General features: G+C 37.9%; 3 protein-coding genes across 3 annotated transcripts; 2 read left to right on the forward strand and 1 right to left on the reverse strand.

Moving 5' to 3' along the window:
* Window positions 1–7,733: 7,733 nt before the first annotated feature.
* Window positions 7,734–8,498, forward strand: LOC142172569 (uncharacterized). Its single transcript, XM_075236218.1, has 2 exons — window positions 7,734–7,952; window positions 8,055–8,498. Exons 1-2 carry the CDS (start codon window positions 7,734–7,736, stop codon window positions 8,496–8,498), a joined length of 663 nt encoding a protein of 220 aa, XP_075092319.1.
* Window positions 8,499–16,936: 8,438 nt separating this feature from the next.
* LOC142172570 (uncharacterized) lies at window positions 16,937–18,368 on the forward strand. Its single transcript, XM_075236219.1, has 3 exons — window positions 16,937–17,360; window positions 17,515–17,629; window positions 17,879–18,368. The coding sequence occupies exons 1-3, from the start codon at window positions 16,937–16,939 to the stop codon at window positions 18,366–18,368; spliced, it is 1,029 nt and encodes a 342-aa protein (XP_075092320.1).
* A 15,582-nt stretch (window positions 18,369–33,950) lies between these two features.
* On the reverse strand, window positions 33,951–45,998 carry LOC107774540 (adagio protein 3). Its single transcript, XM_075237027.1, has 2 exons — window positions 45,633–45,998; window positions 33,951–35,926 (listed from the first exon to the last, which is right to left on the reverse strand). Exons 1-2 carry the CDS (start codon window positions 45,941–45,943, stop codon window positions 34,321–34,323), a joined length of 1,917 nt encoding a protein of 638 aa, XP_075093128.1. The 5' UTR covers window positions 45,944–45,998; the 3' UTR covers window positions 33,951–34,320.
* Window positions 45,999–72,089: the final 26,091 nt, after the last annotated feature.

Raw genomic sequence — 72,089 nt, forward strand, 5'->3', positions numbered from 1 at the left:
ATCTAGAGATAGTAAAATTCGACTTGAGCATCTATCAATTGTTTTGTGAATTACCCATTTGTACTTGAGAAAGCAAAATTGGGCAAAACCACTCTATTACCGAGAGGTATTGAGTGGGTAATTCTTTGTTGATTGCTATATTACACCCCGACCAACGAAACCCTCTCTAAAGCCCACAACTCGTTAAGCAACCACCTAGGTGGAAGTCACAACCCTAGACATTTTACATATTTTTAAAACAACCACAAAAACATTATTCTCTTATTTCATATTTTATATTTGCAAACCGTAGCATAATTTAGAAGTAGAACCAAAATAAAGTTTGTGGAAGTGTAACTTAGGCATTTTACGCGCTTAGTCCAAATATATACCACTAATCCCATCTACGCTCCATGTGGAATCGATCCTGACTCCTAGTTGGGTAATTATAATTGCATTGACCGCTTCACAACCCCAATTTGAGGTATGAATTTGGGCGACATCACTATTCCATTCACCCAAGAGTCACGAAGATGTGTGACTTAAAACAACACTATTGGTGGCAAAGTATGAAGAAAGATATTGTTGCATATGTATCTCGATGTTTGAATTGTCAACAAGTAAAGTACGAGCAACAGAAATCGGGTGGATTAACACAAAGATTGGAGATACCGGAGTGGAAGTGGGAGCTCAATACTATGGATTTTGTAGTGGTCTTACCATAGACCTTGAAGAAATATGAAGCAATATGGGTTATTTTGGACCGGTTGACTAAGTCTGTACACTTCATTCCGGTGGTGGCTTCTTATTCTTTAGAGCGGTTGGCTCAAATTTATATGCAAGAGATTATCCACCTATACAACGTGCCCATTTCTGTCATTTTTTATCGAGGGCACGCAATTCACATCGTATTTTTGAAGAGCCGTACAGCATGAGTTGGGTACGCAGGTTGAATTCAGTACCGTGTTTCATCCTCAGATGGACGGAAAATTTGAGTGCACTATTCAGATCTTGGAGGACATGCTACGTGTATGTTTTATTGATTTTGAAGGTTCATGGGACCAATTCTTACCTCTAGCAGAGTTTGTCTATAACAATAGCTATCAGTCGTGCATCTAGATAGCTCCATACGAGGCCTTATATGTGAGGCAATGTTGTTCTATGATTGTTTGGTTTAAGCCTAAAGAGGCTATATTGTTGGGAACTAATTTGGTTCGTGATGCTACGGAAAAGTTTAAGGTGATTTAGGAGTGACTTCGTACAGCTCAGTCCAGGCAGAAGAGTTATGCGGATCGGAAGGTTCGAGATGTAGCTTATATGGTAGGAAAGAAGGTTCTTCTCCGAGTGTCTCCTATGAAGAGCGTGATGCGGTTCAGAAGAATGGCAAGTTGAGCCCAAGGTTTATTGGCCCGTTTGAGATCTTGGAGAGAGTTGGGGAGGTTGTTTATAGGCTTGCATTGCTTCCTAGCCTAGCAGGGGTACATCTGATATTTTATATTTTCATGGTTTGGAAGTATCATGTTTTGGACTTCAGCACGGTGCAGTTTAATGAAAATCTAACCTATGAGGAAGAGCAGTTATCTATTCTTGACTAGTAGATTCGTAAGTTGAGATCCAAGATTTTTTCTTCAATGAAAGTGCAGTAGAGGGGTTATCCGATTGAGAAGGCTATGTGTGAATCCGAGTACGATATGCAGAGTAGTTTTCCCCTTCTTTTTATTAGTCCAGGTACTTATCTGTGTCTACTCGAGGATGAAAGTTTCTTTTAAAAGTGGAGAATGTGACGACCCAATAGGCCATTTTGAGTACTAGCCTTTATTACCGTATTTTGAGACCTCTATTGACTTTATTTGATATTTCTTGATTTGCGTGCACAGTCCATGTCACTTTTCAAAAAGTTTTAACGTAAATTTGTGAAGAAAAAATGATTTTAGGTTTTAAATGGGACTTGAGTTGACCACGGTCAACATTCTTGGTAAACGACCTTAGATCGGTGTTTGGACGATTCCAAAAATTAGTATGATATTTTTGGATTTGTACGAACGTTTATTTAGGGACGGAGTGACCCGAGCGCATTTCGGCGCGCAATGTGAAAAATTGTGAAAATGAGTTTGAAGTTGAAAATTCTTGTGTTCTGATGATCAATTCGTTTTATTTGATGTTATTTTGATGAATTGAGGTAGCTAGCAAGTTTGTAAGATGTTATTACACTTGAGTGCATATTTGGTTTCGAGCCCGAGGGGCTCGAGTGAGTTTTAGGTGTGAATCAGATGATTTCATATGGATTTAGAGGAGGTGGTGTGCTTCAGTTTTTGGTGCTGAACTGCAGGCCTCTCATTTGCGATGACATGTTTGCAATTTCGAACTCTGCTTTTGTGAATCGAGTTCCCATGTGTGATGATGGGTTAGGCAAGGTAGTCTTCCCATTTGCGAAGAAATGTTCACATTTGTGGACATCCATGATTCGCTTTTGCAATGGCTTGGTCGCATTTGCAACCAGGCAGTGGACTTAGGCAGGTTCGCAAATGCGAACTTTTGATCGTATTTGCGGTGGAATGGGGCATTGCATTTGTGATTGATGCAGGCTGGGCCATAGTTCGCCTTTGTGACCCGTGCTTCGTATTTGCGATCGCAAATGTGATGTTTTTATCGCATTTGTGACTTATGCAGGCTAGGGCTACAGTTCACATTTGTGATCTGTGTTTCGCATTTGCTATAGTTGCAATTGCGAACCAGAGTTCCTGCAGCTGGGTAAAAAGGGGAAAAATCGAAACTTAACTATTCTCAACCCCAAACACTCTAGAGGCGATTTTTGAAGAATTATTTCTTTCCAAATTCATGTAAGCAACTCTAATTCAATTTTTATCAATTCTCCATTACTTTTCATGAGTTTTCAGCATCAAATCCAAGGATTTTATGGTAGAAATTAGGAATTTGGGATAGAATTTAGGGGTTTTGTTAAATTGAGATCTACACCTCAAATTGAAGTTGGGTTTTGAATGGTTTGGAGGCTTGTTCAAAAGGAAAAGTCATGGTTGATTGTTGAATTGATTGCCCAAGGGGGTAAGTATTGTGTCTAACTTTGACTTGAGGTAATTAGGACTTGTTGGTCTATTTGTTATGTGAATTATATGAGAAAATAGTATATATGCGATCTGACGAGTGTATATGCGCCGTCATGGGTTAAAACATGCGAGATTGGGCTATTTACCTTATGTCGTCACTTATTCCATGTTATATGCTTTGACTGCTACGTGATCTTACTTGTTGTCCATGTTTTACTTGTTACTTGTTATTTTCTTCTTACATTGTGATTTATTCATTTATCGCTCAATATATGCTTACCTGATATATGTTCCTACCTGTATTAATTGTCAACTCCACTACTTCATGTTTAACTTTCTTTCATTAACTTTATATTACTTGTTGCACTTTACTATGTTATTTTGATATTAGGATCGGCGTGCACGACGCAACAGATAATGATATGATATGATATTGGGATCAGTTTGCACACGGTAATAATTATTGTGCTAAATATTGGGATCGGAGTGCACACCGCAACAGTTATTGTGTTAAGTACTAGGATCGGATTGTGCGCCGCAACAAAGTATGATGTGTTTTCGTTGTTTGTAGTTATAGAGTTTTATCTCGGTACTATGATACGAGATTTGAGATCATGTTATTCTTGGCCCCTCTGGTAGTTGACCACCGGGTCTGCTTTCTAAGGTTACTGCTTTATCTATATTCATATATTCTATTATCATTATTCGCACATGTTTATAGTGAGTGTCCTGTCATAGCCTCGTCACCTCTTCGTCGAGGGTAGGCTCGATACTTATAGAGTACCTAGAATCAGTTGTACTCATGCAATACTTCTACACTTCTTGTGCATATCCCAGTGTTGGTCCTAGCGGTGCGTAGCGGAGATTGCTCGGATCCGACTGCTACAGGAGACTTGAGGTAGAGCTGTTCGACATTCGGAGTCCCTGAAGTCCCCTTCTATCATGTTTTACTGTTTATCTAGTTTCAGACAGTTGTACTTTATTTCAGACCATATTTGTAATATTCTAGTAGTTGATGTACTTGTGACTCCGGATTTCTGGGAGTAGATTCGCACCACATTATTTATATAATATTTCATTCATTTATGAGTTTATCAAATTTTAATTATCATTATTATATTATAAATTGATAAAACTAGTTAAGTAATTATCATCTACTTGCCTAGCAAGTAGATGTTAGGCGACATGATGATCCCATGGTTGGGATTTCGAGTCGTGACAACAACCAAAGTTTTAAGGGGGAGAAACTAATAAAAAAATTCAACAAATTTACAATAACAAAAAAAATCCTCCCAATACAGATGTAGGCATGTAGCGACCAAATCTTGAGGAAGAAGAAGAAAAAGAGATTTTAACCTAAAAAGGGTTGATAGTGTATCGAAGTTCTATTCAAAAATCTCGTACTAGAACTTGTATTAGAGAAAAAATTTCTGCGGCGCAGCAGTTCTTCCATACCAACTTAGCTACCTGGGTCGCCTACTTGAAGTACGGTATCTGGTAGTTACAATCTTTACTTCTTTGTTATATTGTTCAATACGTTCACGGTTAAAATTACCAATTTTGTCAGCTCGAATGATTACCAGAAAGAAATTGAATGAAATTCGAATAAAAATAATTAATAGAGAGAGCAGGAAATAGATGAAGCTACTTTAACGGTGGCTACATATTACCAAATTATTAAGTTAAAAGTTAATATGTGCTACTATATACCATTAAATTGAAAATAAAAAGGTTACACATTTGATTTGTCAGCTAAAAGAAAATATATTCGCTAGCCAAATATTAAAAAACATACATGATTATGTATAAAGGATGTATATTATGCCTTAATATAAAAAAAAAGTAAATGTTTTGATAGCTATTATTTTTGGGAGAGCCTATACAGGATAGTTTTCCTATTGCAAATTGGTCTATTTTATACTACTTAGTGGCTAGCTTGTCATGTATTTTTTTTCTAGGCTGAGTTGCTTGGCCAATTTTTTAGGAGGATAAAAAGTACTCATGATTAGAAGTTTTTTTTTTTTGGTGCAAACAATGTTATATTATATAATATTAAAGTGGATCGTTACAAGGAGTATGAGGCATCAAAAAAACATTCTAGGGAAGCGACCTCTAAATGGGTCGTAACAAAAAGAGGGTGCTGGGGGTAAACTAGTAGTAGCATCCGTTTCGGGAGGGTAACAAAAAAGCCCATCGATGGTTCTAGTCTGATATTGCGAGGGTAGGTATCTAACAAAAAGAGTTCTCGAACGGTCGTCTTCAAGCATCTGCTGTACAAAAAGCGGTGGTTGATCAAAAGCGATGATGTTTGGTGAAGCCTCCATCTGCAAACCATGTTTAGCTAAGGAGTAGCTACCTGATTTTGCTCCCTATACATGTGGAGGATATCCGAATTATGCAGTCGAGCGATCAGACACCTGCAATCAAAGATAATATTAACATAAAGTGGATGAGACGAATGAAGTATAGGAAGAAGGGCCTTAGCATCTAACTTGACTTCCAAGGATGTGTAGCCGTTAGTGAATGCGAGGTGTAGGCCGTGATATAGTGCTAAGAGTTCAGTTTCCATGCTGTCATTTACTAGTCCATGTCCTGCGAAGCCCAGAAGCCATTTACCCTTATGGTCCCAGATGACTCCACCAATTCCCCCATGCATAGTGTGTTGTGAGGCGGAACCATCAGTATTAAGTTTAAACGAAGCGAGACGAGGGGGTGCCACTTGATATGCATAGGGATATGTAGGAGAGGTAGTGCGGGAGGGGGGTAACGAGACAGTAGAATTCTGCAGCCATATGAAGGATACGACTCATGGAGATGGGTTGATGGTGATTTCGGAAAAGCTTACCATTACAGACCAGCCAGATGTGCCAAAGAGCAAAGGCAATGAGGATGTCGTTAGGGATATTTAGGGACCAGTAGTATTTCCTATAATTTATGTTGTGTTCTTGTACCGGTAATGGATAGTTGCAGTTCTTTTTTGGAGTCTCATTTTGCCCCTCCTTTTGCACTTTATTACAATAAAAGTACTTGCACACTTTCGTAAATCCAACAAATATATGAGCCTTCTTTCAATACCTAAAAAGGCAATCATAGTTGCTGATGTCACATGACAGTGACACATACTTTCACAAATTTTCAATCGTCAGCTCCAACTTATTTTTGGCACATTTATTGCAAACATTTTGCTTCTTGAAAATAAATTTCATATCGTGGCATACAAAAAACCCTTATTTTCCTGAATTAAAATTGATCTTACTTTTTCTTGGCTGTAGATTAAAATTAATTTAAATTTAATTATTTGGATTTAAAAATTCTGGCAATGAAGTGTTTAAGAATATAACTGGTATTTTCGTATAAGTGGGGTTTAAGTTGGCATAACTAATGGATTACATGATTAACTAAATAATCATAAAAAAAAAAGTTTGAGTAAGGAAAATAAAAGAAATTTAAAGTTAAATTGCTCTTTTTTATTTAAAAATATGACCTTTGGGGATTATATTGGACTACATAAGAAAATTTAACCAATTCTAAAAGAATTGCTTTTTGGAAGAAAATAATTTTTTTTCCAAGATTTAGCTTAACAACCTAAACTTTCCGATGCTTTAAATTTGAATTTTGGATATGTCGTACAATCGACTATAAGTGGAACAGTAACATGCACAAAATTATTTAGAACTATTAATGAATGACTTAGAGAGACGGACACTAGTAGAAGAGAGTTGAACTAACTACTAACTTGATTTAATATAAAAAAAGTTCAATAAATTTTTAAAAGAAGTTGCATGCTCTAGAATTTAAAAAGAAAAACAAGTGAATTCTTTAAACCCATCAAAGATTTTACATTTTGTTTAATTAACGATAATTGCAAGGCTGATAACATTCTTTTGCATTGGATGCAATAAATTAATTACGACAATTTATCTATAACAAGAAAAGTAAAATAATATAGAAGCAGATAATGTTTAGTACAATGCTTGGTACAAGTATATTTAAACACGATTGTTCATACAGATATTGGGCACGAGCTTAGCTCGGGCATAAACCCACTAGTTGAATAACAAAAGAAAGAAACAACAGTTCACTTAAGTTCCTCTTTTGTAAGTTCTACAATTATTATTTCTTAATAGATTTATCTATCTTGAATGATAGCTTGAGAATAGGCATTCGTAATGAGACATATAGTGGTGACCCAGGTTAACTTAACTGATTAGTAGTTAACTATAGTTAGTGATTAGTTGACCACAGTTAGTAGTTAGGCGGTTACATCTGTAATTAGGTAGTTATTACTATAGCTAAGTACTGTAGATGTACAGATTTTACGGAACAATTACAGAGTAATGAGAATTGCTCCCTTTTTTTTCCTCTTCTTCATTTCTTCTCTTCAAGTATGGATCTTAGATCCATAAATTTGACATGGTATCAGAGCATATAGACGATTGAATCTAAAGTTTTTCACTGACAATTGTTGAAAACAAGAGATTCATCGGTTAGTTTTCCAAAATTTTCTAGCCGGAAAAGGTGATGGCCGGAGATGAAACCATCAGTCGTATAGAGAAGGTAACAAATCGATCAGCAGTGATGATAGATCATAATCATCCACTGTATTTGCACCCATCGGACACACCGGGAGCATTATCACTTGGTTTTCAGCTGTAAGGAATGGAAAATTACACGATTTGGAGTCAAGCGATGGAGGTTTCGTTGCTAACACGGAACAAATTAGGGTTCATCGATGGATCGGTGACGCGTGATACTTATGGAGACACTCATGCAAATCTATGGGACCGCTGCAATGCTATTGTGAAGTCATGGATAATGCACAATATGAGCCGTGATTTGCTGAGTGGAGTATTATTCCGGTCAAGTGCATATGCAATCTGGTCGTATCTCAAGGAACGATTTGATAAGGTTAATGCATTGAGAATGTACTACTTACACAGGGAGATTTTTTCATTAACACAAGGTACATCTTTTGTTTCAGTTTACTACTCAAAATTGAAGGATCTATAGGATGAGTATGATTCGATTATGCCTCCACCTGTTTGTTGTGATAAGTCGAAGAAATTTACTGAACGACAGGAGTATCAATATTTATGGCAGTTTTTAATAGGGTTAAATGATAGCTACAGTCAAGCTCGTAGTCAAATCATAATGAAATCTAAAATTCCTACTGTTAATCAAGCCTATGCTATGATTCTTCAAGATGAAAGCCAGAAACTAGTAGCAGGTGGGAGTTATAGTACTGAGTCTATTGATCCTACTGCCCTGTTCAGCTCTAAGATTGGTCAAAAACAAAGAAGGAATTTCAATGTTGAATGTGATTTCTGTCATTTAAAGGGACATACCAAGGAGGAATGTTACAAATTGATGAAGTGTGATTACTGCAATAGGAAGGGACATTTAAAGGCAAACTGCTACAAGCTGATAGGGTATCCTACAGATTTTAAACCTTAGAAACAAGCTAATATGGTTGGAGGTTCAAGTAACCAGCCAAATCCACCTTCCTCAGTCATGATGACACAGAAGCAACATCTAGGACCTATGCAAGGATTCACTACTGAATCACATAGTCATCAGGGGCAACAGAATTTGGGGCCTATGCAAATGTTCACTCCTGAACAATATAGTCAGATTCTAAACCTACTAAACAAGGCATCACTCTCTGAATCCTCTGCCAGTGCACACATGGCAGGTAATGTTTCTTATGAACCAAATATTGATGAGAAATGGATAGTAGATACTAGAGCTACTAATCATATGGTTGGTAATGAGCAACTTCTGCTTGAAAAATTATTAGTAGGTAATGCAGGAAATGTACAGCTCCCTACTGAAGAGTCTACTAAGGTGTCACATATTGGTAGTTGTCAATTATATGGAGGTGATACTATTAACAATGTCTTGTGTGTACCAGCTTTCAAGTTTAATCTCTTGTCTGTGTCTCAACTGACAAAAGCTTTAAACTGTTGTGCTGCATTTTTTCCAAATTTCTGCATATTTCAGGATCTCTTCACTGGGAAGGTGAAGGAGATTGGTAAAGAAGAAAAAGGATTGTATGTGCTGCATTCACAAAGGAGAAACAAGAATAACACCAAGTCATTGGTGATGATTGCTCACAGGAATGAAGTTGAGTTGTGGCACAAGAGAATGGGACATGTTCCAATCCAAGTTCTTAAGAAAATTCCTAGTATACATAGTAGCAGTAGAGCAGAAATAAGTCCTTGTGACATATGTCCGTTAGCCAGACAAGCTAGGACTTCTTTTCCAGTCAGTAACAGTAGAGCAGAAAATGTATTTGATTTGCTACACATGGATGTTTGGGGACCATATAAAGTACCTACATATAATGGAAAAAGATATTTTCTCACAATGGTTGATGATCACTCTAGATGGATTTGGATTTTCTTCTTGCATCTTAAGTCTGATGTTATTACAGTACTGAAAAACTTCATTGTTATGGTAAAGACTCAGTTTGGTAAAATGATCAAATGTTTTAGGTCAGACAATGGTTCTGAATTTTTCAACCACAATTGTGCAACATTGTTCCAAATGCATGGAATTATACATCAGAGTTCTTGGCACACACTCCTCAACAGAATGGAGTGATGGAGAGGAGACACAGGCATGTTCTGGAGACTGCACGAGCCATCAGGTTTCAGGGGCACTTGCTAGTGAAGTTTTGGGGTGCTTGTGTAGATGCTTCTGTATACATAATAAACAGAGTTTCTTTGACAGTACTGGGGAACAAGTCACCTTTTGAGCTATTCTATGGGAAACAGCCTGCATTGTCACACATAAGAATTATAGGGTGATTGTGTTTTGCAGCAAGGTTGCCAAGAGGAGACAAATTTGCACCTAGGTCTATAAGATCAGTGTTTATGGGATATGCAAGCACACAAAAGGGATATAGGTTGTATGAAATTGAGCATAATACACTCTTTGTCAGTAGGGATGTGATATTTCATGAAGATGTGTATCCATTTCAGGGTCTTCACCAAGACTCTTCTCTTTTTGCGGATGAATTTTAGAGTGTTGATCCTTGTCCTGATCAACCTTCCATTGTTTTGCCCTCTATTATCAATGACATAAATGAATCACATTCCATTACATCTCCTGCTCCTGAAGAATCTGTTCCAGCAGACATTAATTCATCTTTAGACTCTCATTCTCTACCATATGTAGAGGTATCAGCTACATGGCAACATGAGAACAATGCTGGAGAACTGAGGAGATCATGAAGAACTTCAAGGCCTCCTATTTGGCTGAAGGATTATATTGGGCCAATGCAAAAGCCTAACTCTTCCCATGCAGCACATTTCCAGTATCTTATTAGCAATTCTATTCAGTACACAGGATTATCTGCCTCATATCAAGCTTACATCTCTCAAATGTCCTCTGAAGTTGAACTAGTTTCTTACTATGAGGCAGCCAAAGATGTGAATTGGATTGAAGCTATGAAAGCAGAAATTCAAGTATTGGATGATAACAAGACTTGGGAGGTAGTGTCATTGCCTCCAAATAAAAGAGCAATTGGATGCAAATGGGTGTACAAAATCAAGTATACTTCCACTGGAGAAGTTGAGAGGTATAAGGCTAGGTTAGTAGCAAAGGGGTACAATCAAAAGGAGGGACTAGACTATCAGGAAACTTTTTCACCTGTTGTGAAAATGGTAACTGTCAGGTCAGTTGTATCCATTGCAGCTACCAAATGGTGGACACTGTATCAGATGAATATTTGTAATGCTTTTTTGCAAGGGGATTTGGAAGAAGAGGTATACATGAATTTACCTCAAGGGTTTTCTCCTAAATAAGGGAAGACACAGGTCTGTTAGTCACTATATGGACTTAAGCAAGCTTCAAGACAGTGGAATATTAAACTCACCACAGCACTGCTTAACTCAGGTTTCAAACAAAGCCATTTTGATTATTCTTTATTTACCAAGAAGCAAGATTCTCATATTGTGATTGTTTTGGTCTATGTTGATGATCTTTTAATTACTGGGGATAATGATGAACTCATTTCAAGCACTAAACAAAGTCTGCATCAGAATTTTAAGATCAAAGATCTTGGAGAGTTGAGGTATTTTTTGGGAATTGAATTTTCCAGAAACAAAGAGGGGATCTTGTTACACCAGAGGAAGTATGCTCTTGAGCTTATTTCAGATGTTGGTCTAGAAGGGTCCAAACCAGTTCATGCTCCTATTGAGGTTAATCAGAAGCTCATTACAGTGTCTTATGATAATCATTTAGGCCTCAAGGATGACAGCCTACTTGAGGATCCTGGTGCTTATCAAAGACTAATAGGCAGGCTACTTTATTTGACAATTACAAGGACTGACATCTCTTTTGCTGTTCAATCTTTAAGCCAGTTCATGCAAGCTCCCAAACATTCTCACATGGAAGCTGCCTTGAGAGTGGTGAGATATAATAAGCAGAATCCAGGGCTTGGTATTCTTATGTCAGCTGCAGCTTCTACACAGTTGACAGCCTACTGTGATGCTGATTGGACTGCATGTCCAACTACGAGAAGATCAGTAACTAGCTATTTAGTGAAGTTTGGTAATTCTCTCATCTCATGGAAGTCAAAAAAGCAAAGTACTATTTCAAGAAGTTCAGCTGAAGCAGAATATCGAAGTTTGGCTTCCACAGCTGCAGAAATTGTTTGGCTCGTTGGCTTATTTGCTGAATTGGGAGTCACTCTCACACTCCCACTTCCCCTTCACTGTGATAGTAAATCAGTCATGCAAATTGCTGCCAAGTGTTTCATGAGCGAACCAAGCACATTGACATTGATTGTCATTTCATTCGTGAGAAGGTTCATTTGGGCTTGGTTCACACTGTCTATTTGAAGTTTGTTGATCAACCTGCTGACATCCTAACTAAAGGCTTGAGTAGTGTGCAACATTCTTATTTGTTATCCAAGCTAGGCCTTCAGAACATATTCATTAGTCCTAGCTTGAGGGGGGTAATGAGACATATAGTGGTGACCCAGGTTAACTTAACTGATTAGTAGTTAACTATAGTTAGTGATTAGTTGACCACAGTTAGTAGTTAGGCGGTTACATCTGTAATTAGGTAGTTATTACTATAGCTAAGTACTGTAGATGTACAGATTTTACGGAACAATTACAGAGTAATGAGAATTGCTCCCTTTTTTTCTCTCTTCTTCATTTCTTCTCTTCAAGTATTGTTCTCAGATCCATAAATTTGATAATTCGTCTTGCCAATCTATTTTTAAGAAGTTAAAAAAAAGTAATTTCTCCCCAACAGTAGAAGCATAAGCTTCTTTTTAAAAAAAAAAATCTTAGCAAAAGCACCCTTATAAATATTTCTTTTTATTTTTAGGATAAAATTTTAATATATGATAAATTTGGAGTAAATAAGTGAATGATGTTTTAATATATTTAAATTATGGAACGAATAAGGTAGTTTTTCATTTTATTTTATAGTTTACTTCAAAAAATGAAAAAAACTACTATAGTCTTTTGTAATAAATATTTAAAATTATTAACTACTTAAGTAGTATTAACTATTAAGTAAAAAATGTTATGTTCTTATTCGTAATTACATACTTAAAATACTTTTTGAAAAATTTGACGAAACACAAATTATTGCTTAAAAGTGCTTTTCAATTTAATTAAACACAATTCCAAAAGTGCCTTTTAAAAAAAAGAGTTTCATAATAAGCTGATTTTAGAAGCTTTGCCAAACAACAAATAGAAAAAGAGCCATTAAGATGTTAACAATTTTGACAAATAATGACCTATCAAACTGCACATTATTTTCGCGTTTTCATTACCAACTGCACTATTAAGCTTAAGGTTGTTCTAGTAATTTTATTCAAATTACTCGCCAATCACACTTAATTCAAATAACAAGAAGATATCTAAATTCAAAAATCCTCTGATATTCTTATTCTCCTTAGAAATTCCAATAGTTAGATATATTTTGGACGGCAAAAACTTATTCGTAATGGATATTTACATTAATTTAATAAATTCAAGACATACATACACATACTTTATCATTAAGTAATATGTATTCGAACTTTAATTTTAACTACCAAGATTAAGTTTGATTTGGTGTAAACACGTACTTGATATCCATTTTAAACTTTTTAAATTGCTTGATAGTTAAAAATTGTATTACCATTGCTTCCCTCGCTACAAATTAACAAAAATACTCAATAGAAATCATCAATAATTATTAGAAGTGCCCATGCAAATCCAACATCAATTATTATATAATCAAAAGCTGTCTTGTACAAATCAAACGAATAATTATGATTACTTTTTAACGGTGATACCAATGATTATTGTAGCCCACACTGGCGTGCTTAATCATTTGCAAGATTCATATTTTACCTGGCAAATATAGCCCACAGTGGATATAGGTCCCATTTAAACGGCTGCCCGTGATCCTCTTTAAGAGAAATCTTACCCGCAATTACAAACCAAATCAATAAATAGATGATATATTTAGTTTTTATTATCGGTTCATTGTTATTGTGTTTTGAACTTCAAAATTTAAGAAAATTGATAACAATATTCTACTCTCTTCGTCTTAATTTATGTGGTATCGTCCGGATTTCAAGATTTAAACTTTTTAATTTTTGCGAATTTGGCTATATAATCTTTAAATATTTTAAAAAATAAAATTTATATATATTTAAAACTATGTACAAAATAATATAAGTCACAATAATTAACAATTAAAAATATTTAAAAGACATAAAAACATCACAATTAAAGAAAAACTCGTTTAATTCGCGAACTCGGAAGGTGCCACCTAAATTGCGAAGGGTGGAGTAATAATTATTCATTTCAACATTGTCACCTATCGTCCTTGTAATTTTCAAAATTTAATAAAAGACTTCAAAATTCAAAGTAATTATTTGTAACAACCCAACCGATTATTTTGAGCTCTAGCGTGTCGTTAAATGGTTTGTGACCTTGAGTAGCTTCATTTCAGGTATTATGACTTGCACGTGTAGTCGGATTTGAATTTTGGGAAGTTCGGGATTGATTTGGAAGGATAACTCTCAATTCGGAAGCTTTACGTTGGAAGAGTCGACCAAATTTGACTTTTGAGTAAACGACCTCGAAATCGGAATTTGAAGATTCCCACAAGTTCCTATGATGATTTTAGACTTGGGCGTATGTTCGGGTTGAGTATCGGGAGGTCCGAGAGCGTTTCAGCGCTTCTTGTGGAAAGTTAACATTTTAAAGGTTTTAGAATTTCTTAAGTTTGATTTGAAGTGAACTTTGGTGTTATTGATGTCCGTTTGAGATTTCGAGGCTTGAAATAGGTTCGTATTGTGATTTGTGACTTGTACGTAAAGTTTGGCGTCATTTTGCAATGTCTAAGTGGGATTCGGACGCGTTCGGCGAAGTATGAAGGTTTGAAAGTTAAGAGAGTTTACGAAATTGAGTTTGATCTTTAATTCTTGGTTATGATATTGTAATTTGTGTTCGAGCCTTCAGACAAGTTTATATAGGGTATATAAATTTGTTAGAATGATTGGAGGGGGTTTCTCGGACCTCGGGTGAGTTTTAGGGTAGTTTTGGACCACTTTTAGGTCTTTTTGAACTACTGATAACTGGTGAGGGATGTAAAATGTGATCGCGGAGTTTTGGGCCACGATCGCGAAGAGCAAAGTGACTTCCAGGCCTTGTGAATCGCGATCGCAGAAGGAATGGTTGCGATCGCGTAGAAGGAAATTCTGTTGTCAGTGGTCTGACTTTGGGAGCTTATATCTTGCAATCTATAAGAAATTTGGGAATGATTTAAAAATGAAAGTTGTAGCACTTAGAATCTACTTTTCAGAAAATTAAGCTGTTTATCATTTGAAATTTTGTATAAAATATTATTACCATTATACCGAAGGGTATCTGTGAAGAAGAAAACACAAATTTGTTCATCGCGATCGCGGGATTTTGGTCGTGATCGCGAAGAAGGGGGCTTGACAGGTGTATTAAACATCCAATTTTATGGTTTTGAGTTTATTTCTTCACTTTTAAGTTCTTGGAGCACATGTAGAGCGATTTGTGATGATTCTTGAAGACTATTTTTGCTATATATCATAAGGTAAGTTACTCCTACTTGTTGTAAGTTATATACAAAGATTATATATGGATTTAAACATGGAATTTTGTAGAAATCGTGGGATTTTGGGAGAAAATCAAGAAATGGAAATCTTGGATTTTTTTTACGAAATTGGACGTGAAATTAGAAATAAATTATATATTTGAGTTCGTGGTGCTATGGGTAATGTTTGTCTTCAAATTTTTTTGAAATATGGGCACATGAGCGCGGGAGTTGACTCTGTTGACTTTTCAAACATAGTTGGTAATTGTTATTAATTGATCAATTAAGAGTCTTTGGGTATATTTTGATTTGTTTGTACGTTGTTTGACTAGTTTCGAATATTTTGGCATTGGTTGAGGAGTTAGAAAGGCATTGGAGTCAATTTTCAGAATTCGGTGTGAGGTAAGTCTCTTGTCTAACCTTGTGAGAAGGAAACTACCCCGTAGGTATTAAATTGTTATGTTCTACTAGTTGCATGTTTGACAAGCTTGTGGGAAATACTATAGAGAGGTGTATTACTCAGTCTAACACAGTGGAGGATGAAGATCCTGAAATAAAGAAAGAGGCTGAAGCTCTTGAAACTGAGGATCAAGTGGTAGATGAGGAGGAACTAAAAGAAGAGGCTTCTAAGCCTAATGTGGAATTGAAAGTCCTCCCCACTCATTTGAAATATGTTTTTCTTGAAACTAAAAATTTCTCAGTGATTATTTCTACTGACTTGACAGGTACACAGGTGCAAAAGCTGGTGGAGCTGTTGAAATAGCACAAGAAGGCCATTGGCTGGAGTATAGTTGATATTCAAGGAATTAGTCCAGCCATTTTCATGAACAAAATTTTGTTGAAAGAAAATAGCAAGCCAGTGGTGCAGCCCCAACCCAAGTTGAACAAAAATTTGGAGGAGGTAGTGCACAAGGAGATCATCAAATTACTAGATGCGAGAGTGATTTCCCCATCTCTGATAGCTAGTGGATTAGTCCAGTGAAAGTTGTACCTAAGAAGAGGGGCATGACAGTGGTGAAAAATAAAGACAAGGAATTGATCCTACAAGAACAGTCACTGGGTGGAGAATGTGCATTGATTATAGAAAGCTGGATGATGCAATAAGGAAGGACCACTTTCCACTTTCCTTCATTGATCAAATACTCGAGAAAGTGGTTGGACATGGATGCTACTACTTCTTGGATGGGTACTCAGGCAACAATCGGATACCCATTTCCCCAAAAGATGTTGAGAAAACCACATTCACTTGTCCATCAGGTATTTTTGCTTATAGGAGGATGTTGTTTGGGTTGTGTAATGTATATGCTATTTTTTAGAGGTGCATGATGTCTATATTCTCTAATTTGAATGGGAAGTGTCATGAAGTATTCATGGATGATTTCACCCTCTTTGGTGATGACTTTGAGGATTTCTTGAAGAATTTGGAGCTTGTGCTTGAATGCTGTGAAGACACTCACTTGGTTCTCAACTTTGAGAAGTGCCACTTAATGGTGAAAAAGGGAATCGTCCTGGGCCACAAAGTAACTACACATGGAATTGAAGTTAATAGAGCTAAGGTTGATGTAATTACTAAGCTCCATACACCGACTTCTATGAAGAGCATAAGGATTTTCTTGGGACATGCTGGGTTCTATAACAGGTTCATCAAAAACTTTTCCAACATTACCAATCCGTTGAATACATTGCTAGCAAAGGATGTCAAGTTTGTTTTCATTGTGGAGTTCTTAAGAACATTCGAATCGATAAAGGAGAAACTTGTGAGGGCTCATATTATGGTGACGCCTGATTAGAGCCAGCCATTTGAGATAATGTATGATTCCAGCGATGTAGCTGTGGGGGCAGTTCTGAGGCAAAGAAAAGATAAGATGTTTAGGCCCATTTACTATGCAAGCAAGACGTTCAATGATGCTCAAGTCAACTATGTCACCACTGAGAAAGAGTTCTTTGTTGTGGTTTTCGCATTTGACAAGTTTAGATCATACCTAGTGGGGAGTAAAGTGATTGTACACACTGATCACTCAGCCTTAAAATACATGTTGAGTAAAAAGGAGTCCAAGCCACGTATGATACGGTGGGTGTTGTTGCTCCAAGAGTTTGACTTGGAGATCAAAGATAGAAAGGGCACAGAAAATCAAGTCGCAGATCATCTATCTCGACTTGAGAGACCTCTGATTGAAACAGTTGATGTAAGAGAAGAGTTCTCTGATGAGCAAATTTTTCTCCATTGTTGCGGTCTCCGAAAGCTGCCTTGGGTATGCTGATATAGCCAACTTTTTGGCTAGTTGATGGTTGCCTCGTGATCTCTCTCGTGATCAAAGAAAGAAGCTTCATGGTGAGGTAAAAAGTTATTTTTGGAATGACTCTTTCTTGTTTAAACTGTATGCAGATGGTGTGATTCGAAGGTGTGTGCTTGAAGGAGAGATGGCAAGCATTCTTTCTCATTGCCATGATGGAGAAGTTGGAGGACACTATGGTGGAAATTTCACTGCAAGAAAGGTCATGTAAGTCGGTTTCTATTGGCCTACTTTTTAGAAGGACGCACGGGCGTACATAGCTGCATATGACAAGTGTCAAAGGGCAGGTAAAATTAGCAAGACAGATGAGATGCCACTAAAATCCATTCTGGTATGTGAAATTTTTTACGTTTAGGGCATTGACTTCATGGTCCCGTCCCCATCGTCTCATTCATATGAGTATATCCTAGTAGTTGTTGACTAAGTCTCTAAATGGATCGAAGCAATTCCTATTAGGACCAATGATGCTCGGGTGGTTTGTAAGTTCTTGCGAAAGAACATCTTTACCCGCTTTGGGACACCTCAAGTGATTATCAGTGACAATAGGTTGCACTTTATGAAAAAGCAGTTCACTGCATTGTTGTCTAAGTATGGGGTCGCACACAAAACAAGAACCATGTACCATGCCCAAACTAGTGGGCACGTTGTGGCTAACCGTGTACTTAAACGAATTCTTGAAAAGACGGTTAGTGCTTCCCGTAAGGATTGGTCTGTAAAGTTGGATAAAGCTCTATGGGCGTACAGAACTGCATTAAAAACAACCATAGGGACTTCACCATTCAAACTAGTGTATGGAAAATTGTGTCACCTACCTGTTGAGAAAGAACATAAAGCTTATTTGGCAATTAAGATGATTAAGCTTGATCTTAGTCTTGCCGGTGAACACGGGTTGGCACAAATGAACGAATTGGAAGAGTTTAGTCTAGACGCATATGAAAATGTGTGAATCTTTAAGAAGAAGACAAATAGGTGGCATGATCGCCTGATTAAGCCAAAGGAGTTTCATAAAGGGGACAAGGTCTTACTATACAATAGTAGAATTAGGTTGTTCCCCGAAAAATTCAAATCAATATGGATAGGTCCATCTGTAGTGAAACATATCTCACTGTATGGTGCCATTGAGATCCACGATGAGGAAGGGAATAAAAGCTCTAAAGTTAATGGGCACAGGTTGAAACCGTACCTTGTTGGAGGATTTGACAAGAAATCCTCTGGTGATCAAATGAGCCTAAATGACAGAATCAAGCCGACGACTATAACTCAGAACTATTTCTAACCCTTTTTCCTACTTTTGTAGAATAGCTTAGATAATTGTAGATTAATATGTTTAGAGTTAGGAGTTTTGGTACTTAGTTGGACAGGTATAAGCATGAATCAAACACAATATGTACATAATAGAGTCGAGGTGCAACCCGTGGGCTAAAAAGCATAAAATCACCAGAACTCTGAGAAAATTATGCTGCTCCGCTACATGGGGCATCGCGTTAGGCCATGAGAATGTTTCTGACAGAACACAAGCTCTCTGAATATCTTCATTCCCGTGTTGCATGGGGCGCCGCGCACAGCAACGTGGCTGTGTAAAAAAACTCGGCCGTCCATTTATAAAATAATTAATTAAAATCAAATTTTGAAAAAACTGGACAGAATACTCTAAGCCCCCACCCCCACCCCCACCCCCACCCATTTTTTCACATTTTCTACCATACCTCTCATTCTCTCACTCAAACCTCTCCTCTCTAACTCAGCCCCAAATTTCTCATTCTTCTTCTTCTTCAAAGTTCTTCACCTCCTGTTCTCCCACCTCCAACACTCATCAAGGAAAGTTTTATTTTCTCATCTCTTCTCTTTTTTGTAGTAATTTAAGGTAGTTTAGTTTATATCTCTAACCCTAGGTAGTTTTTCAATTTTTTTGGTTAATATCATCTTTTGGCCAACATTCTTGCATAAACTTGTGGGATTTTCATTGTTCTTATGATTGTGGGTGATTGTTGGTGTGTTTTGATGGTGTTGGAATTAATTTGTGTTGAAGCTTGGTAAGGGTGCCAATATGGCCAAAAATTGATGGATTTTATATTGAAATTGGAGAATTTTGTGCTTTTGCTACTATATGGTGGTGTTTTGGTTGTAGTTGGGTTTTTGATTGGTGTTATTGTGTAGTTGTCCTAGACCAATTGAAGTTGAAATTATGAGTCGAACTTGATGAATACAATGTGTTTGATAAAATGCCTCAATAACATAGAAGGTGAATGGTGCTTAATTAGAGGGTATTTGTTATGAGATAATGTGATACTTGATGATAAGTGTGGAGTGGGAGGTCATGTTCGTGTGTTGTGAAACTTTAACATGTTAGCCCGAGTGCTAATCAATTGACCATCCCATGCTAATGTATTGCTAGGCGCTATTTGGGATGTCTGATTCAAAGCTATGTGTTTGTGTAGTGTTGTATTGTATCTTCAAAATTTTGTAGTAGTTAATTAGTATAACTTCTTATTTTTCTTAGTTACTAGTTTATCTTCTTGATTTTGTATTTTACATTAGTATAGTCCGTGGTGATGTTGTTGTACTATTATATTGGTAGTTGGGTGGGTAGTTGATTACTTGTGGCATGCTTTTAATGGGGTAGTCTGAGTCCTCGGTATACATTTTACTTGTGAACATGCAAATAAAATAAGTATGGGGTGGTTACCCCGTTTGTTCTTGTTTTCGTTTTACGTGTTGTGGCTAATGTTGTTTGTCTTGTGCAGGTACAATGTCTCTCCGCCCTAGCTAATGTTCTAACACAGGTTCCTCAGAGGTTGCCTCTAGTAGCCGTAGAGGAGGTAGGCAGACACCTCCCCCCGCCCTAGTAGAGGAGGAAGAGGAGCGCATTGATCTCGATGCGGATGTAGTACCATGCTGCAAGTATGGCATTCAGGCTGTGCCAACTCATGCTATGATATGGTACCATATCTTTGTTCTGGCAGTGAGTCCCGACCCGGAAGTCGATATTGATGATGGTAAGCCTACCAGGAAATACTCAGGTATTTATAACAACATCATATACCTGGGTTTTGAAAGCTTGTTCCTTCCCAGTGAGTCGGTGAACGTGAACATGGTTAAGGAATTCTATGATAACTAGTAACCTGAGGCCAGGTTAGATGCGGTGTATGAAGTCGAGGTGAGAGGCAAGATGATTTCGTTTTCTTCCTCCTAGGTAATAAATCAAATCATGTGGTTCATAGAGCATTCTCATAAGTTGTTCCAAATGCTACTGCGTCGGCCCCTTTATCCTAATATTAAACGCCAGCTGTGTGGTGCGGGGTCTCTTGCCATATGGACCCGATGCTAATGAGTTCCATAAAGACATGAAGAAGTGCCATTTCTAGCATCCCGCTAGAGTCATTCTCCGGTTGATTAATGCAAAGATCATGCCTACCCAGAATGACCCTTATGTCTCCCGGTTGAAGGTGTATCTCATTTATGCTTTCTTAACTCCGATGAATTTTATCTGGGTAAGATTATGCTTGAGCACATGTCTCGAGTACGACCACTTGGGGCCCGCCCCATGTATTTTCCAAGCATGATCATACAGCTTCTACAGACACACCATGTGGAGGAAGGAGTACCATTATGACCGGACGATTTTGCTTTTGAGGCGTCATAAGCCTTTTGATGTCACATCTGTGACAGACCCTCTACTATTGTTGTTATGATATATCAGAGATTTATTCATGTTGAGGAGACACTGCAACTGCTATTTGCTTATATGCACCTTCACGCCGCTCGGGGGAGGTTGACTTGGCAGAGCTATAGGAGGACCATCCCTTATCCGTGGTCACGCAGTAGTGGTTGGGCTTAGCCGATGGAGTACAGATGCCACCGGATGAGGACGCTAACTCTATTCCTTCTGATGATGAAGAGTACTTGCGCAACTTTGAGGGTGTTGATGAGGAGTAGGCCACGGGCCTCAGAGAGTTACCTTTCCACTCTTGTTGTACTGTTTTGCATTGGGGAAAATGCAAGGTGAGGTGCTCCTATTTGATAGTATTTGTACTTGTTTTCTATTTGCCAGTTGGTGTTGTTTGATCTGTTTCTTGCTTTTGTAGAAAATATGGTCTGTAAATTATAACTCTGAATTCTATCAGCCTATAATAGTTAGTAATTAATTGTTTAGTTTCGACTCTTCCCGACGATGGATTTCGTCGACTAGCTTCTTGAGGGATTTGAAGTAGAACAAGAAAAATACAAAAAAATAAAACAATTTGAAAAACCAAAAATATGTCTTTTATTATTTTACTTTCTTAGGAGTGTAGTAATCCCCCCTCCTTGGTTTTTCTTTGTGTCGCGGTTCTTTTTCAAGGGTTTTACTTGAACCGGGTGTAGTTAGTTTTTTTGTTTATAGGAATAAATAATCTTGAGTCATAGTACTAATTTGAAGCAATTTTCCTTGACTGCATATGCCTTGAGAGGGGTGAGTGCCTTAGTTGTGACGCCTAGGCTCAGTTCTTTGACTCTGTGCCTTAATTTGTTGATCTCAATTTTGCTTAACTGCTTTGATTAGAGAGTCGGGATAGATTCGATCCTGCGAGAGTTATGTGCCAATGTGTGTGTGAGGTTTTTGTGATATTATGTGCATGTCAGTTGATGTCTAGAACTTGCCCTGTGTGTTAGCAAAGTGAAATAGTAGTCTTGCTCAGTCTAGGAAGTGATATAGGCATTTCTTTGTTGAGTCAATTATATGTCTGTGATCCGCCTAATTGTTGTGCATCCTAATTAGCCCTTTTGAGCCTGTAATTTTATTTTCTTTGGTAACCACACTACAATCCTGACCCCTTTGTTTGAATTGACTATCTGTTTGAACCGTTTACTTTTCTTGAGCACTTGAATTTGGTATGAGTTTGTTAAACTCTATGTGGAGGTATGATTGGGTTTTGAGTGGAACTATAGAAAAGAATAAAGGTGCACTGTTTGAAAAACATTATGGTGAGATCCACTTGTAGGGAATTGAGAAAAAAGAAGAGAAAATCAAAATCTAGAAAAATGAAAAAAAATGCCAGTGTGTATATATTATAAAGAAAATTATTCTTTGCTAGTGGTAAATCTTGATTTGTTTGTGCTTAAAGAAATTGGGAGCTTGGTTAATATGATGTGAAGGTTGGGGTTTGGTTCAAAATAAGTGTGGGGATTGAATTGGTGAATTTGTATGTATTAAAGTGCTTAGGAAGGTGTAGCCACTATTATCCATGTGTATCCTACCCGTCACACGGCCTGCATTACAACCAAAATAAAGTCTTACTTGATCTTTGACTGAATTAGCTCAATTAGTAGAGTATTACTCTACAGACAAGCTTATGGTACATTTTCGGTGGCGCATGAATGTTATTTCTGATAGTGAATGAATTCTTTCTATCTTGAGATCCTATTTGTTCTTGAATTTTATTGTGCGTGGAACTACTCTCTATTGTTTGTGTAAGGGCACGTAACTTATGAAGAGGATAAAGGAAACAATGACCTAGTCGGCCACTGTCACAATGGTCCTCGATGATGAAGGGGAAGCTAGTGATGGAGAGGCTTTCCTTCAAAAGATGAAAAGATCTTCATCGGCTCAATCAGACGCTCAACCGGGTGAGCTTCAAAACCCAACCATAGGAGAAATCCAAGGATTTTGGGGTGAGATGGACCTTGTAGATAATTCCAATTATCTCTTTTCAGTCCCCATTGTTGTCTCCGGTCCAAGGAATTTGGACCCTGGGCCTCTTCTGCCTTCGACCACCAAGAAAATAACAATCAGCAATGCATTTGTTGTTGCGCCTTCTCATCCTTCCACACCAACAACTTCACGCCCCTCGATACCCGCTGCTCCTTGCCACCAGCACCAGCGGCATCTCCTCCACCGGTAACAGATGATCGAGAAAGGGGTGCTTCTCCTCCTCGGTCTCCCAATATTATTCACCCATTTTCCCAGATCCTTGAGGGAGGACAAGTGCTACTCTTTCGGTTTTGAAGGAGTGACATCTTTTGTCCAATACGATGGAGTTTGCAAACTCTCTAAAGCCGTTGGCTTAGGAAAAAGATTGGAAGAAAATGTGCTCCCTTTCAGGAGAATGCTTGTTAAACAATGCCATGCACAACGCGACAGCGGTACCGTACTTGTTTTCTTATAAAAAAAATTCCATTTACCTAATGCAATGAATATCCTAACTTTGATACTCTTTCTTATAGGCCAACTTTTTCACTTCTGAAGGCTTGCAGAGATTGATCCTCGACAAGCAAGGACTTGCTTCCGAGCGGGATCAACTGTTGGCCGAAAGGAACCAACTCGATGCACGTCTTCCGGTGTTAGAGGAAAAAGCTGTTGAGATGGGCGAACTTGAGGCCTAGTTGAAGCAGAGTGAGCAAGATAAAATATCCCATAGCCAAGAAGCCACTCAATATATGAACAAATTCAAGAGGCTAAGGCAAAGTGGGTCGAGCTCCATGACGATGTGCTTGTTGTTGCCGAGTGCGAGTTTGCCTTTGAGGAGAAAATAAATAATTTGAAGGCAGGCTTAAGCTCTAAAATCAAGGAGGCCAATTCTGCCAAGGATAAGAGAGACAAGTTGGAGGAGGGGCGCAAGAGGGCCATGGATCGGAACCAGATTCACTCAACTACAAATGTTGAGTTCGATTCTCGCCTTAGTGCCTTGAGATCCAAAAGAGAAGGCCTTCAGGCTGAAATTGATAGGCTCCAAGCAAAGCTCCAGGACCAAGGGGATTTCCTAGTTTTTTTAGAAGACTTATGTTATATATCATATAAGGATGAAAACCTTGAAATAGGCCAAAGTGGGCATCGCCAATATAGATAATTGTATTGCCCAGGCCCAAGAACTGGAGTTGTCTGCTCGTGAACGCCTTCTCGCTCGACCCGCTGCAACTAACTCCTCGAACTAGTTCTGAGTATACAGGGACCAATGGGGAGATCGAGGAAGATGAATACCCCGAGCCGGCAGCTGATCTACCTTCCTCCACTGGGGGAAACGCAGATCCCTCTCTCCTTTTGGGCTCCGACAACAATAATGCCTAGTTTTTTTTTCTCTTCTTTTTTTGTACTTTATAATTATGCCAAACGTTTCACTAAATTTGGCGCTTTGATAAATAAAGAATTTTTTTCTTAAGTGTTGTACAAACTATATTTATTTTGCATTGAATTGGTTAAAGTTACGGGTATATTTTTATCTGATAACTTTTAATTCCGGGCATAAATTCTTTTAGAATAAACTCTTTACTATGAGGGTTTCATAAGAGAGGGCCCTCTTATGTTTACGGTGCTCATGAAGAGGACGCCTCCTGTTTATTTTGGCACAAGTATTTGAAGTTTTTGTTAACTATGAAATGTTAAAATTAACTCAACATTTAGACAAGAAATAAGATAAAAATAAAAGGACTTTGTTTTATTCCTTATATCTTTAAAAGTACCCAAGCATTCATTTTCTAAAGGAAAAACTACCAATATATGTGGTTAACTTGTACAGCTTATTTCTATGGGGCTGATCATCGAGTCCTTGGTCCCGATGAAACATTGATCTCGGATCTCACAGTCCAAGTTTCTACAGACTCCTAGTGTCGTATCAGATATTATCCCCTCACTCCCTAGTGTTGGAATGCAAAGCATATGAATTCAAACACTGGAAGTCTTGCTTTACCGATGGAAATGACTTATGAATGGTTAAATAATCCTTTTTTAGTGATAAGGCAAAGCTTGTCATCAAACCAAAGTTTATTTAACAATCCATATAGTCGTTTGTCATCGATGTGAAAATTTTGATGCCTTAGCGTTTAAAGGTCTTTCCTTTTGCCGATGATGCTACTTTTGTAGTATGCTTTACATTGTTGCCTCGTTAAAAAAAGCCTTTCCAGAAAAACCCGATTGGGACAAAAATTGGTCGAAGGAAAAAAGAGTGCAGCACATACTTTCAGTATCGGCAACATCCATCGGCAATAATACCTTTTAAAGTGAGTCACGTTCTAATTGTTGGGAAACTTGACTCCATCTTGATTTTCCAACTTGTACAATCTTTTACCTGTAATAGTTGAAACCTAGAAGGACCTTCCCATATTGGACCCAGCTTCCCGGTGTTGACTTCCCGATTACTCTGAGTCACCTTTGTCAAAACCAAGTCTCCTACTTTGAAGTAGCGGAGATTGGCCCTCCGATTATAATATCTTTCCATCCTTGGATTTTGAGCCGACATCCTCACGTATGCCAAGTCCCTCTGTTCGTCTAGCAAATCCAGCCTCACCAGCAGCACTTCATTATTTGCTTCTTCGTTTGATCGGGAAAAAGTTAAAGTTGGTTCCCCTAATTCCACAGGTATCAGAGCTTCTGCCCCATATACGAGAGAGAAATGTGTTTTCCCTATGCTCGACTTTGCCGTTGTCCGGTATGCCTAGAGTAAACTCGGTAGCTCTTCGGGCCATTTGCCTTTAGCAGCTTCTAGCTTCTTTTAAGGTTTTGGATAATCTCTTTATTTATTGATTCCTCTTGTCCGTTATTACTCGGATGGTACGGTGAATATGTAATCCTCTTGATTTTCAAGTCTTCTAAAAATTTTGTGACTTTTGAGCCTATGAACTATGGCCCGTTATCACAAGCAATTTCCTTCGGTATTCCAAATCGGTAAATTATATGGTCCCATATGAAGTCCATCACTTCGCGTTCACCAATCTTTTGGTAAAGACCTGCTTCAACCTATTTGATGAAGTCAGTTAAAACTAAAAGAAATCTACCTTGCCAGGACTCGGTGGCAGGGGACTAACTATGTCGATTCCCCATTTTATGAACGGCCATGGGGATAATACTGAATACAAAAGTTCTATTGGTTAATGTACCAATTGTTCATGGCGCTGACATTTGTCGCACTTCTGAATGAATTCCTTTACGTCTTGCTCCATCCGGGGCCAATAATAACCTGCCCTAACAAACGGTAAAATTAACAAATCTGCACCGGCATGGTTCTCACAAATTCCTTCATGGACTTCTCTCATCACGTAGTCTACCTCTGAGGCTCCCAGACATCAGGACAATGGTCCTTAGTATCTTCTATATAATTGCCCATCCACGAGGCAGTAGTGAGCTACATTGGTTCGTAGTGCCTAGGACACCTTCAGGTCTTCTGGTAACTTGTCATGCCGAAGGTATTCGATGAACTCTTTCCTCTAGTCCCAAACTAAGCTGGTTGAATTGACCTCGCAGTAACCATCCACATCCAACACCGAGTGTAGAAGTTGAACAACTGTACCGGAGTCAAATCCTTTCATCTCCATAGATGACCCTAAATTGGCCAATGCATCTGCTTGGAATGTGTATATTTTCTTCCATTGGAATGTGTATAATCGACCATTCCTTGAACTGTGTGAGCAATTCCTGAAACTTGTTCACATACCATTGCATACGCTCCTCCTTCATGTGAAAAATCACGTATACTTGGTTTACTACCAGCTGGGAATCATACTTTATCTCGATGACCTCGAGTCAAGTCCCCGGTCTAGTTCAAGTCCTGCAACCAAAGCCTCATACTCGACTTCATTGTTAGTTAATGGAATAGTCTTAATGGTGTGCCTCAGGGTTTCTCCCGAGGGCGTGACTGGAACTATCCCGAGACTAGATACTTTTACGCTGGAAGCTCCATCCGTAAAAAAGGTCCAGACTCCTTATGTCATTTCCGACGCCAGTATTGCTTCCTTAGCAGCCAAGGGCATTAACCCAGGACTAAAATCGGCCATAAAATTGGCCAAAACTTGTGACCAGATTGTAATCCTGGGTTTGTACTCAATGTCGAATTCACTAATTTTGACTGCTTATTTAGCCAAACAGCCTAATAACTCAGGCTTGTGAAAGACATTCCTTAAGGGAAAGGTTTTCACAACAGCTATCGGGTTTCGAGAGGAGTCTACGAGAGCTAAGGCCAGAATTTTGAGGTGTGGATAGCGAGTCTCCGCTCCCAATAATATTTTACTAACATAATAACAAGAAATTGTGTACCTTCTTCCTCTAAGACTAAAATGCCACATACCACTACTCTCGAGACCGCTGGATATATTAGTAACTGCTCGCCTTTCGCTGGTTTTAACAGTAACAGAGGGATTGATAGGTACCTTTTTAGTTCTTTCAAGGCCTATTGGCATTCCGGAGTCCATTCGAAATTGTTCTTCTTTTTTAGAAGTGAAAAGAAGTGGTGACACTTTTCAAAGGATCTCGAGATAATCTACTTAGAGATGCCAATCATTCGGTCAGCCTCTGTACCTCCTTTACATTTTTCAATTGGTCTGGAATGTCCTAGATAGCTTTAATTTTATAGGGATTTACCTCGATCCTTCTTTGCGAGACCAGGAACCCCAAGAATTTCTTGGAACCAACCCCGAACGCACATATTTTCGGGTTGAGTTTCATATTATGCTTTCTCAAGATATCGAAAGTTTCTTGGAGGTTTTTCAAATGATCTCCTGCATTTAAAGACTTAACTGACATGTCATCAATGTATACCTCCATTGTTTTGCCTATCTGATTTTCAAAAATTTTGTTAACAAGCCTTTAATAAGTGGCTCTGACATTCTTAATCCCAAATGGCATCACATTATAGCAATATGTGCTAAAGTTTGTTATGAAAGAAGTTTCTTCTTGATCCTATTGGTTTATCTTGATTTGATTGTACTCAGAGTAAGCATTAAGGAAATTCACTTACTCGTGTCCAGCTGTAGCATCAATCATTTGATCAATATTTGGCAAAGAAATGAGTTTTTAGGGCATGCCTAATTTAAATCCTTATAATCTACGCACATTCTAAATTTGTTGTTCGTTTTTGGAACTACCACTATATTGGCTGACCATTTTGAATATTTTACCTCCCGTATGGAAGCGATATCGAGTAATCGGGTTACCTCTTCTTTAACAAACCTATTTTGGACCTATACTATCGGGCGTTTCTTTTGCCTTACCAGTGGGAAATTTGGATCCAGGATTAGTTTGTGCATGGCCACCTCTAATGGGATACTTGTCATATCCGAGTGCGACCACGCAAAACTGTCAACATTAGATTTAAGAAAATTGACAAACCCTAGCCTAAGCTCAGGTTTTAATCATGTCCCCAGGTGAAACTTTATTTCCAAGAACTTTTCGAACAAGGCCACTTGCTCGAGTTCCTCTACGGTTGATTTGGTCGCATCTGTCTCCTCTGGTACCTACAAATATCTCGCCACCTGGTGGGATTATGATGACTCCTCTCCTTTATCATCTTTGTTCGAAAAGGGATAAGGCATCGATTCTTGTAATTGTTATTTTCTAGGCTCCTTCCCCTTGCTGCTAGAAATTGATACCGTGTTCATTTCCCTTGCTGCCGGTTGGTTTCCTCTTATTTGCTTGATTCCTTCAGGTGTTGGAAATTTCAATAACTGGTGATATGTCGAGGGTACTGACTTCATCTCGTGTATCCACGGCCTCCCGAGGATTAAATTATAGCCCATATCGCCATCTACCACTTCGAATAAGGTGGTCTTGGTTGCCCCTTCGGTGTTCATGGGCAGTAGGATCTCTCATTGGGTTGTCACACTTGTCAAGTTGAATCCAGCTAAGAGTTTTGTCGTCGGTATGATGCTTCCGGTCAACTTTTCTTGTTCCAGCACTCTCCATTGGATGATGTTGGCTGAGCTTCCTGGGGCAATCATAACACGCTTAATTTTGAAATATAAAACATTAAGAGAGATTACAAAAGCGTCATTATGTAGCAGAAGAAGTATGTCAGTGTCTTCCTCTGTGAAGGTGATATCATCTTTTGCGACTTCTCGAAGTTTCTTGTTGTGAGTTACCGATATCTTTATTTTCTTGGCCGCCAAGAAGGTTACACCGTTGATTTTGTTCCCTCCAAAAATAATGTTGACAGTCAACCGAGGAGACTCTTTTGCCTCTTTTGAAGGCTCTGTATTATCCCAGCTTTGGTCGTAATTGTTCTTGGATCGATCACTTAAAAATTCCCTGAGATGGACATTCTTCAATAATGTTTCCACCTCTTCATGTAGATGCCAAAAGCCCCCAGTTTTATGACCGTGAGTCTCATGATATTCACACTACAAGTTGGATCGAATCTGATTGGCTTCGAAAATCGTGCTTCTTTGATATTCCTCATAGCCGATACCAACTCCACTAAGATGATGTTAAGTTGTAATATGATAACCAAGGATATGTGAAGTCCCTTATAATGACCTGATGTTACTGCCACGGTCTGTTCTTTTTGGGAACGAACCTATCTGAGGACCAAAACCCTTTGTTGTTGTTACTCTAGGTTCTTTCATACGGCAGAAGATCGTTGATCCACATCGAAGTTGCTTTTAAACTTGTCCTGATTCTTGCCTCGATCCCCTCCCTTGGTTGATGTCAGGAACCCGAGCCGATCGTCCTCTATATTTATTTTTGACTCATAACGGTTATGAACATTTTCCCATGTGATTGCTTGGAATTCGAGCAGGCTTTCCTTCAATTTCTGGGAGGCGTCAGAGCTCAGTGGATTCAAACCCTTTTGTGAACGCCTCTGTTGTCTACTCATCTAGTACAACCGGTAGCAGCATCCTTTCTTTTTGGAACCAGATCACGAATTCTTGCACCAATTCGGACTCACCTTGCACAATCCCGAATATATCCGCCTTCCTGGCTTGGACCTTCCTTGCCCTGGCTTGGGCCTTAATGAATGAATCTGCAAGTATCTCAAAAGAGTTAATTGAATGCTCGAGTAAGAGTGAGTACCATGTCAGGGTCCCTTTTGTAAGGGTTTCGCCAAACTTTTTCAGCAAGACCGATTCGATCTAATATTGAGCCAAATCGTTCTCTTTCATAGCTGTGGTGTAGGTTGTGACGTGCTCCTGTGGATCCGAGGTCCCATTGTACTTTGGTATGTCCGGCATTTTGAAACTCTTTGGAATTAATTGTGGCATTGCGCTCGGCTTAAATGGCAATTGTGTGTATTTTTTTGAATTTGCCTTTCAGAACTGGCGATGCCCGGAATCTGATCCATTCGGGCATGAGACTACTTCGCATTTTGATTCATTCTTTCGTTTATTTCCCTCATATACCTTATGAGCTCTTTTTTGAAGGGGTTATTCTAGTTGTCATTTCCCTATCCGCTACCAGTTCCCCTGGCACCATCGAAATCGAATTTACCCTTGGGGTGTTATTGTCGACCCTCTGAGCCGTTTGATTTAAAGAAATGCTGGGGAGAACCGGGCCCCTTCCATTTGCATTATTGAAAGCACCTGACAACGTTCGTTTTAACTTCGTCATTACCCGGTCCTGCCTTGAGAGATGGCTCATGATTGATTTTTGCTGTTCTCTTAAGATTTTCACTATTTCCATGATATTTCCATGGTTTTTTATTGATGGTACTGATATATTGTCTCTTTTTGTCTTTTCTTCTTCTTGAGCCGAGGGTCTATCGGAAATAGCCTTTTTACCCCATCGGGGTAGAGGTAAGGTCTGCGTACACACTACCCTCCCCAGACCCCACTTGTGGGACTATACTGGATCGTTGTTGTTGTTGTTGTTGTTGTTGTTCCTCCTCCGCATCATTAGGAGTTGGCTCCCGCACATGCCAGTGGTATTGCCCTTCACGAACCGGGGTTGTTTCATCCCTATCGTTATGGGTGTCGCTAATTGAGTCATCTTGTTGAGGCAAATCTTCGTGCCCCTCTACGTTGTGCGTGATATTGACATCATTAGCTGCCATATCTAATTTCTTACTAAGAAAAAAATCAAACAAGTTAGCGACAAACGTAAGAATCAAAGCAATTATGCAACTGTCTAAGCCCCACAGTGGGCACAAAACTGTTTACCCGTAAAACAGAACAATAAAATTTGTTACGTGATTCATAAGCAAGCGAATTGATTTGATCCAAAAATGATAAATAAATAAGATTAAAATGAGATTTAGCAATTGAAATTGAAGAAGATGACGAGCCTGGCTCCGGGCGCAATGTCTCTGAGGACAAAAGTGAAAGCAGTTATAAATAACAAGTACAGTTGTTTAATTGAGAGCAAAAATAAAATATATCATATGTTTGCCAAGAATTTCTGTCTTACAATGGCTAGTGAGCCTAGTATTTATAGTTTTATCTAGGGAAGCAAGATCCTAAGATCAAGCTACTCTTAAATAATAATAAAAATGCCAATGATGAATATGTAACGGCAGGCCATGAATGTAAATATTCTCTGCAATGGCTGCTCATTTAGTGTTAGAGAATATTTTCTTATTAAATGTTATCCGATGGCAAATACTCGATCTGCTCCTACTGACTACGCTCCCTTCGGGATTTACCCGTTTTATCCGGGGCTAGCTGTTACTTGACTTGCCTTTTGCCTATCTTCAATTTCACGTGTTATGCTACCATTCGACCATTTATTATAAACTAATTTTACCCCATACAATCTATCCGGTAGAAATTTATGAACAATCAAATAAGATAGATAGAATAGATATAACACAGAGTTATGCCAAAGCCGTAGAATTTATAAACAATTGAACAAGATAGGTAGAATGTATATACCACAAAATCATGTCAATTGGTATAATTTAAGATGCATTGAGCTTTTTGTTAGAAAAAGAATTGATAGTAAATTAAATTTGTGGTTCGTCGTTCCAGCGTTTCTCTTAGCAAAATTAATAGAGTTGTTATCACTATTGCCGATTAACCTTAACTTCGCATAGCATTTTTTAAGTAAAAAAGAAACATTTATTAGCATGAAACGTTCTGAAAGCCTCAAACTCCATGTCAATTTACATTCGAGGAGCCAGCTAAATATTTCCAGATAAGCAGTTCCAGCAAACAAACAAAGGTTTTAGTCAATAGATAGTTGAGTCAGTAACAAAGACAGAAATTTCCACAAGAATGTTCAAACATGAAAGATATAAAAAAATTCCACAAAAAATGTTTGATATATGCATCTAAAATCTAATATTTTACTTATATACACAGTATAATTTCTCGTAATGTTTCGACGAATGGTGGTCAATTGACCAAGCTTAGCAAAAGGGCAATTATCACTTTTAGCCCGCGGTAAAAACTATTTACATTTGATAGCCGAAAATGTATAAAGTTTGTATATTTTTTGTATATAACATACAGAATGTATATATATATACAAAAATATTTAAAAAAATATTTATTTTTTCTTTTGCTATTATTTTGAGAGTGACTATAAAGTATCATTTTCTCTTAGCAAAAACTGGCTTCGCCCGTGGCTCCTGCATTTAACGGAATCATGAGTGTCCCTTGAAGGAGTTGCTGTGCGAATTTTCAGATTAGGGGCATTTCAGTCCAGAATTTTCTTATTAAACTTCCATAGGCCATTTCCGCATAGTTGTCGAAACAGGGACAAAATCTAAGTAGCGGCACAAAACTAGCCTATTTGTGTAAATCACCCTCATATGCTATCTAACTGAGTAAATACTATTTTATACATTAATATCTCCAGTTCTTATCATACAAATGTTATATATTGGTCGATGCTGAAAAATAAATGGGACCAATTATTCTCGCTTTGATCATATTTAAATCTATTTGACCCCTCCCTTTAACTTTAATACGAACATCAAACATTTAATTCTAATATGTAGTACTATTTTCTTCAATTTCATTGGTGATTACTTTTTTTATCTCAAATTATCTGTCGTGATTTCTAAAAATAGTTGTCTCAAATTATTTGTCATTTTAGAAGTTCAAAACAAAATTAATTATATTTTTCTAATTTTACCTTTAGTAGTAATTGTTTTTGAAGATGAAGATGACACATAAATATTCAATGAAGAAAGATTATATCTTAGGACATAAATAAGGGTAAAATAGTCAAGAACCCTTCTAATTAATGTTTCTTAATGGTCGTGTAAAAGAGAAATACGACAGGTAATTTGAGATAGAGGGAGTAGTAAAAATTTTAAGGGAACTTGATGAAAGCGATGGTGGCGCCAGAATTTCACTTTCGATCGTAAGGGCATGTTTATAGTAAGTGGGTGTTTGGACATAAGAATTGTAAAATTTCAAAAAAAGGTGAAAAAACATTTCAAGTGAAAATGGTATTTGAAAATTAGAGTTGTGTTTGGACATGAATATAATTTTAAGTTGTTATTGAATTTTTGTGAGTGAAAATATTGAAAGTTTTTAAAATTTTCGAAAAATTCCAAAAGTCATCTTCAAGTGAATTGAAAATTTTTCGGTCAAACACTGATTTTGAAAAAAAAATTCATTGCCAAACAGGCTCTAAATCTACATGAATAAATGCCTGCATGCAAATTAATTTGTAAGCAATATTCATCTTGTTCTTTTGTTACCCACTCCCTATAGTAACATTCTTGAAAGTGTTATTTGCATTCTCTGAATCTACCCCTTCTCCTTTTCATTGTTTCAGTGAGTTAAAAGATTCGTAAAAGTCTCCCAATGTACCTCCTCCCCAACTAGGACTGGACTGCAGTCTAAACTCACTCTTTTTTGTGAAAGAAAACGTTTATCCTTGTTAAGCGGAATAACCAAGTACCTAAAAAGAAGGATAATGTATAGATTAAGACTCAGAAACCAGTGAATAGAATATATAAATACAACGGCAAAAAGCATAAGAAATTCCAGCCACCAAATGGCCTGCAGGAACAGATATTCACATTACATGCAATTCCACTCGCACAGAAAATCAGAACTGCAAGCACTTGTGATACAAAACAAGGGACTACAAACAGCAAGATCAAAAGCTTATTTACACAAGCTGCATAAGATACTCGAATCTACGACATGGTGTGTTCCGGTGCCTAGAGTGGAACCATTCTCAAGGAAAATGTAAAGTTTCTCCATGACTCCAGAGCATTTTCAGAAGATATTTATATATCAATTCTGCACGAATTTAATTAGCCACATCATGCATCAGAATCTTGCTTGCTCGCTAAGCACAATTCATACAATTCGTTTAGAATCCATTCTTCCCCCGTATGGCCTCCCAGGACCAAGACCCTTGTTCCTCCAACCACGCATGTGCTATGACCCCAAGCAAACTTTGGAGGTTGCCCAGGTACATTGAGAGTCCTCCATAACGGTTTTTCCTCAGAAGGATCCAGTAAAAATAGTTGAGAAGGAGAGTGCAGTCCGGCAATTGAACCTCCAAAAATGATAATCCGGCCACAAGGCATGGTTACAGCGACGTGATCAAGTCTAGGAGGAGGAATCACAGCATTCTGACTTCCTACTCCTGTGAACGCCCCACACTCAAGTTGCCTCCACTGTGGCCTTTCGTCCTCCAAGTCAATCGTGTATGATTCCCCTGATCTTAACCGCAAGTGACCACTCTTGGCAAGTCCACCAAACATTAGAATTTTTGTCTTCCCATAAGCTGAGAGTGAGTGTCCCAATCTTGATGGAGGAGCCCACGTAGTTGGAATTTCTCTCCATGTAGGCTTGTCAATAGTGAGATCCAACAAATATGTATCACTGAGGAGCACCCCTGCATCTGTGCAGCCACCAGAAACAACTAACTTTGAGCCTTCCATTGTGCATGAGCTATGCCAGGATCTAGGAAGGGGCGGAGTTCCACCAGATACTTCTTTCCATGTTGGCTGTTTAGCATCTAAATCAAGAACAAACACATCATTAAGCAGTCCCTGCCTCCCACACCCACCAAATACCACCAACCAGGAACCATTAAGGCACGAGAGAGTATGGCCCCACCGTCCTGGTGGAGATGATTTGACACTAACTCGTCGCCACTCTGGATTAGCAGCATCAAGATTGAGAACAAATGTATCGTCCATTGGCTGCATATTAACACCTTCCCCTCCAAATAACACCAGCCGGTTCCCTGCAGCGCATGCACTGAAATTGCAACGTGAAGGCTCTACAGCCCCTCCAACTGTCAGTTTCTTCCAACAAACGGCTTCAAGAGTGGTTAGCTCCCTAGCCAGGCGCCCCCAAGCTAATCTTTTAGTCATGTGTTCCAGCACTCCTGTGACATCTGCTCCCCATGCATTTTGACAAACCATTTTTCTCACGTGTTCATTTTTTGTCAATTGACGTATCCTTCTGCAAACAGAGCCAATGGACGCAACATCCCTTGGTGTCAACCGAGATAAAATGTTGTGAGCTAGCACTTCATCAGAGAGATGAAGAATACCACATATTTCACGGTGCTGACATTGCAGTAAATCACCGCTTTTAATAGAGTATTTGCTAGACTTGTCACATTGAGGCTGGCAAGTTTCTTTGAAAACAGGATATGACACAGTATTCAGGTCAATTTTTGCTTCAGAAAATATTTGAATCCCTATAACATGGGTAACTGTGCCATCATCACCATGTATTGGTGCTAGCCTTAGCCTGTTCACCAGAGGTGTACCATCCTTTCTAAAGTTGAGAAGCTCCCCTTGGAATTCAACACCTTCTTCAAGACATCTTCTGATCTCAGAAACAACAACAGGATCCACCAAAGGATGCCGCCTTTGGGCTCGTGGATCCCTAAATTGTAAAAACCGACTGAAGCAAATGAATCAGTGAACGTGTCAAGATTCCTCAAATAGTAAAATGATGTTAACATATAGCAGATGCTTCAATATTAGAAATTTTGAAGTCAATGGTAAATGCAGGAAAAAGCTTATCTAGTATGCCCACAGGTAGATATCCACAGAAACTTGTAATATAAAAAGAAGAAGAAAAGGAAGAATCAGCTATAACATCTCCGTTGAACAATTTTATTAAAGAATTGATAATGTCAAGGGACAGATAAGTTACAATATATTTGACAATATACTAGCATTAGGTTGTCATTTAGTGACTAATCAAAACCTATATTTTGACTATTCTTTATCCTTGTGACACAAAAATTATTCCAAGGAGGAAAATAAATTCTAGTCTACCGGATAATCATAGTAGATATAAAGATAAGATATACACCATAGTTGTTTATTTGCTTGTATATTCTGAAATTTTTGATGGAGTGGTAACTATATTTTGAAGTAAGACTCACGCCATCATTGTTACTTTGGACAATTAGATCACTTAATTGAATCAAAAGGATATACAAATCACCAGCAAAAGAATCATCCATCCAACCAGTTTCAATTCAAGAGGCACCACTCTGACACAGGACACTCTTTTTGACACAGTTTTAGAGACACTCTTGTGTCTCAGCTTATATCCCTTTTAACTACATAATATGCATAGATTTTTAAGCTTTCTTTTCCCTAAATCACAGTGTTACTCCGTTGTTTTCAACTTTAGCTTATCCCTTGTGAGACATGATCTTAAAAGCAGTAGTCATTTGAAATAAAGCACCTGACACACAAAAAACACCATAAAAGCACCTGACGCAACCCAGCAGCAGTCTGAGTTGTTGCAGCAATTTGCAACTTCTTAGGCCGATAAAATTTTCACTTAAAGGTAACACTCTTATTATTGTGTAGTCTGATGTCACGTCCTTAGTTGTTAACTAAGTACATGTGCGGCACTTGACAACTCGCTCACGATCTTGCACAACTTGCTCACGTTCTTGCTATGCCAAGTCAGCCTTACTACCTTTAAGATCGCTAAGAGAATGGAAGAAAGAACACAAGAGAATTGTTCAAGGAAGCTTTGTATTAGAGAGAACTTGGATTGTTTGCATGATGAATTACAAATGAATGGCCCCCTTTATATACTAGTTTTCTAGGGGCTAGTGTGTAAATATTAATTATTACACAAGTCCTTGATATTTACAAGATAAGGGCTTTTTCTAGAATTCTCTACAAGCCTAGAAGATTCCAAGGACTTTCCTAGCAAATCCATAAGGATCTAGGTTCTTCCTAAGGAAATGTCCATACCTCTCTAGAATCTTCTCACAAATGCTAGCATTCTTCTTATGTAAGCTTCCACATGGCATTAATATATGCCAAATGGCGCCTATGTGGCATGATGACATGGCGGGTCATCACACTCTCCCCCACCCAATATTGCGACAACCGCGGCGCAATGCTGCTGCATAAACTCTCGGATCTTATCTTTGAATTGCCACAAGTCTTCATATCGTTCCCACGTGGCCTCCTCCGGTGATTGCCCTTTCCAATGGACGAGGAACATAGCGGTGGCTTTTTGCCCTTGTTTTCGCCTAGCCTGGTAATCTATGATAGCCTCAATCTCCCGATCATGCGAGGCGGTGATAGTCATTGGCGCTCGACTTGATTGGCCCCTACTCTGATCATCCTTATCTTCATGATATGGCTTAAGCATGCTGGCATGGAAGACAGGGTAGATCTTAAGATACGATGGCATGTCAAGCTTGTATGAGATCTTGCCTACCTTGCCGACGATCTTAAATGGCCCCTCATACTTGCGAATCAGATTCTGATGCATGCCCCGTAGTGCTTTGAACTGTCTTGGGTTAAACTTCACCATGACCATGTCCCCAACTCTATAGTCTGTGGGACGCCGCTTACGGTCCGCAAACTTCTTCATCTTCTTAGCTGCCTTATCCAAGTACGACTTAGCAGTGTCAAGCTGTTCCTCCCATCCTTTGGCCATATGATAAGCCCCCAAACTCTTTCCCTTGAACGCGGCTGGTAATGAATGTGGAGTTTGTGGTTGTTGGCCTGTGGCTAGCTCAAATGGTGTCCGCCCCGTGGACTCACTCCGCTGCAAGTTATAAGAGAATTGGGCAATGTCTAGAAGCCTTGCCCAATCTTTCTGATGCGTGCTTACATAATGCCTCAAGTAGCATTCTAGTAAGGCATTGACCCGTTCCGTTTGTCCATCCGTCTGTGGGTGGAAACTAGTAGAAAAGTGCAGTTCCGTACCAAGTATGTCGAACAACTCTCTCCAAAAGTTCCCATTGAAGCGGGGGTCTCGATCACTGATGATATGCCTTGGTAAGCCCCAATACTTTACCACGTTCTTAAAGAATAGCTTGGCGGCTTCCTTAGCTGTGCAACCCGGTGAGGCGGGCATGAAGGTGGCATATTTGGAAAATCTATCCACGACCACCATAATAGTACCATAACTATCAAACTTCGGTAGGCAAGTGATAAAGTTCATAGTCACGCTCTCCCATGGACGCTCTGCAACTGGTAGTGGCTCCAAAAGTCCTCCGGGTTGTTGTTGTTCAACCTTGTCCCGTTGACAAACAAGACAAGTCTGCACATAGCACTCTATGTCATCTCGCATGCGTGGCCAATAGTAGACTGATTCAACCAAGGCCCTAGTGCGACGTTGACCTGGATGACCAGCCCACATTGTGTCATGACTCTCCCTTATGATCCGTCGTCTAATGTCTCCAAACTTAGGAACGTAGACCCGCCGACCTGTGGTAAGTAGTAGGCCGTCTTCTATCCAAAACCGTCTCGTCTTGCCTTTGTTAGCTAACTCGATAAGCTGTCTGGCTGCTGGATCATGATGCATGCCTTCTTTTATAGCCTCCCGAATGTCCCATCTCGCTGAAGTGATTGCAGCAAGCTCGGCTTTCCGGCTTAAGGCATCGGCTACAACATTACCTTTTCCCGGCTTATACTCCAGCGCATAATCAAACTCGGCTAAGAAATCCTGCCACTTAGCCTGTTTTGGTGTGAGCTTCTTCTGTGTTTGAAAGTAGCTAGTAGCCATATTATCAGTCTTGACCACGAACCTCGACCCGAGCAGATAATGTCTCCATGTACGAAGGCAATGCACAATGGCAGTCATTTCCTTCTCTTGTACCGTGTAACGCCGCTCCGTCTCATTTAACTTGCGGCTCTCAAATGCTATGGGATGTTTATCCTGCATCAGGACACCCCCAATGGCAAAGTCTGAGGCATCTGTGTGCACCTCAAAAGTCTTGGCAAAGTCAGGTAACGCCAAGACTGGCTCCTCTGTTACAGCTGTCTTAAGGCCTTCAAACGCCTTTTGACAATGCTCCGTCCAAACCCATGGCTTGTTCTTCTTTAGAAACTCAGTCAATGGTGCGGCCTTTGCTGAGTATCCCCTGATGAACTGGTGATAGTAGTTAACAAGGCCAAGGAAGGATCTCAACTCAGTTACCTTTATGGGTGCCTCCCACTCCTGGATAGCACGTACCTTAGCATCGTCCATGCGTAGCTCGCCATTGCTAATGACATGGCCCAAGAAGTGCACCTTTGATTGCGCGAACTCACATTTCTCCCTCTTGATGTATAGCTTGTTCTCTCGCAAGACTTGGAAAACCTTCCTTAAGTGCTCCATGTGCTCCTCCAAGGTGTTGTTGTAGATGACTATGTCGTCTAGGTAGACTACCACGAACTGATCAAGGTAGGGATGGAAGATCTTGTTCATAAGGGTGCAAAATGTGGCCGGTGCATTGGTTAAGCCGAAGGGCATCACCAACCACTCAAAGGCTCCATATCTCGTCACACATGTTGTCTTTGGCTCATCCCCTTCCGCAATGCGAACCTGGTAGTAGCCCTTTCGAAGATCCACCTTGGTAAAGTACTTGGCTTGCCCAAGTCTATCGAACAAGTCAGCAATGAGCGGGATTGGGTACTTATTCTTCACGGTGACCTTATTAAGTGCTCGGTAGTCTATGCACAAACGCAGCGATCCATCCTTCTTCTTCTGGAACAATACTGGTGCGCCAAAAGGTGCCTTTGATGGACGAATGTGACCAGCATCCAACAACTCTTTCAATTGTTTCTTGAGCTCCTCCAGCTCGGGCGGTGCCATACGATATGGGGCAAATGCGGGTGGTTTAGCCCCTGGCTCCAACTCAGTCTTGTGATCCACCTCTCGCCTAGGTGGCAAGTTCTTAGGCAACTCCTCGGGCATGACATCTTTGTTCTCCTCAAGCAACTTCTCTGTGCAAGGCAGCACTGTCTCTTGAAAATTCTTGTCTTCCTCTAGACTTGCAATGGTTGCCACGAATGTGGGCTCCCCCTTCTTGATCCCCTTGACAACCTGCATAGTTGAGAGTTGTGCTTGGATCTGTCCGTGTGGCATAGTCACTGTAGGTACCATGCAAGCTCCTTCTCTCTCCATAACCAAGAGACGTTGGAGGTAGGGGTCGATTAAAGTATGACAATGTCTAAAGAACTCTTGCCCCAGTATGATGTCAAAGATATCCATAGCGGTTACGGTAAAGTTTGTCATACCTTTCCAAGTTCCCAATTTGACACCAACTCCATTAGCTACCCCACGAGCATTCTATATCTCGGCATTCACGGTCTTGACGCGAGAGTTGGTTGGAGCAAGCTTCAATTCCAGTCTCTTTGCGGCAGCCTCAGTCACGAAATTATGAGTTGCTCCAGTGTCCACCATTGCACGAGCGGGCTTGTTGTTGATGGTGAGATCCACGTACTGATTGCCATTCTCGGTAGGTTGGATAGCTTGCTTCGTGACAGCACCACATAATCCGATCATACCCAACTGTGCGATTCCCGGACTCTCTCCTTGTGGCTGCTCCTTCCGCTCACGTACCATGGCACTGAGGCTCTTGAGGCCAGGACAATTCCTGAAGCCATGTGGCCCTCCGCATATATAGCATCCCTTCTTCTCGACCTGTGCCTTCTTCTCGGCGTAGCCCTGACGGCCACTCGACTTTTTGAAATCTTAAGTCTTGGAGTATTGTTGTTGTATCTCCTTGCCTTTGCCACGGTCTCCCCCACCTTTGACATTGTTAACCTTTGACTCCTTGCCATTGCCTTTGTCGTGCTTGTCATGCTTGAAGTCCATCAATGATTCGGCCTCCACTATGGCTTGGTCTATATCAGTGACTTGTCGGCGTTGCAACTCCTGCTTAGCCCAATTTTGCAACCCGTCCATGAAGTGGAACAACAAGTCATCATTGGTCAGGTTGGAGATTTGAAGCATAAGGGTAGTGAAATCCGTGACATAGTTACGTATGCTCCCTGTTTGCTTCAATTCCCTAAGTTTGCGCCTTGCCTCGTACAAGACATTGTTTGGAAAGAACTGTCGCTTGAACTCCGCTTTGAACTGATCCCATGTGCTAATAGTACCTAGACCTTTATCCACGTTGGTCATCTTCCTTCTCCACCATAGCATGGCAGTCTCTGAGAGGTACAATACCGTAGTATTGATCTTGGCCTCGTCGTCCCTCACTTTGCCGTGTCTGAAGTAGTTCTCCAAGTGCCAAAGGAAGTTTTCCACTTCTTGCGCATCACGAACACCTTTGAACACCGGGGGTTTAGGAGCCTCGATCTTGGCCTCCCTCGTCACCACAACATTGCTGGCTACCTCAGTCATGCCAGCATTGACATGCTACTCGAGTGACTCTATCTTTGCCTTCATAGCATCGATAGTACTCAAAGCCTCCATGAGTCTGCACTCTAAGGCAGTGATGGTTTGCCTTAGTTCCATCTCAGTCTGTGTACGTCCCTCCAAGTCATTTCGGATACTCTCAATCTCTTCAAGAGTGTGCCCCTCAAGATCATTAAGGGTGTCTTCCACCTTCCCCAAGCGTTGGCCAAATATCTCCACGGCATCCATCCCCGCGTTCATCTTCATCACCCACTCTTTACCAAGCGAGACGTCCTCTGGAAGGACCTCCACTTCATCCTCGCTCGCCTCAGTGGCAGATGGTTCTTGGGATGTAAGCCCTTCGTTTGACACAACCTCAGGTGGCACCTCTTGGCTCTTGTTGGTGGCATTCCTCTTTTTGCTACGGCCGCTCTTGCCAGCAGCATCCTGGATGACGTTGGGTTGGGTGTTGGCAACGTTAATTTCTCTGACGTTCGCCATTCCCTTAGTTGAAACCTTCGCTCTGATACCACGTTGTCACGTCCTTAGTTGTTAACTAAGTACACGTGCGGCACTTGACAACTCGCTCACGATCTTGCACAACTTGCTCACGTTATTGCTATGCCAAGTCAGCCTTACTACCTTTAAGATCGCTAAGAGAATGGAAGAAAGAACACAAGAGAATTGTTCAAGGAAGCTTTGTATTAGAGAGAACTTGAATTGTTTGCTTGATGAATTACAAATGAATGGCCCCTTTATATACTAGTTTTCTAGGGGCTAGTGTGTAAATATTAATTATTACACAAGTCCTTGATATTTACAAGATAAGGGCTTTTTCTAGAATTCTCTACAAGCCTAGAAGATTCCAAGGACTTTCCCAGCAAATCCATAAGGATCTAGGTTCTTCCTAAGGAAATGTTCATACCTCTCTAGAATCTTCTCACAAATGCTAGCATTCTTCTTATGTAAGCTTCCACATGGCATTAATATATGTCAAATGGCGCCTATGTGGCATGATGACATGGCGGGTCATCACACTGAGCTCTGATTCAATAGGTAACTTCAGTTCTTAGGATTGTTATTTTGATCATAGAAATGAGAACATTCCATCTCAACTTTGTGGAAGATGCGGCGGTGTTCCATACACCCAGAACTCCTAATGCATTTAGTGGAACAAAAATAAGTCCTGCAATTTTTTTTCAAAAAGATGAATAGCTAATTTTGCGGCCCAAAAACTTTTCTGCTCAGTTCACACACAATAGAGAGAAACAGCTTCAGATCCATTGCGCTCACCTTACAATCAGTGTGATGGCCTTGCCTTACAATGAATGTGATGGCCATTACCATAGACTTAAAGCATCTTATTATAATTCAGTAAATTTCTTTTCTGAGAATCAGCATGCGTAAAAGGTGTGGCTTAAGCTTTTTGGTCCAGTAGTTCTTTATTTTTACAGGGATAGCAGGTAGTCCAAGGTCATTAGCACTTTAAGTCATGTTTGAGCGAGTGTGTGCAATCAAACATAGTTCTTTTGTATCCCATAACTTTATTTCTAGAATAAGTGAACTTATTTCTGCATTAACTAGGGTTAGTTGGATTAAAAGAACGGAAGACAGAATGGAAACGGGTATTAGTTTTTAATTAAGCGAAAAAAAGAATGGAACAGAATCATTTGACCTTGAAGGGGTTTGGTTAAGGTATGTCTTTCAGAACTTCCCAAGAAACATTCTTGCTTGGTATATGAAAGACCCTGGTTTCGGAAAGCACTTCTGGAAAAGCTTTGGAATCCAAAACCTAGAAAAATACAGCTTCTTCGGCAACTCTTTTACGATCCAAACACTATTTTCCCCTTCAAGTTCAAAAATTTTCAAATCTCAAAACTTAATCCGAAGTACATTACCCAACAAAATTTTTTAAAAAGGTTTTCCTTAAAATTCTTCCAAAACCTTATGTCTACTGCTTTTTAGACCCAATATTTTCAGAATACCTAAGTCAATTTTGGCATTTCGAAAGCCAGAGGTTTCATTCCCCTGTCTTGCCACCACTTGATGCAAAGAAAATTACCTTTCTCTCCTACCCTCTTGTTTTCTCTAATATTAATCCAAACTCTAAACTTCCACCTCATCCCGCAGCACCACCAATCTTGATTTATCATCATCAATGCTCTACAGCGGATTCCTTTTCCTTTTGCGAGCTTGTCTAGTCCTAGCCTCCTCGGTGGCTTTCAAAAATGTATTCACTCCACTTGTAACACTTCTCCCCTTTATACATTTTTGGGTTATCATCATTTATTTCCGTCCCATTGTGCATTTGCGTCTTCCTTGTCCTCTGTTGCTATTCATTAAGTCTAGAGGTGAAACCCTCTCATCTAGGACAAGAACAGACTATGATTGAGGAGATGCCGGCTCTACACTTTAATAGTACTTAGAAGCTTGTTCCTTTACCTCCAAGCAAAATTACAGTCAGTTGTCCCTAAGTTTATATGCAAAGGTCGGTCTAGATGGTCAAACTTATTTCAACTTAAAGATTGTCAGGACGCAAAAGATAATACTCAAGTATTTGGGCTTGATGGTGATAATCTATATCCTGTAGCTAAAATTGCATCAATCCGTCTTTCTTTGTCCATATCTGTTGTTCATTATTGACCTCCTTATTAGTTGGACATCAAGAATGTTAATGATCTTGAGGATGAAGTTTATGTGAAACAACCATCTTAGAGAGTCTCAAGGTCTGTATGTAGGTTATGTAACCTTGAGCATGATCTAATAAGTTCAGTATAGGTGTTCAGAAAATAGGAATGAACTGCGGTAAGGTTGTTTCTTTTGTATTCTATCAGCATTCTGTTTTGAGCGTGTATTTAAATGGTGATTTACGTTCATGACACAGTTATTACACGTAGTAATTAGAAGGATATATTTAAGTCAAGATGACATCTTAATCATCATTTTCAAACCAAATATTTGGGCAAATTGTGGTATTTCCTAGGCGTTTAGTTACAAGATCCACGTCGAGCATTGTCTTCACACAGCGGAAGGATACACTTAAAATTGTTAAGGAGATAAGAATGATGGATTACAGGCCTATTGATACTCCTACGGATCCTAACATCAAGCTTCTACTAGGTCAGGGGAATTCACCTGGTGATCTTGAAAGGGTAGTTTAGCTAGTAAATTAAAAAAATTCACAACGATCCGACATGATCTTTTTTATTATCTATAAGGAATTAACAACGATCCGACTTGATATTTCCTTTCAAGTGTGCATTATACGTCAACTTTTGAGCTCTCTATACAGTTGTCATATCCTTCATTACATTAAATATGCTTCTTGACAAGGATTTATCTAAGAGATAAATGACAATGACATGAGCAGTTCTTCTCTACTCAACAAAAAAAAACACCTCTAACTCCAATTCTCCCCGCAAAATTTTTCAGCTATTTGCAATTCAAAATCCAACATTTTGTTCAAACTACAGTATACTAAAAGAAATCCAAAATTAGTACTTAGATAAAGTTTTGTTTTTCACAAATAAAGTTAGAACAACGTATCAAGCTCAGATCAGCAAAATTCTCAATTAAAACTAAACAAGAAAAATTCAACAATTAAGCTGAGAAAGTCCAACGAATTGGAGGTATCCAAACAGCACTACACTCATATAACACACACAATTTGCAAACATAATACAAGAAAAAAAATCGACAATTACAAGTAAAAGTAGACTAACTGCATAAGATCCAATAAAAGAAAAAAAAGGAAATTTTGAAAACAAATTCATTCGAAAGCTACTCAAAAAGAAGAGGGGAAAAAAAGAAGCTAACTCCGATTCTCCACCTCAGAATTTTCGTCAAATTTGCAATTCCAACCCTACATTTTGTTCAAATACAATCTAAATGGCAAAAATTAATTCCTATATACACTTAAAACAGCTCAGATCAGCTAACTTCCCCAATTTATACTATCCAAAACCCATATGTGATATGACACACAAATAAACAAAAGAAGAAAATAACTTACCAGTTACGACCGAGGACTTCATCAGCGCGATAACCAGTAGAAATTTCGAACACAGTATTCACATATATGATAGGAAGATCAGGTTCTAAGGCATCAGAAACGACGATAGAAGACGGCGTCGTTAAAGGGTAGAAAAATCCAACTGGCTGCTGTGAAGAAGGAACTTGTTCATTTTCCCTTCCTACTTCATAATCATCATAAAAGATTTCTCCTTCTTCTTCTTCCTCTTCTTCGTCTTGGTCCATGTTATTGTTATCATTTCTGGTGCATTTCAATCTCTTTCCTCCTCCTTCCATTTTCTTCACTCCCATCGTTTTGACAAAAATATCTCTCGATTTCTGTGCATACTTGTGTGAATATGTCCTGCAGTAGATATGTTGTAGATATCTTGTAAAGCTGCTTTTCGTAAATAGACCAAATTTTGAACTTATTTACAGATATACCATCTTGTTTTCAATATGCACCAGCAATTATTTAAAATCTTATTAACTTTCGTACTCAAGTTTCAATTAAATTACATGATCATATACAATTTATCAATTATACACAAATAAATTTTAAATGATTATCCCTTTATATTAGGAATTGAATAAGGAATATCAATTATTTCTTTATCCCTTTAAACTTGCTCACTCTCTCTCTCTTCATCTCCTCTGTATCTCTCTATTTGTCTCTCTACTCTCCTTCTCTGTTTTTTTCCCTTATTTTTCTTCATTTAATGTTCTCTGTTTTTTTATGCTTTCTTGTTATTGTATAGAGTTTTAATGGAATTCATCAATGGATTTCAATCGTTTTAACTTAGCAATTTCCTTTCATATTGCACAATTGGTATTCAAATTAAAATTATCAATCAATAAATTTTGAAGGTGTTTGACTCTCCACCATTGACAACCATTAAAAAGTTTTGAAGCTTAGAACTCGAATTTGGATTTTCAAAAATCATTATTTGTATGGATTGAGTGTTGATATAAACAATTGAGAATATTATTTGGAGTTAATATCTCAATTTTGAGGGTTTTTTTTTGTGAAGATTAGACTTGATTTTGGTTGAACTTCAGATTGAAACTCGAAGAAGAAGAAGAACACATGACATACAATGTATTTACAAAATTGTAATAAATTTGTATTATAATTGTATGTAAATTTTATTCTGTTGTAGTTATATATTTTTTCTTATTTGAATGTTGTATGAAAAAATAAAAATAGTTGTATAATGTATGAATCATTGTATAAAATTTGTATTTCTGTTATCAATACTATCTTTTTATATAAGGTTATTGATATGTATCAAAATTATATTAAGAGAGTAAGTTTTGATTGGAATTTTAGAGAGGAAGAAGCACACACCACAGACAAAATATATACAAATCAAATACAAAAGATATATTGTATAAAATTTGTATAAAAATTATATTTTGAGTTGTATGATATTGTAGTTGTATTTAACTAGGTAGAAATAATGTATGAAAGTTGTATATTATATAATTAGTTGTACGAAATTTGTTTTTACTATGTATGTTGTTGTAGATATTCAAATTTGCATTAAATTTGTACGAAATTTGTTTTTACTATGTATGTTGTTGTAGATATTCAAATTTGCATTAAATTTGTACGAAATTTGCTTTTAATTTGTATGTTGTTGGACCATATATTGTTCTTAAAGATAGAGATTTTATGTGTTCAGTTTGAATAAAAATATACAATGAATTTTAGATTCAGTACAAGTTCTCTTTTAGATTGTACGAATGAATAATATTGAAACCTGATCGATCAAAGAAAAATGCAAATGTATTAGACAAAAAATAACGCTAATTGTAAGCAATACAGAATCATTGAATATCTTATTGATGTAACACAAAATGTCATTAATGTGCAAGCTAAAAAATTTGTTGCACTCGACGTGCAACCTTACATTAGAATTGGATAAAGTTTTATGTGCTGCTAAGAATTCAGGAACTGTTCCATCATGTTCAGTTTATTTGAAAACATAATTTCATGCCTTAGTTGGGCATCAACTCTCAGATTTAACCAAGGGCTTTAACCCCTCAACTTTACTTTCTGCCCAATTTTAATAAAAAGAGACAGTTTAATTAAAACAATTTGCCAAAACATAAAACCAAAGACCGAAATAATTATCAAACAGAAATCCCTAAATATAAGTTCAATCTGGAGAGAAGAAAGGAGAGAGGAGAGAAAAAAAGAAAAGGGTATAACTAAATCTCTTGCTTGAAGGCACTAATAATGGATTGGGAGCCTTTTAAGGTGGAATGTCTATTTTTTGAGCTAAAACTTGTTTAGGTCAGATAAATACCAAAACTTGGACATTTTTAGTAATAATGTTTCAAATAATGTATAGGAACGAAAAAATCTCATTATTTAACCGGTAATTATGTATAAGAGCCCAAAGTTATGCTTTGATTTTAGAGCAAATATCATTTGTAGCCCATCGGGCCAAACATATATCATCTGGTAGCCACAAATTGACCCATACAATTCATAGCCTAAAAACAATAACAACTCGTAGCAGTCGCCTCCTATCCATATCTTTCTTCCTTACTATCTTTCTTCTTCTCTCTCACGCCAGCAACTCATGGTCGTGAGGCCATGGACGCTTCTCTCTCTCTCTCTCTCTCTCTCTCTCTCTCTCTCTCTCTCTCTCTCTCTCTCTCTCAAAAGCCTCTTACGTTTCTCTCGTCTCCCTTTTCTTGTATTTCGGGGTTTGGATCCTTTATTCGGTTCTGGAAAATCTGAAAGCCATTGTAATTTTCATCTTATATTTTTATTCTTGTTTGCAATTCATGATTTTGGGCTATATCTGGGTTTTGAATACAAATATGCTATGATCCCAATTTATTGCCATCACAAACTTATGATCCCAGATCTATTATGGATAAGAAAGTATGCACCGTGTTGTGGACCACACATTTGAAATGCTGATGAGCTATGAGAATGTTGTGTTTTGCAGAATACTATGTTGGATCTGATGATCTGTGCTTTTTTTTCAATTTCAATTTTGTACGGTTTTTTCTAAATCTCCATTAGTTTGTGTTTTGTGACATAATTAATTGATTGATTCATTATTTTTACTGTTTTTATAATATTATGGTTACCATTTTTGGCGACTGTGAGGCCATGGACGCCGGTGTCATCATCGTTGAAGAAACAACTCCCCCAACCATGACTCTCATGGCCTTGTCTTCTTTCTCTGATTTTCTCTTATAGTTTCTGTGAATATGAAGTTAATATTTTGAAGATCTTTGCCTGGAACTTTAAAACTTCAGCGATCTTGTTACCATTTTCGGCAACTGTGAGGCCATGGATGCCGGTGGCTGGTATCTTAATGAGAGGAATATGAGAGGAGATAACTCTGCATAAAGTTGAAATATATACAAAATAGACTGTGACTATACAAAAATTATACAAAATAGACTATCATTATACAATTTATATACAAAAATAGAGTGTCATTATACATAAAATATACAAAATAGACTGTCACTATACAAAAATATACAAAATAGACGGTCACTATACAAAATAGACTATTACTTGTCACACCTCCTTTTTCCGCACCCGATGGGGTGCAAGGGAGTTTTTTTCCAATTAAAGGACAATCGAAACGGGATTGGTTTAATTATTTCAGAGTCGCCACTTGGGAGATTTAGGGTGTCCCAAGTCACCAATTTTAATCCCGAATCGAGGAAAAGAATGACTCTATATTATAGTCTGCGTACCAGAAATCCGGATAAGGAATTCTATTAACCCGGGAGAAGGTATTAGGCATTCCCGAGTTCCGTGGTTCTAGCACAGTCGCTCAACTGTTATATCTGGCTTGATTATCTGATTTTATACAAATGTGAACTTATGTGCCAATTTTATCTTTTAACCGCTTTTATCATTCACTGTTATTTTTATAGGACTTGCAACGTCGTGAAAACATATCTCGAACCACGTTACATCAATGCACCCGTGGTTATTGGCATATCTCGACTCGGTTGAGATTTGGATTTGGGTCACATAAATGTGCACCCGAATTTAGGGAGATATCATTATTAAAGTCGCGCCTAAAGCAACTAGCATATTATTATTTTTGGGGTAGGGCCGTGAAATTTGCTAAACGGCCCATCCCGGAATCTAAGTATTTTATACATATATTTTGTGAGGGCCCCGCAATTTGTCCCTTTTATTTGGCGAGGCTCGCCTCATCTTATTATTATTATTTTTTTTAAAAGAATTTGCAACGTTATGGAAATGCGTCTCAGACTACGTCACAATCAATGTACCCGTGATTAGAAACACATTTCGACTCCGTTGAGACTTGGATTTGGGTCACATAAATGTGCACCCGAGTTAAGAAGGTAACATTATTAAATACGCGCTTAAAGCAACTAGCGTATTGTTATTTTGGGAAAGGCCGTGAAATTCGCTAAGCGGCCTGTCCCGAATTCTAAGAATTTTAATAGGGTTCCTATTATTCCTAACTTTGCTAACGTATTGTTATTGTTATTAAACCCAACTTCCATTACTAACAAATGAGAAATAAGGTTTAAACGCTAGTAGTCATGATTTTTTCATTCAGACGTTCACATACCCATTACAACGAGAGTACATAATATATGCGAGCACATATGTTCGCAACAAATCACTGGATGTCAAATTGTTCCCTTAATAAACACAAATATATGCATAGAAGTAGACATTCTCGTACAAAAACTTAAGTTCACAATATGTTCTCACATTTACTTTAAGCATATGCAGTAACTAATCATAAGATGAACATTTTTAACAAAAACGACAAAAATTGCATTGTTGACATTCATCTTAAACCATAATATGTGAATCGAACGAAATGAAACAAAGGACGAAGAACACTAACCTTCGAACCTCGACAAACCTAGAAGACAAATAGCGCCCCCGACGGAACTCAAGCCGGATCTCACTGAACAACGACGGAACCTCGGACAAACGCCTCGACGTACCGGACCTCGATGGAAATAGAAAGCTCGGACCCACAACTGTCAACAACCAAGGATTGTCTAGATATGAGGAGGAAACAGCTATAGAGGGTCGTTTGGGGCTGTGGTCGACGTGACTACTGGTTGCAAGCTTGCGAGGGGTCGTTTGGGCAGTGGTTCATGGCGGGAGGCGTCGCTGGACTGGGGGTCATTTGGCGACGTCGGAGTTCAGTGATGGTGCTTGGACGTGAGGTTGGTGGCGATGGTTGGAGTTTGGACGTGAGAGGGTGGCCGGATAACGCAGCGGCAGTTACTGCTGCTTGACCTGAAGTGAGGGGTCGTTTGGTGAAGATGGTGAGGCTACTGGTCGACGGAGGGAGCTCGTTGCGACGGGGGTGCGCCTGGTTTGTGATGGAGGTGGTTTTCGTCGATGGTTATGGCGTTTGGACAGTGGGTTGGGGACAGTAACGACGGAGAAGCTGGACGGGATGGGTGAAGTTGGTTACGACGAGGAAGATGAAGCAGGAAGGGGGTCGTTCGGATGTGAGGAGGAAACAACTATGGAGTAGGGTTTTGAAGTGGAACGATGGTGGTTTCCGTTCGTTCTTCTTCTTTTCTTGAGGAAGAAGATGAACAGTGATCGCCTGGTTTAATGGAGGATCGCCGGACTGGTTGGATGGAGCTAGGAGGAGGAGGAGTGGTCGTGTTTTCCGGCGTTCGTTTGGACAGTGGTCGACGGGCCTGTTTGGTTGTTGACGAAGGTGGTGAGACGGAAAGGGGTTAGCTGGACGGGACGTAAGGAATGGTTGCGACAGTAGGGGTGCTCGGGGTGGTGTTTGGGTGGTGGTGTCCGGGTGATGGTGTTTGGTGATGGTCGCTGGAGGCGTCAGGGTGGTGAGTTGAACGGTGGTGGTTTTTTCCTAGGTTTTCTGAGGATGAAGAAGAGTGCACAGTGCCTTTGCCAAAAAAATTTCCAAGTCCTTCACCTCTGACTCTCTTGGCTTGTTTATCCGTGTATTTTGTAAATTTTTGCCAAGAAAAATGAGCCCCACGCGTGGTGGGGTTCGAGACTTGTGTCCCCCACGCGTGGTGGGGTTCCCCGTGTATCGTGTTTCGTCCGTGTTCCCCACGCGTGTCCCCTCATGTGTGGTGGACTCGGATTATTATGGGCTAGGTCCGAAATTAGGCCTAAAACCGGGTAGTTTGAACCCGAATATTATTCTTTTGCCCGGACCCGAGAAATAGGAACACGACGTTGCTCAACTGATTATGTAAGCAAAAATAACTACAAAAATAAGACTGATAATTAACACAAAACTAGATCTTTTTTAATATTTTTTTTCAAGATTAAAATAACTACAAAATACTAATAAAACTATTTTTTTGTAATTTTCGTTTTTAATATAAAGATAAAATATAAAGTAACATTTTTGTATTTTTCAAAATTAGAATGACTATAAAACATTAATAGAACTATATTTTTGGTAATTTTCGTTTTTAATATAAAGATAAAATATAAAGTAACATTTTTGTATTTTTCAAAATTAAAATGACTATAAAACATTAATAGAACTATATTTTTGGTAATTTTCGAAATTATATAAAGTACAAAAATAAAGTACAATTTTTGTATTTTTTCAAGTTTATGAGAAATACATAAACTAAAATTTATATATATATTTTTGTAATTTTCCTCTTTTGCGACGAAATAAAGCAAAAATAGTCAAAATAGCTATATTAGGCCTAAATTACATATTTATGCTAAAAAATGTGAAAATTCTCGGAGAGGGTCAAAAATCAGGTGTCTACATTACTATACAAAAAATATACAAAATTGATTATCACTACACAAAATAGACTGTTACTATACAAAAAATATACAGAATAGACTATCACTATGCAAAAAATATACAAAAATAGACTGTTATTATACAAAAAATATACAAAAATTAACTGTTGTTATACAAAAAATATACAAAATAGACATTTCGTATATGACTTGCATTACATATTTCATTCAATTCTTAGCTAATACTTATCAGATCCAGAAGTACAAAATACAATTTAAAAGGCAAAAAAAAGGCTGCTTTATCGCGCCAGGTAGGGGTCGAAGTTGCAACCTTCAGCTTAGGAAACAGACGCTCTATCCACTGAGCTACAGGCGCTTATGTAGTCATGCTCATTCCTTTCGGCTACTATACTCAATATGTTTGGGCCGAAGGACCATTTTCTGTAAGTGGGACAAAACATGGGCTATTAAAATTTTGAGGGGCCATAAAGGGTAGTTTTCTCTTGATTTTATTAAACATTATAGGAGTGTGATAACCAACAATTATGGATGTCATTATCACACTTGACCCACCCGATCATGTTCGTATTAAGTGTTAATGAATTATTTACTAAAATTTAGAAACATAAGATTATGTTAGTGGTTAATTAGCTGTCTAGCTACTTAAAATAAATTGAAGTACTAATAATGTGATACCAAAATAGGCCGAAAGTGGCCCCCACGAATATGTATGTATTCTTACCACTATAGTTGATTCCTCGTTTTGGGTAAAGTATAAGCAAAGCTTCTAAAATATCATCTTAGCACTCATTTTTGTATACTTTGGAATTTCAAACGTTAACAATGCGTATATAAAGAACATGGTTTATATCACAATAACAATAACAACAAATTTAGTGAGTTCCCATAGTGGGCATGTGGAAGGCAATGTCTACGCGGACCTTACCCCTATCCCGAAAGGACAGAAAAGTTGTTTTAAATAGGCCCTCGGCTCGAGAGTAAATGAAAAGAAGCATAAGCCACAAGTAATAACAACAACAATATATTAAAGAAAATCAAAGCGAAAGATACCAAAATAGCAGGTAAAGATAGCAATCTACGAGTAAAAGGAATACGATACTAATACTAATGCTCAGGTATGAGAAAGAAAGGGAAGCATGCTCGACTACCTACTAGTCTTGTACCCTAATTCTCGACCTCCACACCCTCCAATCAAGAGACATGTTCTTGGTAAGCTTCGGTTGCGCCATAACCTGCCTAATCACCTCTCTCCAAATACTTCTTCGACCGATCTCTACCCCTCCTCATACCCTAAGATATCACATATTTTGTATTTCTCATAAATAAAGGAAAAAAGATTGAAAAGAAAACAAAGACGGTCTTTGAATCCAAAACCAAATAACTATATTAATTGTTGAGTAATAATAAACGTTTAAATTACCTTTATAAAAATAACTGATCATAATTCACATCATAATATCACAAATTAAAGATGAAATGACTTCCCGGCCAACTTAGTTGGGATCTTTCATATCTTCCATCTTTATAAAGGAAAAAAACATATCAGTTAGTGAAACACCAAGATTTATGTCATGGATATAATAAAGCAAAAAACTTGAGTTTGTTGCATTTTACTTCCATGTTTTTCGCCTCCTTGGTCTCTTCTCTTTGTCTTCAAATTGATATTCATTTCCATATTTTTGTTTTATTTTCCTCAACTTAATGAGCACTTTACTTTATTTTGATTAAAATCACTCTTAATAAATTAATAATATTATTAAATTCTTAATAAAAACATTAAAAAAAAGAATAACGCTTCATATTCAAATGCTTGAAAACTATTCAAAAACATAAAATAAATATAAATTTGCATATTAAAAAATTATCTTGAATGCCAAGTAAAAATAAATATACTCCAAAAAATAAAAGTAATACAATCAATTTTAGACCCAAAAAGAATATATATTTTAAGTTTTAACACAAGAAAATAAACAACTTAACGAATCGTCTCGCGGGACGGTGGCATATAAGTAATTCATGGGAATTTTACGGGCAAAAGTGAAAGTGGAGGTCTCAACTAGAGGTTTAGGCCACACGTGGTTGAAAGATATTTTGAGGAGAAAATATCTAGACGTACCCTGCCACCAGGGGAACTCCACGTCATCAGCCAGTTACGGAAGATATTTTTATGGCTGACCTTCCGTTGATGTAAGTAGCGCGCAGGAATAAATTAAACACCCCCCCCCCTCCTTCCCCCATTTTTCAAGCTACTCCCTCCGTTCAATTTACATAGGATAATTTGATTCAGCACGAAGTTTAAAACAAAAAGATTTTTGAATTTTATGGTCTTAAAAATTTAAAGGGTAAAAGCTTTGTTGGACCATAATATTTGTGTGGTTATAAAAATTTCTCATTAAAGATAACATGGATAAAACGAATAGTTTAAAGTTGAATTATTTCTAAATTTAAAAATATATTATTTATTTTGGAACAAACTAGGGGTGTGTTTGGTAGGAAGGAAAATATTTTTTAATTTTCTCATGTTTGGTTGGTTTAAATGTTTTAGAAAATATTTTCCTTATCAACTCATTTTTCTCCAATTGGAGGAAAATATTTTCCGAATTTCTTCCTTTTTTTTCTTTTGTAATTTTAGAATTTATGTTTTTCGTTGTTTGCACCCCCCCCCCCGACACAATTTTTTTTTTACCTTTTTTCTTTAATTTCAAGTTTCTGTTTTTATTTTTTCTGCACACCACTCCCCTTCCCCCCACCCCCCACCTAGCATAATTTTTTTAATATATTTTTAGTTTTAGTTTTTTCATCTTTCGGTTTACATGTTCGAAATTTTACCAGTTCCAAAGTTATGAGTTTGGATGTTTATGTATTTGGAAGTTTACGGGTTTAGAAATTATAAAATTTACGGGTTTCGAAAGTTTGCGATTTTGAAAGCTTACCGGTTAAGAAGTTTATGAAGTTTGTCGGTTCGGAAGATTGTTGGTTCGAAAGTTTATGGTTTCATGTTTATTGAATCTAAATGATTTATGAATACTCTTGAAAAGTTATTTTTCTTAATTTGCGTACTAAGCACCGAACAATGAATAAGATTACTATTTGTTTTCCAAGAAAATATTTTTTCATTATACAAAACCAACCTAAGGATGGAGTATTTGTTTGTCCCCTCTTTGCTGCCATTGTGCTACTCTAGAATATTCCCCCGCCAAGTCCTCCCTTTGACATGAACTCACATATATCTTAATTGCTACACTCTTCTTTTCAATTCTTTTGTGGGTGAATTCTTGAAGATGCAAAAGAAGATCTTGTGGGTGGACCCTTGGAAGAAGCAAAAGAAGACCCAAAAAAAAAATAACGATTACCTTTCATGTGATTTGAATTCTTTATATTTAAGTGATGTAATTGTTAAAAAAATAATATTTTTAATATCTCAAAAAGAATATTTAAATTAATGTCTAGGTTCATTCTTTTAATGGGTCTTTATATGACCAATCAATTTGAATATATTTTAATGTGTGTAAAAGTAAATTAGAATAACTTTGAATATAATATTTACTATCATTAAATGGCTATCAAAATAAGTTATTTTTCTACATATTTGAATCTGATCAAATATGATCTTAGTTGACTGTTTCTTAACATTGATTTAGGAATCATTTCTTAGACGTTTCTTTACGTTACATCAGTTGGAATTTGGCTCGTTAATGGAGTTAAATGTTTTTAATGACTGTCTTTTTGTTGTTTAACAGAAAAGCAACGTTAAAAATTTGGATAAGACTTTATGGCTTAGATTCATTATCAGATGGGTACTTTATGTTATTGGACTATATAAGTCCTTTGTGTGCTCACTTTGAGAAGGAGTGAAATTAGTTAAATTATTCTTCTTCTTTCTTTTGTGCCGGGTTTTCTTCTTATAAATCTTTGTTGTTTTTGCTCCTAATTATACTAGAAGAGCTTGTTGAATCTTGGGGGATACGCCTAATATTATTCATCTCGATGTGGGTGAAATACTTCTAGGGACAGTGTACTTGACACGCCTCAAACTAAACCTTTTATTCTCCATAATCATCCAATTTTTCCAACAGTAATGAGATTGACATGATTTAACCGAATTGTGACAAAGGCATAGGAAGTTATAATCTTTATAATTTGCTGAAAATTAGATAGAGAATTTCTTGTCTACCTGAAAGAGGTGGATTCAGAAATTTCTACAACAATTTCTGACACTTTTAATAATTTTTGGGTACAAATATTGAGTCTACATAAAAGTTATTAGGTTCACGTGAACCCATAACCTTTATACTAGATCCGCCTTTGATACCTGAATAGTTGTTCAACCGTCAAACCAGACAATACATAGTTATCTTTTACATCCAACCGTCCAAACATTGTATAATTATGTAACTTCATGAATTTGTTATTACGTATATCACAATGAAACATAAACATACAAAAGTAAAAGAGTATATATATATGGGTGAAGGTACATTTATTAAAGGGTTGTCAATTGACCACTCTTCATCAAAAAATTATGCTCCGTATATAGGTAAAATATTAGGTTTTAGAGATATATAACATATATTGAAAATTCTTTGTTGGAGAATTTTTTTTCACTTCTTCCAAGTATGAACACCCTTGAGAAAATTTCTGGCTTCGCCACTATATATATATACTAGATACTGTATTGGGAAAAAACTGAATTTACATTGAAGGTGACGTGGCATGACACGAGGACTGGTCAAATGGTCAAAACATGATGATCAGTTAAGAGACACGAGTGACAACAGATACGGGAAAGGAAAACTAAATAGGCACGAGCAGCAATTCGAATAATACAAGCTTCATACCTATTTAGGTCATTTAAAGCCAAGAGATCAGAAGGCATTGAAGACATGGATATGATGACGAAAAGGAGTCTAAATTCAGTATTAAATACCCAATACGTTAGAGAATTGGTATTAAATAGGAATGATTGTGTAACGTCTTATTTAATGTCATTTATTGCTCATAATTGTCTCATTAAAACTAAGGTATTACTCCTTTACTTAGAATCAACTATAAAGAGAGGATATCATCAACATTACAGGGGATATACAAACCTCTTTGCTGCTTATTTGTCATTCTCAAAAAGTCTATTATTTCTTTTTCGTCTCCTGATTATCAGTAGCCCGAATTTCTATTTGTCTTTAGCTTTGACCAAAGGATCATATTTTTGGTTAAACAAATTGGTTCCGTTACCGGGAAACTGATAATCTTTTCTTTGAAGCTACGTTTTATTCGTCTTTATCAACATGTCAAACAACAACAGCAACAGTAATAGTGATAACACATTGGGAAACCATGAAAATCAAATCCATCAAAATCAAGGAGACCTACCGAACATTGACGTGGTTCCCTCCCCTCCAGATTCACCACGTCAATCTCGTGAAGGCTCTCCTGCTCCTGAATCCCGTGCTGATCAACAAGAACAATCTGAACATTTTGAAGGAGGTGCAAATGAAGCTTTACAAAAGCTAATTGATGCACAGGTCGGCAAAGTTCTTCAGGCTCTAGTTAGTCGATTGCCTGCTGCACCACCCACACCAACTCCTAATAATAATACATTGGAGAATCCTCGTTCTGGTCTTGTTAATTCTGGAAATGGAGGAACCACCAGTGAACCACAGGAAGGGGGACCAGGTAATTCAAATAATTCCTATTTGCAAAATTTAGTACTAATCTTGCAGAAACAGATTAAGGAACAAAATGAGCGTATTGAGCAAATCCCTGGAGTTCCGCCTGTAATAAAAGGAGTAGACATGGACAAATACTCACAACAACCTTGGAAGCCAAGTGCTGCTCCCCTTCCAATTCCGAAAAAGTTCAAAATGCCTGACATCCCGAAATATGATGGTACTACAGACCCACGTGACTGCATTTACAACAGGCGTGAAAGGCAACGACTTGACCAAATAAGAAATTGAATCAGTATTGGTCAAGAAATTTGGAGAAACACTCACCAAGGGTGCATTAACCTGGTATTCTCTTTTATTTGAAAATTCTATAAATTCTTTTGCTGAGCTTGCAGATTCTTTTATTAAAGCACACTCGGGAGCTCAAAAGGTTGAGAAAAGAATGGAAGATATTTTCAAAATCAAACAAGGGGATTCAGATTGCTCAGAGACTTTGTTGATAGATTCCAACGTGAAAGAATGGCTCTACCCCGTGTACCTGACAACTGGGCTGCAATAGCTTTTGCAAGTAATTTAAATGACAAAAGTTCTGAAGCCACGAGAAGACTCAAAGAAAGCCTTCGAGAATTCCCTGCAACCACGTGGAATAATATTTACAACAGGTACAGTACGAAGCTGCGAATTGAAGAAGATACCGTACCTAAGTTTCATCATGAAGAAAGGGTCGGATCCAGAAGATCAGAAACCGAAAAAAGATCAGGTAAAGACAGGTACGATCCATATATGGGACCTGCAGGAAAAGACTCACGGTCAAAATAAGATAGCCAGCAATATGATAAAAAATCGAGGAACAAGGAATCTGGTTCTTCATCAAGATTCAGAAATGATCGGAACAGACAAGAGTCACGAGATGATGACAGAAGTTTAAAGGCAAGGTTCAGCGGATATAACTTTAATGTCACTACCTCCGAGCTCGTGGCTGTTTTAAGAAGCATGGGAGATAAGGTACGATGGCCAAAAGAGATGCGGTCAAATCCAAATAGACGCAATCCAGATCACTGGTGCGAATTCCACAATGATCACGGGCACAAAACTTCAGAATGTAGATTCTTGCAGAGTGAAGTGGATCATCTATTGAAGCAAGGGTACCTCACTGAGTTATTTAGTGAAAAGGTAAACAAGCCTATATGAAAAATAGGCAAGAGCCACCAAAGCCTCCTTCACCCAAGAGAACAGTGAATGTGATAAGTGGGGGAGAAGATATTCACGGCATAACCTACACAGCTTCCAACAAGGTTTCTAAAGTAACAATTACACACGGGAAACGGTACGACAGGTTCTAGAAAATGATAGTATTTCATTCGATGATGCAGATACCGAAGGAGTGATAACCCCACATAATGACGCACTGGTAATATCTTTACTTGTACATAATACTAATGTAAAACGAGTTTTGATTGATCCAGGGTGTTCCGTAAATATTATACTACTAAGGGTATTACGTGAAATGCAAGCTGAAGACAAAATGATACCCAAGGCGCACACCTTGTCAGGCTTCGACAATTTAAGTGTGGTAACAAAAGGAGAGGTAATTCTAACAACTTTTGCTGTAGGTGTTGTTAAAAAAACTAAATTTCAGGTAGTTGATATGGAAATGGCCTACAATATGATCATGGGGAGGCCTTGGATCCATGATATGGATGTTGTTCCATCAACTCTACATCAAGTTATTAAATTTTCATCACCGTGGGGGATTTGTCAAATTCGAGGGGATCAGCAAACAGCCATGGGTATCAACGCTGTAACAGATACGAGCATCGTAAACAAAGAAAAATAGCAATTACAGGAAACAATTGAGGGTGTCAGCAATCAAACCTCAACTGAGCGAGAGAAAATAGATTTAGACTCGAGACCTGATACAATTCAAGAACCTGAGGAGAATGAAAATATCAAAACAACAATCGAAGAACTCGAGGCTATGATATTATTTGAGCAGTGGCCTGAACGGAAAGTTTATGTTGGAGCTAATTTAAATTCAAACATGCGAGGTATGTTAATTGAATTTCTAAAATCTAACGTGGACTATTTTGCTTGGTCTCATGCTGACATGACAGGGATACCACCGGATGTGATGACTCAAAATTAAAGGAAGACCCATCCTTTACACCAATAAAGCAAAAGAAAAGAAAGCAAGGAGCTTTCAAAAATCAGGTGATTCAAGATGAGGTCCAAAAGCTATTAAAAATTGGGTCAATACGCGAGGTAAAGTATCCTAATTGGTTAGCAAACACAGTTGTTGTACCTAAGAAAAACGGTAAGTGGAGGGTTTGCGTGGATTATACAGATCTTAACAAAGTCTGCCCAAAAGATTCTTTCCCTTTGCCGCATATAGATCAGTTAATTGATGCAACTGCAGGACATGAACTTTTGAGTCTTTTAGATGCATATTCGGGGTACAACCAAATTAAAATGGACCCCAGTGACGAAGAAAAAACTTCCTTCATCACAGACAGGGGGACTTACTGTTATAAAGTAATGCCCTTTGGTCTAAAAAATGCTGGAGCAACCTATCAAAGGTTGGTCACCAAAATGTTCCAAGAACATTTTGGAAAAACCATGGAGGTATATATAGACGATATGCTCGTCAAAACCCAGCATTCTCATGATCATATTTCTCATTTATCTGTTACATTTGAAATTTTACGAAAATTTAATATGAAACTCAATCCAGAAAAATGTGCATTTGGGGTTGCCTCAGGCAAATTTTTGGGCTTTCTCGTTTCTAACCGTGGTATTGAGGTAAATCCTTCTCAGATCAAAGCAATAGAGGAGATCCCTGATATCCTTACAAGTAAAAAAGAAGTCCAAAGGCTAACGGGAAGAATTGCAGCCTTGGGGAGATTTATTCCCAAATCTTCAGAAAAATGCTTTAAATTTTTCTCCGCACTCAAAAAGCAAGATCATTTTGAATGGAACGAAGATTGCCAACAAGCCCTTAGAAATTTAAAAGCCTACTTGTCAAATCCACCATTATTGGCAAAACCAAAAGAAGGAGAAAAGCTACTTATCTATTTGGCCGTGTCAGAAGTTGAGGTAAGTGTTGTTTTAGTCCGTGAGGACCAAGGTAAACAATCTCCTATCTATTATGTAAGCAAGTGTTTATTAGATTCTGAAACACGATATCCACAACTAGAAAAATTAGCATTAGCTTTGATCATGACATCTAGAAAATTAAGACCTTATTTTCAATGTCATCCAATTGTTGTAGTTACTGCTTTTCCATTACGAAACATTTTGCATAAACATGAATTGTTAGGGAGGTTAGCAAAATGGGCTACAGAATTAAGTGAATACGAAATCATTTATCAACCTAGGACTGCTATAAAATCTCAAGCATTAGCCAATTTCGTAGCTGATTTTAGCCAGGGGATGCATTTAAAAGCAGAAAAAGAATTACAAGTTTTTAATGGTGCAAACCCGGGGACTTGGATTTTATTCACTGATGGTTCATCTAATGTAAAAGGAGCAGGTCTGGGTATAGTTCTCATACCACCTACGGGTGAAACTATTAGGCAAGCTATAAAATGTCATTCTATAACTAACAATGAAGCAGAGTACGAGGCTGTAATTGCAGGTTTAGAATTGGCAAGAGAACTCGGCATAACACAAATTATAATCAAGAGTGATTCTCAACTCGTGGTCAATCAAATGCTGGGGACTTATACAGCCAGGGAAACTCGAATGCAAGAATATCTAAAAAAAGTACGGGAACTAATAAAGCAATTCCAAACTTGGAAGGTAATGCAGATCCCAAGAGATGAGAATGTAGAGGCAGATGCTTTAGCTAATCTCGCATCTGCAATTGACGTAGAAAATGACGCAAATGCTTCAGTCATACATTTATTTCATTCCGTTCTCGAACCTAATAAGAATGAGGTAAATTTTAATCATTTAACATGGGATTGGAGAAACGAAATTATTCGTGCCTAATGACAAAGGGAAGGCTCACGCGCTTCGCAAAAAAGCCGCTCGATATTGTTTATATCAAGGAAATCTTTATCGAAAGATATTCGGTGGACCACTAGCAAGGTGTCTCGGACCCTCCCAAACAGAATATGTGATGAGGGAAATGCACGAAGGACATTGTGGAAATCACGCAGGGGGAAGGTCACTGGTAAGAACATTGATTCGAGCAGGATATTATTGGCCTAAGATGGAAGAAGAGGCAAACAGTTTCGTGTCTAAATGTGATAAATGTCAAAGATATGACAATAATATGCACAGACCAGCTGAGTTACTACACCCTGTTATAGCCCCGTAGCCCTTTATAAAATGGGGAATGGATATCGTAGGTCCACTACCACAAGCAAAGGGTCAGGTAAAGTTTCTACTTGTACTCACAGATTATTTCACTGAATGGGTAGAAGTAGGAGCATTTAAACAGGTACGAAAGAAGGAAGTTAAAGACTTCATATGGCGAAATATAATATGCTGCTTTGGAGCACCAAAGGAGATCGTGTGTGACAATGGACCACAATTCATAGGAGCTCAAATCACAGAATTTCTTCAAAGTTGGCAGATTAAAAGGATAACATCTACGCCATACCATCCAGTGGGTAATGGACAAGCGGAATCCACAAACAAAGTCATTATCAACAACTTGAAGAAGAGGTTACAGGATTCAAAAGGTAATTGGCCTGAGATATTACCTGGAGTACTATGGGCTTATCGTACAACGACAAAAACAAGCACTGGAGAAATACCATTTTCAATGGTTTATGGTGCGGAAGCCTTAATTCCAGTTGAAATAGGTGAACCGAGCATACGGTACGTTCAGGCAACGGAGGAATCTAATGATGAAGAGATGAGGGTCAACCTTGATTTGCTTGAAGGAAGAAGAGAAGCTGCATTGATAAGAATGACAACACAAAAGCAAGTAATTGAACGATATTACAATAGGAAAACACGCCTCAGATTTTTCAAAATTGGGGACTTCGTTCTTAAAAAGGTGTTCCAATCTACAAAGGCTGCTAATTCAGGAAAGCTAAGTCCAACGTGGGAAGGACCATACACAGTTCGTGATATTGCGGGAAAAGGAGCATACGAGTTGGAGACAATGAACGGCAAATTTTTACCCTCACATTGGAATGTCGTCCATTTAAAGAGATATTACTTCTGAGAAAGTACCCACGGTCAGGTATCGCCATGTTAAAATTTTTCTTTTGAATTATTAATGTTTTACTAACGATTTTAGATACTAGGCAAAAACCCTAACTCGTGCCAAATGATGAGTCACGACCTGCAAGGCAAAATGGAGTATTCTAAAATTCCCAGCCCAGGGTTACAATTAATCTGATGGAAATACACACTAGTTAGGCAGTCCTCATCTATAATCGCACCTCCGAGTCCTGTATATTTTTCTGTTTCAGGAAAAGGACCAAATTGAAAGAAATAAACAAGTGCTCGAGGATTCATACTTCACCGTCCAAACACTTGGGGGACTACATATTATACACAGATATGTGTAGAAAAACAGATACGAATATCGAACAAAAGTCGGCTACAAAGAGACAAGTGTTGAGAAAAAGTTACGAAGTCTTCAGCATTCATGAGAACAAGACATTCATCATACAAACACAAGACATTCATCATAATGTTTTTCCCATGAGAACAACAGAGTCATCTCTCAAACTCATAAACGAAGTCACCTCTCAAACCCTTCCTAATATATAAAGGTAGGGTCATGACTATGTACTGAAATAGGTTATGAAGAAAAACCTTGTTTATTTTATATTATGTAAAAATCTGTTACAAGAAAAATAGTTACGAGAAAGTTATAGATGTATTTTAATACATGTAATAGTCAAAAAACTTGTTAAAGTTAATGAATAAAAACTTGTCAAAGTTGTTTCATACAAAACATGTGTATTCCTATTTCTTTCATCGTATTATAACACCATTATGAAGTTGAGACGTTTTCTTCATTAAGTGTCGATAAAATCCCTCTTTTATAAGCCTCATGTTGATAATCCATGAGAAGAATCATAAAGCATTTTCAAAGGATAAAAATGCTAAGCTATTCTATAAGTCCTAGATAAATAGGCAAGAATAGAATATACAGAAGTACCGATAAAACTTCTTAATATAAAAGACTAAGTACAAACTTAGTCAGCAAATATTTTTTTTTACAAATGCCCCATTATGATAACTGGGGACTTCATCAAAAGATCCCTTAAAGTTGCCAAGGGATAACACCACCAATTAATAAAAAAACAGTAAAGTTTGAAATACATTCAACTAGTCACTGAAGGGGTTGGAACATCAGAAGTTGCAATCTCATTTTCAGGGGCAGTCATAGGCACGGTAACAACTTCTGAGGGAGCAGCAATAAGAGCGATTTCAACTGGGCCTGGAATGTTAAAATCACCGAGGGAAGCAAGAGTCACGGGAGCTTCAGCTTCCATGGACTGTGTCATAGAAGTTTCACCCTCGGGAGCCGGAATTGCAACTCCAATTGTCGCAGTAGCTACTTCTTCATTTAAAAGCTCTTCTGCCCCAGGAATTCCAAGTGCAGGAGAAGGAGTATCAACTGGTTGTTGGCTTTTTTCAATAGTGTCTAAGACTTTGGCTAATTCAGATTGCAAATCAAAGTTTTCTTGAGTAGCTTCCATCAAAGCATCACGACGAGATTTTAGAAAAGCCCAACTTACCTCTATGTTGAAGTTCTCCTCAAGAAGTCCATACTCCCTTTCCCACATAGCAAGACCGTTCTTCAATATCTGGTGTTCAACTAAGTGGGAGTCAAGGGAAGCTTCAAGGGAGGCATGAGAACTCTTCAAAGCACATATCTCGTCAGAGGAGATCCTTAAGTCAGCGTGAGCTTGAGTCAAGCTTTGCACTAACTCCCCCGCATATTCTTCTTTCTTCTCCACAAGTGTCTTAAGCTCTCTCATTTCTTCACTGGCCTTTGATAATTGTTTTGAAAATGAGCACTCCAAAAGCTCCTTATCTTTTTCAAATTGGCTTGAAGAAGCCTTGGCAATTGCTAGCTCAGAAGTCAAACCACACTTTTGCTGCTCCAGGTGATTTCTACTTTCTTGCAACTCCTCTATGGTCCCCTGAGCATTCTCAAACTGCTCCTTCCAGTTTGCTGCCTCAAGCTGGGTTTCATTGGCTATTCTCCTAGCCTCAGAGATAGCCTTCGCAGACTCTCGATCCTTCTTCTCTAGAGTGGAGATTCTTCCCATTAACTCAGTACCAATAAGATTAGCCTACAAGGGAAAGGCATCAAATGTGAGAATATAGAGAGATATAAAAAAAACTTGTAAGTTAAAAGAGAAGTACCTTCAAGGTAGAATGAACTATGTCATTCATCATAGTCAAGCAACTGTGGCTCTCCATCTTCTTCTTCTCAATATCTTCGATTAGAGGCTCGAGCCAAACATCAGCTCCACCAGTCTTTCTCAAAAGGCTATGATTGGCAGGAACTTCAAGAGTAACACTTCTCATAGCCATACCTCTGCTGCTAGAACCCGCCTCTGTATGCCGAACAAAGGGAGGGGGAACAATGGAAGGAGGAGTAGTAGAAGAGGTAAAAATAATGGGAGTTGTGGGAGTCAAAGCAGGGACAGTAGGAGCAGATATGGGAACCAAAATAGGTAAGGAAACATGAGTCGATAAAATAGGCAAAGAAATACTCGTGGTGTCAAAGGAATAGAAGGAATAGAAGAAATGGGAATAGAAGAAGAGAGGGGAGTTTCATCAAGAACTGGTCCAAACTCTCCACTCTCAAAACCACTAACAAAGAGACGTCGAATTGATTCATTAGAGCCTCTTGGGGTGGTATCCTCATCAGAAAGGATTTGAACAGGCTCGGAGATAGAGGCTCGAGCAGGAGTATCTTCAACTTCATCTCCATCAATGACGCGTCTCCTGGCTCTTGGCCTAGCTATCAAAGAGGTATTCTCTTCTTCCTCATTCTCAGAACTTTCTTCTACAACTTTTCTTTTTGGTAGCGTGGCCCGAGTCTTTTCAAAATCAAGAGAAGCGGTTGAAGACGCTCGAATGGCAACGACTACCTCAGCTGTCATACCCCTGATACCAAATCCTGATAAAAAGAGGGATAAAGAATTAAAATAAGAAAGAATTCAATATACGGCAAAACATAAGGAAATACATACCATGGGTCTTCACTTTCCAACCATTCAAAAGAGAAATTGATTTCCAAGTTCTCGCCTCCATAGGCGCAATCTTCAAAATTGAATCTACTCAACCACGGAAGTTAGGAACATGTTCCACATCTCCCATGGTTGCTACAAAAAGCCAAAAAGAGACGAGATTAGAAAAGAAATCAAAATTCTTAAAAAATAGATACGGTAAGAAAAAGAAAAACTTACGTGCAAAATTCTACTTCTCAGGGAAGGGAATGTTTGTTTCACCCAACAAATCCACCATACGTACAGCAACGTAACGACACTACCACCCTCGATCCTTGTCATCTTCGGGGTTTACCAAAACCTTCTTGCTTCTTGCAGTCAAGGTAAAAACTCTATGGCAGAATAATTTGGGGTGGTATAGGTGAATAAGATGGAAAAAGGTAAAATTAACATTGGCTTTGGTAGACAAATACCTTAAGCAAGCCATAGCTCTCCAAACAAGAGGACCTACTTGTGCTAAGCAAATTTTGAAAAAGCGGCGAAATTCAAGTATAACTGGGTCAATGGCAGGATTAAATCCCAAAGTAAATGGATAAGTATAAACGAAAGAGAATCCAATTCTGAAAGAAGAAATTCTCTAGTTTGGGGCAGGAATCATCATACGAAGATTATCTCTCCAATTACAATCTTTCCTAACAGTGGGAATCACAAGTGCAGTTATTAAAGAGGGATAGGTGTCAGCTTTTTCTAAATTGTTAATTTGTTCTTGGAGAGATCTTCTATCATTCCCAAAAGATAAATCATTGGGTACGATTTCTTCAACTAAAGATTCTTGAGTAGGTTCAGAAAGTTCTTTACCTTTAGAAGCAGAACCAGATGAACCACCACGAGTGGATCCTAAGCTCAAGCTCCTCTGCCTACCTCCTCTGCCTCTCCTATGTCTTACGGGGGCATTGGGGAATTGATTTAGAATTGAAACTTTTCTAGGGTTAGGGTTGAGAGATGACATTGTTGAAGAAGGATGAACTAAAGGGGAGAAAAAGCAAAAGTGAATAATAAATTGCTTGTTGAAGATCTATGGAGAAGAAGGCAAGAGAAAGAGGGTTAAATATGTTTATAATGACAACCGTCAAACTTAGAAGTGTAATGATGGAAAACCTATAATAAAGGCAACTATCACTTCGTGAATAGTGGGAATGAAGAAGCCTTGAAAAAAGGGCTCAGAATTACAGAACTAATCAGAAAGTGACACGTGTGTAGAGCATTAAATAAAAGGTGATATGTGTGCAAAGCATTAATTAGAAGGGACAATTGAAGCGTCAGTACTGTCATAGTATTAATTACGACAAAAATTCCCTTTTTATGAAGATCCACTTCCCAGATATTTAGTTGATAAATAAATGGAAAGTGTGGGGACTATCTGTATTGGGAAAAAAAACTGAATTTACATTGAAGGTGACGTGACATGACACGAGGACTGGTCAAATGGTCAAAACATAATGATCAGTTAAGAGACACGAGTGACAACAAATACGGGAAAGGAAAGCTAAATAGGCACGAGAGGCAATTCGAATAATACAAGCTTCGTACCTATTTAGGTCATTTAAAGCCAAGAGATCAGAAGGCATTGAAGACATGGATATGATGACGAAAAGGAGTCTAAATTCAATATTAAATACCCAATACGTTAGAGAATTGGTATTAAATAGGAATGATTGTGTAACGTCTTATTTAATGTCATTTATTGCTCATAATTGTCTCATTAAGACTAAGGTATTTTTCCTTTACTTAGAATCAACTATAAAGAGAGGATATCATCAACATTACAGGGGATATACAAACCTCTTTGCTGCTTATTTGTCATTCTCAAAAAGTCTATTATTTCTTTTTCGTCTCCTGATTATCAGTAGCCCAAATTTCTATTTGTCTTTAGCTTTGACCAAAAAATCATATTTTTGGTTAAACAGATACTAGATATGATTGCCCTTGGCACGGGCCCAACACCTCAGGATGAGTTTTGAGGCTTATGTTATGTTAGTAGCAGAATTTGTTTATTTCACTCTAGAGCACAAGTCTGGTCTTACTCTACTTTCTCTTATATTTTCTTTGCACTGAATACTCCTCTAATCAGCAACTCAAATCACAAAAAAAAGAAGAAGAAAAGAGGGATAACTTACCTATAAAAATATAAAGAGTAGTTAATGACAGTTAAAGAGAAAGTTTTTGACTAAAATTATCCCTTATCTATGGAAGTAGGTTCATGTTTTTCCTTCAAATATAACTCAGAGCATCTTTAATCCTTTAACTTTGCTAAAGTGAAACACCTTTAGTCTCACTACCATCACCAACGTAAAAACTAACGGAAGGGGCAAATTTTCTGACGGTGATTGCCTGAAGCTTCTCAAATGATTTCCTTATGAGTTCTGTAAGTTTGATTAGTTCAAAATAGTGACAACTCCACCTTTACCCAAGGAGTAATTAATGTAGGAAACATATCTTTTTAAATTAACTATCATATGTAGAGAATTCAACTAACAGTGCTCTCCTTCTTTCTTCATTGAGGCACGTTCTTTTCTTCTTGCTTCTTTATTTCTTAGGTCAAAATAACTTATAATTAATGTGCATGACTTATCAGAATCAATAGTGCAAACCATTATTTTTTCTGTTTACAGAGCTAGTTCAAACTTCATATGCTTAATCATCTCCACTTACTGGATACATCAAAAGCAAAAGTAAAACCCAAACTAAAATAAAGATTCATTGAACTCATCTCCTTCACAGAGAAATATGTTATGTTTTTGAGAAATATGTTATAATAGCCCTTTACATCAGTTAAACCAAAATGAAGAGTTACTAAAATCAACTCTTTTATATCAGTCTTTTAGCGACAAAAAATGACCCTTTCATGCGCATCAAGTTATCCCAACCGTCTGCTAGGCGTATCAACCTATCCATACATTCTTCAACAGCAATCCCAACTCTTTTTCACCAATCTTCAGCAGCAAAAAATAACCTCCTACAGCAGCAACAACCAATCCTTTTAAGCAGAAACTTACATATCAAAAAATATATTTCCAGCCACTCTACTTTCTTGAGTTGCTTTCATATGGTCCTGGCTAGTAGGCCATCTTCTTACCTAAAATAAAGAAAAATATTATCATTATTGTATAATTAAATAAAGTGATATGTGTAATAAACTCATACCGGAAACTTTACAGGAGCAGAAGATGCAATAGGAAATGAGGATTCTTGTCGCACCGTCTCATCATCATGAGAATCTGGATACACACGATTTAACTTGCAGGTTCTTTTGTTATGGCCTGGATTATGGCATAAGCTACAATCCAATTTTGTTTGCTTTCTTTTCATTTTTTGTCTACTTGCTCCAACTTCATCGAGCTCTTTTTTGCGAAGCTTTTGTTTTCTTCCTTGGTACTTTGTCTTTCCAATCGTGGAGGCAAAGGAGGAACGTTATTCGACTTAGGCCACATCTCTTGACCATTCATAGGTAGAATAAAAAATGCATAGATCGTTCTATAAGTTTCTACCTTATAACAATCATCCACGTATGAACTAATGTCATCATGTTTAGCCCAAATCGCGGCAATGGCATGCTTGCAAGGAATTCCTGTTAGATCCCATTTCCTACAACTACATTTTTTATTTAGCAAATCCATAACCCAGTTGTTCATTATGCTTGCTCCTATTATCTCATAATTCCACTCATTTGACTTCCTAGGAATGAATTCAGCTGCTTTAGCTTGATTTTTGTGCAATACATCCTTAAACCTGGGGCAAATATCACCATCATTCCACATGGTACCTTTATCCCTATTTGCTTGCATCCTTGTCATAAGGTGATACCTTAACTTCTACAATAGAGTCATAATCGGCTTATCTCTAGCCTCAATGATCATGCTATTAAAATATTCACATATATTATTGAGTAAGGTGTCACATTTCATAGTTTCAGAAAAGTGAAATTTAGACCATTCAGTAGGCGACTTGTTCTTGAGCCAATGAGCAGCTTCTGAATTTATATCAAAGATATCAACCATGCAATCGTCAAACCACTTTACTATTATAGCCTTCCAAAGGGCATTCCTGAGTGAGATACTACTGAATCCAGCCCTCTTAAAGTTGTTACAGAGGTGTCTCACACATAATCGATGACTAACATATGGCAATACCTCATTGAACGCTTCAATCAAACCTTTTTGCTTGTCTGACATGAAGGTCCAAGTACCATCGTCATCAATGTCTAAGTCAAGCTTCAAATAATTCAAAAACCATTCCCACGATTCCTTTCTTTCCTTCTCTACAACTGCATATGCTATCGGAAAGATATTGTTATTCGGATCAAGCCCAACAACAGTTAACAATTGAGTCTCATACATTTTGTTTGAATTCATAGTCAAAGGAAGATTTGACTCTATTATTATTGGTCTGCGAAAACAAAGTTCGGGTAAGGAATTTCATTGACCGGGAAGAAGGTGTAAGGCATTCCCCGAGTCCCGTGGTTCTAGCACGATCGCTTTATTAACTTAAACTTGGCTTGAATTAATTTTTGGACAAATTGATATTTATATGCTTTTTATATTTTTATCTTGCCGCTTTTATATCCAGATTATTAGGAAAATTAAAGAAAATTTTGAATAATAAGATGTCATAACCACACTACGCAAGTGAATGCGTGATCGAAACGAAATTTATTAATTTTATCATAATGACGCTATGCAAGCGAATCCGCAGTTATGACAAGGATTATTAGTACATTATGACTTTTGAAAAAAAAAGTTACTAAACTTAAAGAAATTGCTAAAATATTAAGTACCGCGCTACACAAGCGAATTTGCGATTTTAGCAAAAGAATTAATTAAATTAAAAATTAACTAAAAAGTAATGTGGTTTGAGATTATTGAATTAATTTATTGAATGTTTAAACATCACACTACGCAAACGATTCCGTGAATAAAAAGATTAAAGCATGCCTACTAGTTGCCTAGCGCTTAAATTAATTAAATTATTAAGTTAATAAAAAAACTGATTTCTTTTTTGGATTATATATTATATATGGAAAAAAATATGGAAATTAGTGATGGGCCAGCTCACTTATATCGAAAACATTGGCTATTTTTAGTTGTCATGAGTATTAGGCCCATTTTATGTAGCCACTTGGGCTGCTGTCCCCTTTTAAAATTAAGTGGCCATTGGGCCAATTTTTTATTATTGTAAAGAATGGACAAACTTATACCGAATTCTTTTCTATCTCTCAAGGCCCAATCTTCCTTTGTTAAGCTTAAATAGAACCAACAGAATATATTTCCATACTTAAACTTAGCATTATCATGCTAATTAAATAAAATGACCTAAACATACAATTACGATATTAACTTAAAGTAGCATGCTAAGTAAAATAAAATGACCTAAACATATAACTAAGATATTAACTTTAAAGTGAAGATTTCAACATGGGCGTAAAATTATTCAAGCTCCAAAATCAGAACATAGAAGACCAAAACTCCTACGTCAATTATTTAGCTAATCAAGCAAGACAACAAGTCAAACTACTCATCATTTTAGAGCTGAAATGCTAAAACAGAGAAATGTATTCAATAAGGACATGACTTGAATCTTACTGAGCCATTAAACTAATTAAGATGGTAAACTAATTTTCATTAATCCATTTGGATGAAGGTGAAACGAGAAACTAAATATAGTGTTCCATTTGAGCCTACCACAAGAATAAATCCGGAAAAAAAAATACCAAAATAATATAAAATGGACCTTAAACAAAATCTATTTTTTTTAACGTGTAAGGAACTGGAACTTTCAATATCCATTTATATGCTTGATATTTAAACACAAGACTA

The sequence above is a fragment of the Nicotiana tabacum genome, chromosome 18, assembly GCF_000715075.1.
Source record: "Nicotiana tabacum cultivar K326 chromosome 18, ASM71507v2, whole genome shotgun sequence".
NCBI classification, from domain to species: domain Eukaryota; kingdom Viridiplantae; phylum Streptophyta; class Magnoliopsida; order Solanales; family Solanaceae; genus Nicotiana; species Nicotiana tabacum.

What these genes read in the sequence shown, in the direction of transcription:
- LOC142172569 (XM_075236218.1), top strand. Translation starts at nt 7,734, where the DNA reads ATGGAGGTTTCGTTGCTAACACGGAACAAATTAGGGTTCATCGATGGA. An exon ending in TCAAGGAACGATTTGATAAG is followed by an intron (nt 7,953 to 8,054) that starts GTTAATGCATTG and finishes AAGGATCTATAG; the next exon opens with GATGAGTATGATTCGATTAT.
- LOC142172570 (XM_075236219.1), top strand. Translation starts at nt 16,937, where the DNA reads ATGTATGATTCCAGCGATGTAGCTGTGGGGGCAGTTCTGAGGCAAAGA. An exon ending in AATTTTTCTCCATTGTTGCG is followed by an intron (nt 17,361 to 17,514) that starts GTCTCCGAAAGC and finishes AACTGTATGCAG; the next exon opens with ATGGTGTGATTCGAAGGTGT. An exon ending in TTCACTGCAAGAAAGGTCAT is followed by an intron (nt 17,630 to 17,878) that starts GTAAGTCGGTTT and finishes AATTCCTATTAG; the next exon opens with GACCAATGATGCTCGGGTGG.
- LOC107774540 (XM_075237027.1), bottom strand. Translation starts at nt 45,943, where the DNA reads ATGGGAGTGAAGAAAATGGAAGGAGGAGGAAAGAGATTGAAATGCACC. An exon ending in GAAGTCCTCGGTCGTAACTG is followed by an intron (nt 35,927 to 45,632) that starts GTAAGTTATTTT and finishes CATTTGCTTCAG; the next exon opens with TCGGTTTTTACAATTTAGGG.